The sequence below is a fragment of the Peromyscus leucopus genome, chromosome 1 (assembly GCF_004664715.2).
Source record: "Peromyscus leucopus breed LL Stock chromosome 1, UCI_PerLeu_2.1, whole genome shotgun sequence".
NCBI classification, from domain to species: domain Eukaryota; kingdom Metazoa; phylum Chordata; class Mammalia; order Rodentia; family Cricetidae; genus Peromyscus; species Peromyscus leucopus.
The window spans coordinates 190099849-190171937 of NC_051063.1; the positions used below are offsets into that span (position 1 = coordinate 190099849).

The 72089-nt window shown below is 38.1% G+C and overlaps 1 pseudogene; it reads right to left on the bottom strand.

Annotated features, from left to right (window-relative positions):
• Positions 1-29858: 29858 nt before the first annotated feature.
• LOC114688779 lies at positions 29859-57061 on the bottom strand (annotated as a pseudogene).
• Between the last annotated feature and the right edge of the window lie 15028 nt (positions 57062-72089).

The following is a 72089-nucleotide window of genomic DNA, read 5'->3' on the forward strand; positions in this document are numbered from 1 at the left end:
TTAACCTGGCTCTGAAGCAGTTCCTTACTATGAGCTTGGAAACATCCACAGATATCTTCATAACTGCCCACACCTCCCAGTTAAGAGGTAGAGAATAATAAAGATGGAATATTCTTATTAGAATGTGTCTAGGTGATCACAGCAGTCTTAGCTTTAGTCTAGGATCACACCAAGCCCTTTTTCTGGATCAAAACTCTCTCCTAACAGATGTTCTGTAAAATTCTCAAGAGATTATTTTGATTCCCAAGGAAAAAAAAGTCATTTGAAAACACTTCAAAGTATTCACTCAAGTAAACAGAAACCCGTGTTAATTATTTAAAAAAAAAAAAAACTTTTACAAACTAACTTGATTGTGGGAGGCTTCTCCCTTTATGGGAGGCCTACACTTTCTGAACAAAAACAAAAAGAGTGGAAACTTCTAGGAAGAAGACATAAAAGTTCCCCTAATGATGACACCTTCACCTAAGTTTTCTAGGGGACATTGAGATCATAAAATTATATTTTAAGCTATCATAAAAAATATTCAAATATATCTGAAAGTAAAAGAGTAATAAAAACTTCAAGATGCTTCTAATGGGATTGATTTGGTTTATCCTTTAAAAATTAATGTTAAAAAATATATGTTCATAGATGTGCGGATTAATGTCAGGGTCTACAAATCAATTCCATTGGTCCACATATCGGTTTTTATAACAGTACCAAGCTGTTTTTATTACTGTAGCTCTATAGTAGAACTTGAAGTCAGGGATGGTGATGTCTCCAGAGGTTTTTTTATTGTGCAGGATTCTTTTGGCTATCCTGGGTTTTTGTTTTTCCATATGAAGTTGAGTATTATTCTTTCCAGGTCTGTGAAGAATAGTGTTGGTATTTTGATGCATTGAATTGGATTGCATTGAATCTGTAGATTGCTTTTGGTAAAATTGCCATTTTTACTATGTTAGCTCTGCCTATCCATGAGCATGGGAGATCTTTCCATTTTCTGACATCTTCTTCAATTTCTTTTTTCAGGGACTTAAAGTTCTTGTTATATAGGTCCTTCACTTGCTTGGTTAGTGTTACCCCAAGGTATTTTATGTCATTTGTGGCTACTCTGGTGATAAGATGGCCAAACACCCTAATTGTCATGCTAGAAACCCCATCTAAGGCCCCGGTGGAGCTCCGGGAGGCCAATTAGCAAGAAAGAGGAGGGAGGGTTTATATGAGCAGAATTGTTGAGACCAAGGTTGGATAAAGCACAGGGACAAATAGCCAAATGAATGGAAACACATGAACTATGAACAATGGCTGAGGGGCCCCCAACTGGATCAGGCCCTTTGAATAGGTGAGACAGTTGATTGGCTTGATCTGTTTGGGAGTCATCCAGGCAGTGGGACTGGGTCCTGAGCTCAGTGCATGAGTTGGCTGTTTGAAACCTGTGGCTTATGCAGGGATACTTGGCTCAGTCTGGGAGGAGAGGACTGGACCTGCCTGGACTGAGTCTACCAGATTGATTTCAATCCTCGGGGAGGGCTTTGCCCTGGAGGAGGTGGGAATAAGGGGTGGACTGGGGGGAAAGAGGGGGCAGGAGCGGGGAGAACAAGGGAATCCGTGGCTGATATATAGAACTGAGTCATATTGTAAAATAAAATAAAATTTAAAAAATTAATGTTACCAAATTTGTTCAGACTAAACAGATACTGATAGAGTAGTAAAAACGATTCTAGTGTGAACTTCTCTATACACTTTTTACAAACTTACTTACATTCAACATTTACACTTTTTACATTCAATATTTACAGTTCCTACATGCTTAGTTCAAAGGAAACTCTATTGAACTTTTTAGTACATATCTAGAAGTGATCTCTTAACAAAACTAACTGACATTGAAAAGCAAACTCTATAGCAAACATCTAAAAAGAATCTCTTAATACAACTAACTTATTTTCTTTCAACAAGATAGTTTGCAAATCATAAATTACCATAGTAAAAATTATAAGTGAACTCAACACTGTTTTATTTCTGAAAGTTCAGAGTTCATGGTCAGCTTTAATATCATTCTGAACGTTTTCCTGACAGTTTGAAGTCAGAGCCTAATTTATCAGTAGCTCCAGCTTCTTTAGACCCTAGAATTCAGTGAATGCCATTGCTACAGGGCTGTAACACTTGCTGCTAGTGGCTGTAACATTCAGGACAATGCTATTCCCCCAAAGTCACCTTTCCCACCAGGCTCTCTCAGCTGTTCCAGAACCAGCAGGAATGCACTCAGCAGCAGACAGTGTTTAGCTAGGGGCTGTCTCTTTACCCAGACTCACAACAGCTCCCCCTGCATGCCCTGATTCAAAGAAGCTTTGCTGAAACTTTATTCAGCACTACAGTGGCACTTTCAGTTATCATTCCTAAGAGGTCTGGCCTCAGGGCAAGAATGGAATTAGCATATTGGGCTGTTGTAAAGCTCTTAGAAATAACTTTCTGCACAGCTATTCTTAAAGAAGCCTGAATTGAAACAGAGGTGGTGTGGCTGCAGGTTCCATTTCATCCCAGCCTTTCTGGAAAAATGTCAGTAGCAACGGAATGATTAGAGCTGACATTTCTTTGTTACACACACCTCACCAAACTTATACAGCTAGCAAGCTTTACTCACTTTATGAGTACATTTCTCATGCTGCCTTTCTGTGTAACTACATTTCACAGGTTGTCTTTCTGGGCTTCCATTTACATGGTTTGTTTTCATACTGAAAATCAACATCAAGCAACCATTTTTGCCATGGGATGTTTCTCTTCTCCCTGAGCAGGCATTTGGATGCCCGGGCTACCACTTGACAGGTGTACCTCTCTCATTAGATTTTTCACCTAACACTGTCCCCAGAGTGGATCCTGCCTATCCACATGTACTCAGACAGTTGCTTATTGCCAGAAGTGAAAACCCCTCAGGTCTTTGTCCCCTGCTTACTGGATCAGTGAACAAAGATAAAAGTTGTTGAAATAAAAACTTTTTCATTAAGAATTTTTCCCTGAATAGATCCTCTGATTGTCCTCACTTGTCTCCTCCCCCAAGATGTAGAGTCCCTAATGCCTTACTTAGCAAAGGCTCATTTTTACTGCTTTTCCCATGCTAGCAGCTACCCCAGGTCCCACACCACCTCTGCTTATGTTCTGCATGGCCTGCAGTTGGTTGTAGGCTCTGAATACAGGGGATTCTACCTGCTGTTTTTACTGGCTTGAAGGAGAGATAAGACTAGCAAAAAGGATTTGCCATATTCCAAGAGGGTTTTTTGTTGTTGTTGTTGTTTTGTTTTTCTTAGAGCAATTACAGGCAATTTTCCCATATTAATAGAAGTTGTTTTCATTGTGAGTTAAACTTTTGCCTTGCAGAAAGAGAAAAAAAAAATCTGCAAAGGAAAGTTCTGAAAAGCATTCCAATTTTTTTTTTTTTTTTTTTTTTTTTTTTTTTTTTTTTACAGAGAGAGATTGCTAACTTTCCCCCAAGACTTTTGTTCTCTAATCTTTGACTTCATGGTCAAATGGAAAGTAATTTTGATGGTTCAGTGTTGTAATGGTGTCTGCTGATAGAACTGAAAGTTTTCTTTTTTCTGCATCCACCTCAAGGAAAATTCTTTCCTCTGCCACTCAGAACTTAGAATTACACTGTCTACAGACCAAAAGCTTCCACAGGAAACTTTTTTCTGACCATTTTTCTTAACTTTGATTGATTTTTCTGATTCACCTCCAAGAGTTTGTGTGCATAAACCCATAGTTGGAAATCAAGGACTTAGCTTCTCTGTTTTGTTGCTTATCTTATCCTAGATTTTTTAAACTATATTCCTAACCCTGTGTTTCTATATTCTCCCTTATATTTTCTTTAATTTTTACAGATAGAAATTAAAAGAGAGAGAGAGAGAGAAAGAGAGAGAGAAACCAAGATAGAAAGAAATGTACACTGCAGCCTCACTTTTCAAATTCGGCATTCTACCACCTGACTTTCATTCTGGAGAATAAAATACAGTCACATTTTTCAATTACTTATCAGCATGCCCTACATCTGTGATGACCCATGACACCTCTTTGGCCAAGTCCCTTGGTCCCTGTTTGGGCACCATCTGGGGGAGGCCAGCTGGGAGACTGGCTCCCACATTTTACCACAAGGTACTGTTGAGGAGTGAGGGATAAGAGATTTAGATAAAAATATAGAAGGAAGAGATATAGAAGCACAAGATAGACTTAGGGGGGCCTGGATCCTTATCCAACAGCCCCTGCTGTCTCTTATACAGGGCTATTTATAGGAATGCCAAGTGGTGGAGCAAAATACATCCCCCCCAGCACAGCCAAGTACAGACTCTTTCCAATCACCTTGTAACCACACATGTGCTCAAATAATCTTCTAATGCAGCACTGCTGGGTAAAGGAAGCTCAGATTGCACTAGGACACCCTTGTGGGCCTCCACACCTGCCTTAAAATTTAGGTGTGTTTTAGGAAGCAGCAGAATGACAGGTGTTATTTTGACATTTATTCTGTTCATCTGAATTTATTTAATTGGGAAATTGAGCACACAGCTATTGAGAGATGTCAATGATGAATGAATGTTGATTTCTGTCATTTAGGTGGTGTTGGTTCTCTCTCTCTCTCTCTCTCTCTCTCTCTCTCTCTGTTTGTGTATGAGTGTCTGTGTGTGTGTGTGTGTGTGTGTGTGTGTGTGTGTGTGTGTGTATGTATGTGTGCTTTCCATATTTCATTTGGTATTCTGAGACCATTTAATCGCCTCTGTTTTCATGGATGTAATGCACCTCCTTTGATTGGCATTTTCCTTCTATCACCTTCTATATGTACTAACTAAAACATGAATATTATCTCAAAAGTAATGGATAACCTTCCTATAATCAACAGACCAGGAGATGCTAGCTAACAAGGAGGGCTCAAGGGAGGTATATGATTTGTCTTAGAAAGGGCAGATAAAAGAGGTTTTGTGGATGGTCTAGGTGTGGGTATGGGTTGGATTACGAGGGACAGATGTAACTTCACATACTTATAGACACCTGATTTTGATAAATAAGACTGAAATTTCTTTATCAAATTAAAAAAATTAGGGCATCTTCAACAAATGATGCTGGCTTACCTGGGTGTTAGCACATAGAAGAAACCAAGTAGATCCATACTGATCACTGTGCACAAAACTTAAGTTCAAATATATTAAACACTTCAAAATAAAACCAGATATACTGGTAGAAGAGAAAGTGGAAAATAACCTTGAACTCATTTCTAAAAAGTATACCATTAATGCACACACTAAGACTAACAGTTAATAAATGTGGCCTCATGATACTGAAAAACTCCTCTAAGGCAAAGGACACTGTCATTATGACAAAGGAACAGCCTATGGAAGAGGAAAAGGTTTTTACCAACTCCATACCTAATAGAAGACTAATATCTAAAATGTAAAAAGAACTCAAGGAGCTAGGCATCAAAAAACAAATAATGCAATTTAAAGATGGAATGCAGATCTAAACAAAGAATTATCCAAAAAGGAAAGTCAAATTGCTGAGAAATACTTGAAGAAGTGTTCTTTTGCCTTGTATTACTGCATATTGTTCTGTCTTCTTTGTTTGGTGTCTCTTGAAGGGAAATGAAGGCAAAATAGATCTGGGAGAGAGGGTAGGTAAGGGGTGTGTGTGTGAAAACACTTTACTGTATTAAGTCTCAACACTCAACTGCTGTCAAAAATCACACATTAACTCAGACAAAAATGGAAGGAATCTGAGTTTATTTCACATCTTATTATACATTGCAAATAGAAGAGATCTTCCACTCTAGAAAATGTCTAATAGATAGGTCTTTTAAAATAAGTGGCTGAGTAGAAGATTTTAGGAGAAAATGTACAGAAAAGAAGTATATATGACATAATTTGATATAATTATTAGAAAAAAACATTAGAGTCACTAGCTAATGCATCCATCTTGCATTGCATCTTAATAGGTGGATCTTTACCAGCATTAGAGTTTTTAGTTACAATTTATGAAATGTTAGTCCAGGAAGACATTTTTTCCTTTAACATTTGAAAAGAATTTCTCTCTGGTCTTAACAAAATTATGTAGCACTTGGGGAACAAAAGATGTATCCCAGCAAACCTGCACTGGCCAAGACCTCCACAGACACCATGACCTTGCCCTGGTACTATGGTAGACGGGAGAAAGGTAACCCAGACACTGCAGAGCAACAGCATGCTGAAGGTCAGCAACTTGGCTTCATTGAATTTGTCAGGGAGATTCCTGGACATGAAATCCTCAATGAAGTTCCTTAAGGCAAAGGAGCCATGGTATCCCAAGACAGAGTAGAATGCAGTAACTAAGCCCTTTATGAAAAAAATCATGATATGACTATGCTCATCATATGTGTCAATGTCAATAGATGGAGGAGAAACTTCTAGTTAGATTGTACATACAATAATTTGTATGAGAATACATATGATAATGATGTAGTTGATTGCCCCTGAAACCAAAAAGTACTTTACCCTTCTTTCAGGGGCTGTGATTGTGAAAGCCAGAAGCACAATAATTGTTTTGGCAAGTGCAGTAGAAACAGCCACAGTGAATACAACTCCAATTGTGATTTGCTGCAGGATGCAGGTAGCTGAGTAAGGGACTAAGGAAACAAAAGACAAATGAGATAATCAAGACTGAATTGAGATTCTGCTTGTTGACCTTTACAATTACAGTGTCATAATGCTTCACAAAGATCCCTAGAACCACAACTATGAATGCAGAAAACCACAAGGCCATTAAGGCAAGAGCCATCCCCAAGGGGCCTTCATAGTTTAGAAAAATCACAGCTTTATGAGTGCACTGGCTCTGCTCTCTTTTGGCATACTGGTCTTCTGGACACCTCACATATTTATCCACATCTGATAGAGAAAGTAAAGTATGATTAGTGTAGCTTTAGCATTTTTACTGGTAGGATGTGTCAATTACCAATGTTGAAGAAACATTGCAACATTTGCATTTGTTGCTGAGGATGTAATTGAAGGATATTTATGCATAGCAATATTTCCATTTCAAAATACTCCTTTATTATGTTTATGTGGAATGAAAACAAACAGTCATTACATTGTCTGTGTGTGTTAAGGATGCCATTTGCCACATTATCAGCAAGCACAGATATTTTCAGTACATTCTGGATGCTATGAAGAAATGATTTGAACTGGTTAAATGATTGAAGCTGTGATCATTAACTTTTTTTTTGTACAAAGGGTACGTTAAAGTCTCAACCCCCATGGATGAAATGCCTCCTGTCATATTTCTGACTGTTTTATGAATGCTGCTCATAAGATATATGGAGACTGTGTCTTCAACTTGGACAAGAACCATGATACATCATCTAGTTTGAATTTTTAGCCCCAAAGCATTGACATAGAAGCAACACTAAACAGAATCATTATGGAACCTCTGAGTCAGCAAAACGAATCCCAGGATGAAGTTCTCAACACAGATGAGATTTATTTGCTCCAGAGGACAGTGGATAGAGAATAAGAGACAAGGTTAGAAGATGGGGGATGAGGAGAAGGTGAAAGGAACAAGCAAAGGGGAAAGGGCTATTTGGCCCAGAAGGTCAAAGAACTTTTCTCTGGATAGAGAAGAGACAGATATGGCCTATAGGAAAAAGGCAGTTTATAAAAGTAAAAGGGGAATGTCATGTTAGGAGAGTGTTTAATTTTCATTTGAGAGGATAATTAGACAGCAACAAGGGTGTTATTTTTTTAATTGGACTTCAATACTTTGACACTCAGGCCTTGATAGTTAGCCTCAGGAGGATAAATTGGACAAAGAAGGAAAGAGACTTTGGTGGCTGTCTATAAGAATGAAGTTGTCTTATCATTTACATCACTGTGAAGATAAAGCATGACCATGGCAACTCTTATAAAAGAAATATTTAATTGGATGTCTTATATTTCAGAGACTCAATCCATTATCATCATGGTGGGGCATGGTGGTATACAAGCAGACCCAGATCCAGGAAAAGGAGCTTAAATTATACATCATTAATCCATAGGCAAGAGGAAGTAAACTGACTCACTGGGTGTAGCTTGAGTATATATGATACCTCAAACTCTGCCTCTATGGTGACACAGAGCTACTGGTGTTATATTTAGGAAGTGATCTCCAATGCCAATGCATTCAAGACTACTTCCTACTTTCTCTTCTAGAAGTTTCAGAGTAGCTGGATTTATGTTGAGGTCTTTGATCTACTTGGACTTAAGTTTTGTGCACAGTGATAGATATGGATCTATTTGCAGTGTTCTACAAGTTGATATCCAGTTATGCCAGCACCATATGTTGAAGATGCTTTCTTTTTTCCATTATACACTTTTGGCTTCTTTGTCAAAAATTATATGTTCATAGTTGTGCTGATTACTGTCAGGGTCTTCAATTTGATTCCATTGGTCCACATGTCAGTATTTATGCTAGTACCAAGCTGTTTTTATTACTGTAGCTCTATAATGGAGCTGAAGTCAGGGATAGTGATGCCTCCAGAGGTTGTTTTATTGTATAGGTTTCTTTTGGCTATCCTGGGATTTTGTTTTTCCATATGAAGTTGAGTAATATTCTTTCCAGATTTGAAAAAAATGTGTTGGTATTTTGATGGGGATTGCATTGAATCTGTAGATTGCTTTTGGTAAAATTCCCATTTTTACTATGTTAGCTCTGCCTATCCTTGAGCATGGGAGATCTTTCCATTTTCTGACATCTTCTTCAATTTCTTTTTCCAGGGGCATAAAGTTCTTGTTATATAGGTCCTTCACTTGCTTGGTTAGTGTTACCCCAAGGTATTTTATGTCATTTGTGGGTATTGTAAAGGGTGATATATCTCTGATTTCCTTCTCAGCCTGTATGTCAATTGTATATAGGAGGGCTACTGATTTTTTTGAGTTGATCTTCTATCCTGCTATGTTGCTGAAGGTGTTTATAAGCTGTATCAGTTCCTTAGTTGAATCTTTGGGGCCACTCAAGTATACTAACATGTCATCTGCAAATAGGGAAAGCTTGACTTCTTGATTTCCAATTTGTATCCACTTAATCTCCTTATGTTGTCTTATTGCTCTGGCTAGAACTTCAAGTACTATATTGAATAAGTATGGGAGAGCACACAGCCTTGCCTCGTTCCTGATTGTAGTGGAATTGCTTTGAGTTTCTCTCCATTTAATTTGATGTTGGCTGTTGACTTGTAAATTGCCATTTTTATGTTTAGGTATGTTCCCTGTATTCCTGATCACTCCAAGACCTTTATCATGAAAGGGTGTTGGATTTTGTCAAATGCCTTTTCTGCATCTAGTGAAATGATCATGTGGTTTTTTTCTTTGAGTTTGTTTATATGGTGTATTACATTGACGGACTTTCATATGTTGAAACACCCTTGCATCCCTGGGATGAAGCCTACTTGATCATGATGTATAATTGTTTTGATGTGTACTTGGAGTCTATTTGCCAGTGTTTTATTGAGTATTTTTGCATCAATATTCATGAGGGAGATTGAGCTGTAGTTCTCTTTCTTTGTTGTATCCTTGTTTGGTTTAGGAATCAGGGTAATTGAAGCCTCATAGAAGGAGTTTGGTAATGTTCCTTCTTTTTGTATTGTGTGGAACAATTTATCAAGTATTGGTATCAACTTCCCAGCTATACCACTCTTGGCCATATACCCAAGGAATATTCAATCATACCACAAGGACACATGTCCCACTATGTTCATAGCAGCATTATTTGTAATAACCAGAACCTGGAAACAACCTAGATGCCCATCAACTGAAGAGTGGGTATATAAATATGGTACAGATGCACAATGGAGTACTACTCAGCAGAGAAAAACAATGGCATCATGAGGTTTGCAGGCAAATGGATGGATCTAGAAAAAAATCATCCTAAGTGAGGTAACCCAGACTCAGAAAGACAAACATGGTATGTACTCACTTATAGGAGAATACTAGATGTGAAACAAGGATGACTGGACTGCTACTCACATCACCAGGGAGGCTACCTGGAAAACATGACCTCAAGAAAGACATAGGGATTGCCCAATGCCAGATAAATGGATGAGACCTACATGAACATCCTGGACATGAGTGGGGATAATGAAGGGCGAGGATCGAGGGAAAGAGAGCTTGGGGGTGCAGAGCAGGAGATCCCAGCTAGATCAAGAACAAAGAGGGAGAACAAGGAATAGGAGACCATGGTAAATGAAGACCACATGAGACTAGAAGAAGCAAAGTGCTAGAGAGGCCCACAGAAATTCACAAAGATACCCCCACAATAGAATGCTGGCAATGGTCAAGAGACAGCTGGAACTGACCTAGTCTGGTGATAGGATGGCCAAACACACTAATTGTCATGCTGGAAACCCCATCCAATGACTGAGGGAACTGGAATCAGAGATCCACAGCTAGGCCCCAGGTACAGCTCCGGGAGGCCAATTAGCAAGAAAGAGAAGGGTTTATATGAGCAAGAATTGTTGAGACCAAGGTTGGATAAAGCACAGGGACAAATAGCCAAAAGAATGGAAACACACAAACTATAAGCCAATGGCTGAGGGCCACCCAACTGGATCAGGCCCTCTGAATAGGTGAGACAGCTGATTGGCTTGATCTGTTTGGGAGGCATCCAGGCAGTGGGACTGGGTCCTGTGCTCATTGCATGATTTGGCTGTTTGAAACCCGGGGCTTATGCAGGGACGCTTGGCTCAGTCTGAGAGGAGGGTACTGGACCTGCCTGGACTGAGTCTACCAGGTTGATCTCAATCCTCGGGGGAGGATGTGGTAATGAAGGGTGGGCTGGGGGGAAGGGGAGGGGGACGGCAGAGGGAAGAATCCATGGCTGATATGTAGAATTAAATTATATTGTAAAATAAAATTAGATTAAATTAAAAAAAGAAAATATTTAATTGAATGTCTTATATTTCATAGGTTCAATCCATTATCATCATGGTGGGGCATGGTGGTATACAAGCAGACCCAGATCCAGGAAAAGGAGCTTAAATTGTACATCTTTAATCCATAGGCAAAAGGAAGTAAACTGACTCACTGGGTGTGGCTAAAGCAGATATGAGACCTCAAACTCTGCCTCTACAGTGACACACTTCCTTCAAAAGGACCACACATCTTAAGCCACATGAACTTAGGTGGGCAAATTATATGCAAAGATCCACAGTAATCTAATGACTTTTACAAGGCAAAGGGAATGAGGGAGAGGAGCTGGGCTCCTTGCTAGAGAGACATGTTTGCCATGCTTAGGCTGGATAGAGTCCATTGAGAGGATTTAAACGGTGTGTGTGTGTGTGTGTGTGTGTGTGTGTGTGTGTGTGTTTGTGTGTGTAAATATGTAAAATAACAAAAGAGCTCATGAATATGAGAGTGATTAGATTTATATGAGGGAAGTAAGAGGGCAAAATGATAGAAAAAGTCATATAAATGTATTTATAATGTTTGACTATGCAATAATTAAATAACCATTCCCTTAGTTGTGTCATCATCTGGTAGTAGAGATGCCATACTCCTGAGACTTATTCATAAGAACCAGTAACCCTAACACTCAAGGTAGAAACATCTGTATATATTTAGAATTAACAAACCCTATATCTTTATTCCATCACCTTTGGAAAGAGACAAACACCTTCCTCCTTCCCTAATTTACATCTATGTGAGACAAATACTCTGTGAGTGTACTCAATGTGAAGTAGATAATGATATAACATCATGAGCACAATTACACAAGAACACCCTCCACCGAGAGTTATATCACAGAAGGTTTGTTTTGAGAAATAGAACCCTATTCAGAAGTTGTAATCTCAACCATGGCTAATTTAGGAAATCAGATTGCAATTGCTCTGAAACAATGAATAATTGCAGATAGCCCTGATGTGTTTCTAGGTTTTTTAAGTCTTTTTTTATGTAGAACAATGCATTTATGGACACATATAATTAGCTAATTTGTTAACCAATGTGTTAATTTGTAAACTAATTAGTTAATTTGTTAAGTGACTGGAAATGTGGCTCAGCTATGAAGAAATGTACTGCCCTCGCAGGAGACCTGAGTTCAATCCCTGGGGCCCAGGTCAGGTGTCTCACAGATGTAACTGTAACTATATAGATAGATGTGCATTCCTCTCACATGCACCTGCAGCTGTGTACACATTAGCACCCATCTGACATATTTATACATAATTAAAGTAGTAATAAAATATTATTGTTTCATTTTTGTTGTCTTTATCATTATGAATACCCTTTACCCTTTTCCATCATTCATTGGGAAAAACTTCCCCTTTACTAATGGAATATTTAGATAACCTATAGTTGAAAGTTTTCCTGTGTCCTGGCAGTCAGCACACACCTCTAACTACTCACCTCCTCCAAATAAACACATAGAGGCATCCATCTTCAGCCCATAGGTCTAGAGTCTCTCAATCACTTCTCTCTGTGTCTTATAGAATGTTTGACTGTTGCTGTGTGAAGCAGGATCCTGAAGGACCATTTTGACTTGCAAAGTTCAGTGGTCACATTTCTATAGGTCCTGCATGTCCAGTGGATACAACATTTTGTCAAGTAGCCCAGACAAGAACAGTTTCTTGTCCAAATGGTTATTTTTGCCAAGAAGAAGATAAACTCCATAAGGAGTGTCTTTGACGCCCATCATTTTCTCTGAAGTAGATCGCTACTGCCAGGAGCAAACATGTCCCATTGTCAGGAAAGTCTAAGTTTTTAAAACACATTAAATGCCATATTCTGTAGATCTTTGAAGTGTTTGAAGATAACGTACCTAATTGAATTATATCTATGTGTACCTAGAAAACTTAACATGACTATAAGTTTGACTATCATAGAAGACTAATTATTAATCTGTACTCCTTAGTTATTCATTACAATTTAAATGAGTTACATGAACATAATACCTTAAATGAGAGTATATATAATATATATATATATATTATATGCATAATATATATAGTATAACAAAATTAACTAAATTTGTAATAAACTAAAATCTATAGCAATGTAAAACATTTTACAAAAGTTGTTGCTCTTTAAATGTAAATTCAATACTTTCATCATATCAAATCTATACGATATCCTCTTTTTTCTTTAGAAAGAGGTTGCATTTATAATCAACCTCCTTTAAATAAAAATAAGCATTTATAAACAATATTTTAAAAATTTGGGTGAAGTTTCTCATACTACTTCCTGCTGAATGAGGGCACTGGCAATCTTATGAGGTTGCTGAGAAAATTAGAATTATGGTCAAGTCTTTACTGGAGTAGTCTGTGAGGCTAGATTGTTTAAGCAATTTGCCTTGAAGCTAATCTGGATGTTGGGACATTGGGAGACCTCTCAGGTGGCCTTCTTTGATCAAACCATATAAGCCTGCAAGAAATCCACAGGTTCTAATTTTCTGTGGAAACAAAAGCAGAAAGTCTTTTCCAAAGCAACCTATTCTTAGACACAAATTTTGAAGTCAAGATACCTTAATATATATATATATATATATATATATATATATATATATATATATATAATTTTAACTCAGCAGCTTTATAATCAAAAATCTTTCTGCAGTTAAAAATCCCAAAGGCAACACAATCCAGATTCTCTGTATAATTTTCATCTTTTCATGGCTTATTTTTTATATTACCTTTACTGTCTCTTTAAAGACTTTATTTTTAAAAAAATATTTTTTATATAACTGTCTATATTCCTTTTCCTCTCTCTTCCAAGCCTACATACATTTTATACACACCATAAACCATTTAGAGATTTTGTTTTTAATCTGAATCTGAGTTATTATGAATTTATTGCTTTGAACTACAGCAGCTAGTACTGAAATGACAGCTTTGGCTTCTGACTCTGCCCACCTCAGCTTTCCAACATGGCAGTGGTACATTTACCATTTGCCAACAGATCTTATAGCCACCTATACAACCAACATTTGGAAGCAGTGGGTTGATTCTATACCTCCATTAAAGAAGCATATAGCCTAGAAACCTCTTTTAATTTGTTTGTACTAGCAAAAGCTAAATCCACCACACAACATGTGTGGCTTGGAGATGCCTGTGTGTACTGCCAACCCCACCATAGAATAGCTCAAGGCTGCACACTGCAGCTGGCCTGAGAGAGACAACTAGAAAGCTGTTTTTACCTCCATTTTAGAATCCTTTTTTTAAAGCTTTCTCAGGTTTTAGGTGGAAACTCTTGCCCAAAGTTTTGGCACCATTTGTAGCTGAAAATTTTCCTGTGTCCCACCTGGTCAGCGACCCAAGTAAATACACAGAGGCTTATATTTATTAAAAGTGCTCATCCACTAGCTAAGGCTAACTGCTGACTAGCTCTTACACTTAAACTCAGCCCATTCTGTTAATCTATGTGTTTCCATGTGTTCTGTGGCTTTACCTGTGTGTCTTTACATGCTGTGACCTAGACAGCAGACCAGCATCTCTCAACTCAGCCTTCCTCTTCCCAGAATTCTCCTTGTCTGCTTATCCCACCTATACCTCCTACCAGGCTACTGGCCAATCAGCATTTTATTAAACCACTGTACAATATCATTATCCCACAACAATAACCTTCTGTACAGTAACACAACCAGGATCCCTAATTTCAGTCCTTTCTGTAATTATCATTAGCAACATCCAGCCAGGTTCATCTCTGGATGGACAAAAGTATCTTATCTGAGATACTTCAAAGATTCTCTAAGAATAGACTTAAGCATCCAGACTATCTGTTTGAAAAGGTGGATGTGCTTATTAATCTTAACTTTCTCATTTCCAAAGTCTTATTATTAGGTTAAGTCCTCCATTAACAATTAACTCAGAACTGAAGCCTTCCTACTTACAGGTACATCTAGCTATGGTGGAAGTTGCCTAGCCAAGTTGTCTAGTGACCAAGCAAACTTCCCTGCCCTGCCAGAAATGGCAGGAGCTGAGATAGCTTGGAGAGATAAGGGCCAAAGGGATAAAAGGAAGTTTTATTTTCAGAGCAAATATAAAGAAAAAAATAGAGAATGGAGAACTAGATAGGTAAGAACTGGCAGGGAACAAACTGAGATGGGAAAGAACTAGATTAAAAGAGAACTAAATTGGAGAAGAACTAGATTGGAGGACTAGAAGAGAGAACAAGAAGGACAAGATAGAAGATGAGGAAGTCAGTTGCGGAAGAACTAGATGGAGGAAGAACAAGATAAGAAAGACCAAGATGGGACAGAACTAATAGTCTTAGAGGGAACAGCAGAAAGGTAGAGAGTATTAGGCAAGAAAGGAGATAAGTAACAGAGCAATGTAGAGAGAGAGCTGACTCAGAAGAATAAAGTGTATTGACTAAAGAACTCTGTGTACATAGATTTATTAGAGAAGGCATATATATAGAGAGCTGACTCAGAAGAATAAAGTGTATTGACTAAAGAACTCTGTGTACATAGATTTATTAGAGAAGCCCTCAGATTAATCTACCACTAGTAGCAGCTCTTCTGAAACTCTGTGTGAATGAAATTCAGGGGCTGGACCCCAATAGCTTTCATTACCTGCTGCTTTGCGTGATAACCATACTAGTCAGAAGAGTAATTTCCCAAGTACATCCAGGGAGAGAGGAGTCACATAGAGGAGGCTATCCAGAGTAGAGTCAGTTTCCCGGGGATTCATAAAGATGACCTCCGAAGTCTTTAGCTACTAAGTGGACCTAACCAAAGGGGGCTGCAGACCCCAAGGACATGGTACCTCCTGGAGTGTTGAGTAGTTTGAATAAGACCTTGCCCCAGTCCCCTAAGAATATTTTTCAAACCATGGGTCAGAACAAATCTAAAGAGAAGGAGCTTCTGATAGAACTTACAGGACACAGTATTGAGATAAGAGGCTTTTCAGCCAGCTCCAGTCAGTTTACAAGCTTAGATAAAAAAGCAACAGACTATCTTAATCCCAAAAGGCTCTCTGGAAAATGTAAAGAAAGATTTAAAGGACCCCTAAGGCCCTCAGACCTGGTGGGATGGTTTCACTGGCAGACTATGATAAGTGGCAAAGATTCTAACATTTCCCTTCTAGGGAGAACCCTGCTGTTATTTCATCAGGGCCTTCCAAAGAAATAACACAATATTATCACAATACATGACCTCCTGAGAGCGTAAAATACAACTAATGAAGTCTACTAAGTCCTCTGAAGTGGCAGCCTCCTGCTACAAACAGCCTTTTTTTTCCCTCTGAGTCACTGGAATCTAAGGATAACTTGAGCTGTAAAATTTCTAACCTGCTCTGCAGTTAGCTAGAAGCTCCATCCAGCAGCCTTCATTTAAATAACAGTACAAGCCTCAAAGCCCTGCTTGAGCCAGTTTTAAAACTATGGCAATTTCCCAGCATTCATAAACTAATTCTCCAGCTCTCCTATCACTGTATTACAAAAGTGTCTTTTTTCTTTTTCTCTTTCTGGGTTGAATGTTGCTATGAGGTACTTGGTTATTTACAAAAATCTTGGCCAAATCTAAGAACTTCCAGTTAAATCATTCAAACCAGACTTGCAGAAAAGGGACACTCTTCCAGGATCTGGAAATCCTATGGGTTTTCTGGACCCCAGAGACTTCTGGAGACTGAGAAGTCCTACCTAAATAAATGCTTTCTGAACATCTGCCTTCATTTGTCTCTGAACCTAACTGCCTGCCTGTTATTAATCACCTTGCATTACTGCTAACTGTGTCTCAGGTCACTTCAGCCTGCATCACAAGCCCTCCCCTCACCTTGCCCTGCCCAGCAGTTACCTGGCTTGATTACAAACTGGACAAATTGGCTGTTACAGATAAAAAGACAAAACAAAACACAAAACACTTCTCCCTTTTAATTTTGATTTTTTTTACTATGCTTATCATATTTTATGATACACCATAAAGGATTTATCCAATTGTCACTCTCCTTACATACTATAATTCTGAATAAGAGCTCTTGTCCCTATATTAAAATAACTTCAGTACAGACTTATTGTTTTTAAGCCTAAATGTAACATGGATAAAACTGAAACTTCTAAGTTTATAAGTACAACTTACATATAAATTATTAAGAATAAGTTTACTTAAATTATAAACAGTTAAAGATAATTAAGATATACAACTTATCAATTGCTTGGCCAACTTAAGCTGTAAACTGTTTAAGGATAAGTTGTACTTAAATTATAAGCTATTAAAGACAATTTTAGGGATACAAGTTACAGCTTGATCATCTTAATAAAAGTCATATTCTCTAATGTATATAAAATCATATTTATATACATGCTAAGTATGCCGAATATAATCAATTCATTAGTTAGCCCCTGGCATTTAAAATGTTTAAGATTCCCACTTGAGACAAAACTGTCATGCCCTTTACTGTCAGGGTTTAGTCCAAATTAGACTTTGGGATCATTTGGACTGTATTTCCATTTACCAGGTCTAAAGGTAATTTGCCTTGCTACTCAATTTCAAGTAAAGAAAGCTCACCAAACAGATTTCAAAATAATCTTTGACTGTTACTTTGTTTGAAGAAATTCATTCACTCTACATTGGCTGCTCTCAGTATTTAATCATTCATGTCTCCTGAAGAAATAAATACAAATATGCTTTTAGATGTAAAGTTCTTACAAGGATATGAAGGCTTAGATATAAAGAATGTTTAGGGGAGTTCAGAAATAACTCACTGCTGACCTCCATTACATGGAAGTCTGATGCTCCTATAAGGGTTAAACAATGGCCCTTAGATGCTGAGAAATATGAAGCTGCTACCTGTCTGGTGGAAGATAGAGCCCCCCACCAGCTCTTGGAACACACCAATATTTGTTATTAAGGACAAAAATCAGGCTAATGAAGGCTGTTACAAGAACATAGAAAATTAAATGGAATTCATTGGAGCCTATGGACACTTTACAGCCTGGCTTGCCATCTCCTATGGCCATCCCTAGAAATCAAAACATAATTGTCATAGATTCGCAAGATTGCTTCTTTACCATATATCTACACCCTAAAGAATGTCAGTGTTTCACCTTTTAGCTTAACTTCTCCAAATTTTCATAGACTCTATCAGAGGTATGAGGGAAATACATTACCTCAAGGAGACAAAACTAGCCCAACCTTATGTCAAAATATGTTTTTGCAAGTTTGTAAAATGTATTCTGATGTTTATCTTGTTCATTATATGAATGATATATTGATTTCTCAAGCTGACAAAGACTATTTACAAGAAGCATTACATTTTCTGGTCCAACAATTGACTTTATATTGGGCCTCAAATGGCCCCAGAAAAAGTCCAAATTAACCCTCATTTCTTAATTTTGGACATGTGATTCACACAGATTTTTTTTTTTATTTTACAATACCATTCAGTTCTACATAACAGCCACAGATTCCCTTGTTCTCCCCCTTTTTGCCCCCCTCCACTTCCCCCAAGTACACTCCCCATTCCCACCTCCTCCAGTGCAAAGCCTCCCCCGAGGACTGAGATCAACCTGGTAGACTCAGTACAGGCAGGTCAGTACCCTCCTACCAGATTGAGCCAAGCATCCCTGCACAAGTTGCAGGTGTCAAACACCTAACTCATGCAATGAGCCCAGGACCTGGTACCACTGCCTAGATGCCTCCCAAACAGATCAAGCCAATCAACTGTCTCACCTCTTCAGAGGGCCTGATCCAGTTGGGGGCACCTCAGCCTTTGGTTCATTGTTCATGTGTTTCCATTCGTTTGGCTATTTGTCACTGTGCTTTATCCAACCTTGGTTTCAACAATTCTCACTCATATAAACCCTCCTCTTTCTCGCTAATTAGACTCCCGGCGCTCTACATGGGGCGTAGCCGTGGATGTCTGCATCCAGATTCCTCAGTCCTTGGATGGGGTTCTTGGAACAACTATTAGGGTGTTTGGCCATCACATCACCAGAGTAGGTCAGTCCCAGCTGTCTCTCGACCATTGCCAGCAGTCTTTTGTGGGGGTATCTTTGTGGATTTCTGTGGGCCTCTTTAGTACTTTGTTTCTTCCTTTTCTCATGTGGTCTTCTTTTAACATGGTCTCCTATTCCTTGTTCTCCCTCTCTGTTCTTGATCCAGATGGGATCTCCCGCTCTCTTTCCCTCGATCCTCGCTGGTCATTGCTCCCAATCATGTCAAGGTTATTCATGTAGATCTCAGCCATTTCTCTGTCATTGGGCGATCCCTATGACTTTTTGGGGGTCTTATTTTCTAGGTACCCTCCCTGGTGATGTGAGTAGCAGTCCAGTCATCCTTGTTCCACATCTAGTATCCTTCTATGAGTGAGTACAAACCATATTTGTCTTTCTGAATCTGGGTTACCTCACTCGAGATAATTTTTTCTAGATCCATTCATTTGCCTACAAACCTCATTGTTTTTCTCTGCTGAGTAGTATTTCATTGTATATATGTGCCACAATTTATTTATTCATTCTTCAGTTCAAGGGCATCTAGGTTGTTTCCAGGTTTTAGCTATTATGAACAATGCTGATATGAACATAGCTGAGTAAGTGCTCTTGTGGTATGATTGAGCATTTCTTGGGTATATGCCCAAGAGTAGTATAGCTGGATCTTGGGGGAGATTGATTCCCAATTTTCTAAGGAAGCACCATATTGATTTCCAAAGTGGTTGTACAAGCTTGCATTCCCACCAGCAGTGGAGGAGAGTTCCCCTAGTTTCACATCCTCTCCAGCATAAAGTGTCTTCAGTGTTTTTGATCTTAGCCACTCTAACAGGAGTAAGGTGGTATCTCAGAGTTGTTTTGATTTGCATTTCCCTGATGATTAGGGTTGTTGAGCAATTCCTTTAATGTCTTTCAGCCATTTGAGTTTCCTCTGTTGAGAATTCTCTGTTTAGTTCTAAAGCCCATTTCTTAATTGGACTATTGGTCATTTTGATGTCTAATTTCTTGAGTTCCTTATATATTCTGGATATAAGTCCTCTGTCAGATGTGGGGTTGGTGAAGATCTTTTCACATTCTGTCGGCTGTCGCTTTGCCTTGTTGACCTTATCCTTTGCTCTACAAAAGCTTCTCAGTTTCAAGAGGTCCCATTAATTGATTGTTTCTCTCAGTGTCTGTGCTACTGGTGTTATATTTAGGAAGTGATCTCCTATGCCAATGCATTCAAGACTACTTCCTACTTTCTCTTCTAGCAGGTTCAGAGTAGCTGGATTTATGTTGAGGTCCTTGATCCACTTGGATTAAGTTTTATGCATGGTGACAGATATGGATCTACTTGTAGCCTTCTACAAGTTAATATCCAGTCATGACAGCACCATTTGTTGAAGATGCTTACTTTTTTCCATTGTATACTTTTGGCTTCTTTGTCAAAAATTATGTTTATAGGTGTGCAGGTTAATATCAGGGTCTTCAATTCAATTTCATTGGTCCACATATTGGATTTTATGCCAATACCAAGCTGTTTTTATTAGTGTAGCTCTATAGTAGAGCTGAAGTCACAGATCATGATGCCTCCAGAGGTTGTTTTATTGTACAGGATTCTTTTGGCTATCCTGGGTTTTTTGTTTTTCCTTATTAAGTTGAGTATTATTCTTTCCAGGTCTGTGAAGAATTGTGTTGGTATTTTGATAGGGATTGTATTGAATGTGTAGATTGTTTTTGGTAAAATTGCCATTTTTACTATGTTGGTCCTGCCTATCCATGAGCATGGGAGATCTTTCCATTTTCTGACATCTTCTTCAATTTCTTTTTCCAGGGACTTAAAGTTATTATCATATATATCCTTCACTTGCTTGGTTAGTGTTACCCCAAGGTATTTTATGTCATTTGTGGCTATTGTAAAGGGTGGTGTATCTCTGAATTCCTTCTCAGCTTCTTTGTCCATTGTATATAGGAGGGCTACTGGTTTTTTTTTTTCTTTTGAGTTGATCTTGTATCCTGCTATGTTGCCGAGGTTGTTTATAAGCTTTATCAGTTCCTGGGTGGAATCTTTGGGGTCACTCAAGTATACTATCATGTCATCTGCAAATAGGGAAAGCTTGACTTCTTCCTTTCCAATTTGTATCCCCTTAATCTCCTTATGTTGTCTTATTGCTCTGGCTAGAACTACAAGTACTATATTGAATAAGTATGGGGAGAGTGGACAGCCTTGCCTCATTCCTGATTTTAGTGGAATTGCTCTGAGTTTCTCTCCATTTAATTTGATGCTGGCTGTTGGCTTGTTGTAAATTGCCTTTATTATGTTTAGGTATGTTCCCTGTATTCCTGATCGCTCCAAGACTTTTATCATGAAGGGGTGTTGGATTTTGTCAAAAGCCTTTTCTGCATCTAGTGAGATGATCATGTGTTTTTTTTCTTTGAGTTTGTTTATATGGTGTATTACATTGACGGACTTTCATATGTTGAACCACCCTTGCATCCCTGGGATGAAGCCTACTTGATCATGGTGGATAATTGTTCTGATGTGTTCTTGGAGTCTCTTTGCCAGTATTTTATTAAGTATTTTTGCATCAATATTCATGAGGGAGATCGGTCTGTAGTTTTCTTTCTTTGTTGTATCCTTGTTTGTTTTAGGAATCAGGGTAATTGTAGCCTCATAGAAGGAGTTTGGTAATGTTCCTTCTGTTTCTATTATGTGGAACAATTTAGAAAGTATTGGTATGAACTCTTCTCTGAAGATCTGGTAGAATACTTTGCTGAAACCATCTGGTACTGGGCTTTTTTTGGTTGGGAGACTTTTAATGACTGTTTCTATTTCCTTAGGAGTTATTGGACTATGTAAATAGTTTATTTGGTCTTGATTTAACTTAGGTATGTGGTACCTATTCAGAAAAATGTCCATTTCTTTTAAGTTTTCCAGTTTTGTGGAGCAGAGGTTTTTGAAATATAACCTGATATTTCTCTGGATTTCCTCAATGTCTGTTGTTATGTCCCCCTTTTCATTTCTGATTTTGTTGATTTAGATTCTCTCTCTCTGTCTTTTGGTTAGTTTGGATAAGGGCTTGTCTATCTTGTTGATTTTCTCAAAGAACCAACTCTTTGTTTCATTAATTTTTTGTATTGTTCTCTTAGTTTCTATTTTATTAATTTCACCTCTCCCTTTGATAATTTCCTGGTGTCTATTCTTCCTGGGAGACTTTGCTTCTTCTTGTTCTAGAGCTTTCAGGTGTGCTGTTAAGTCACTAGTGTGAGATTTCTCCAACTTCTTTATGTGGGCATTTATTGCTATGAATTTCCCTCTTAGCACTGCTTTCATAGTGTCCCATAAGTTTGGGTACGTGGTGTCTTCATTTTCATTGATCTCCAGGAAGTCTTTAATTTCTTTCTTGATTTCTTTCTTAACCCATTGGTGATTCAGTTGAGCATTATTCAGTTTCCATGAGACTGTAGGTTTTCTGTAGTTTTTGAAATCGAACTTTAAACCATGGTGGTCTGATAGAACACAGGAGGTTATTCCAATTCTTTTGTATCTGTTCAGATTTGCTTTGTGGCCAAGTATGTGGTTGATTTTAGAGAAAGTTCCATGGGGTGCTGAGAAAAAGGTATATTCTTTTTTGTTAGGATGGAATGTTCTGTAGATAGCTATTAGGTCCAATTGGGCCATGACATCAGTTAGGTCCTTTATTTCTCTGTTAAGTTTCGATTTGGGAGATCTGTCTATTGGTGAAAATGGCCTGTTGAGATCTCCCACTATTAATGTGTGGGGTTTTACATGTGGTTTAAGATTTAGTAATGTTTTATTACATATGTGGGTGCCCTTGTATTTGGAACATAAATGTTCAGAATTGAAACTTCATCTTGGTGGATCTTTCCTGTGATGAGTATGTAATGCCCTTCTTGATCTCTTTTGATTGATTTTAGTTTGAAGTCTATTTTGTTGGTATCAGGATGGCTACACCTGCTTGTTTCTTAAGACCACTTGATTGAAAAATCTTTTCCCAGCCTTTTATTCTTAAGTATTGTCAGTATTTGAGTTTGAGATGTGTTTCTTTTATGCAGCAAAAAGATGGGTCCTGCTTTCATATCCATTCTGTAAGCCTATGTCTTTCTATAGGTGAATTAATTCCATTAATATTAAGGGATATTAATGCCCAGTGATTGTTCATCTCTGTTATTTTTGGTGGTAGTGTGTGTGTGTACTTCTCTTCTTTGGGGTTTACTGCTGTGGCTTTATTTATTGTCTGTGTTTTTGAGGGTGTATCTGACTTCCTTGGTTTGGAATTTTCCTTCTAGTGCTTTCTGTATGGCTGGGTTTGTAGATAAGTATTGTTTACATCTGGCTTTGTCTTGGACTGTCTTGTTGATTCTGTCTATGATGATTGAAAGTTTTTCTGGGTATATTAGTCTGGGCTGACATCCATGGTCTCTTAGTTTCTGCATTACATCTGCATTACACCAGGTCTTTCTGGCTTTCAAAGTCTCCATTGAGAAATCAGGTGTTATTCTGATGGGTTTGCCTTTATAGGTCACTTGGTCTTTTTCCTTGGCTTCTCTTAATATCCTTTCTTTATTCTGTATGTTTAGTTGTTTAATTATTATGTAATGAGGGGACTTTTTTGGGGGGTCTAGTCGGTTTGGTGTTCTATAGGCTTCTTGTATCTTCATAGGCATTTCCTTCTTTAAGTTGGGAAAGTTTTCTTCTATGATTTTGTTAAATATATTTTCTCTGCCTTTGAGTTGGTATTCTTCACCTTCTTCTATCCCTATTATTCATAGGTTTGGTCTTTTCATGGTGTGCCAAATTTCTTGGACATTTTGGTTCATGATTTTGTTGGCTTTAGTGTTTTCTTTGACTGATGAAACTATTTCTTCTACTGTATCTTCAAAGCCAGAGATCCTCTCTTCCATCTCATGCATTTGTTGTTTATTCTTGCATCTGAAATTCCCGATCTTTTACTCAGATTTTCTATTTCCAGCATTCCCTCTGTTTGTGTCTTCTTCATTTTTTTCTATTTCCCTTTTCAGGTCTTGGACTGTTTCCTTTATTTGTTTCATTGCTTTTTCATGATTTTCATTTAGTACTTTATTGTTTTCGTCCAGGACTTTATTATTTTCTTCTAATTTGTTTGCCCTTTCCTCTAGTTGTTTATAGCATTCTTCCCATTTTTTTTTTTTGTATTTTCCTCTACAAAAGCTTTTACCTTCTTCATGATATTATTCATAAGGCTGTTTTCTTCTACTTCTTCCAATTTTGGAGCGGGCTAGGTTCTGGTGATGCTGTATTGCTCTTCATTTCGTTGTATGTACTTCTGCCTTGACATCTGCCCATCTCCTTGTGGTTCGTTCTTGGTCATATCAGTGCACTTGGTTCAGACAGAGCTGACAGATTCAAGAAGTCTCTCTCTCTTGTTCAGATGGGAGCTCTCTTGTCCAAATGGGAACTCTGGGGCAGGATGGAAGCTCTTATCTAGATGGGAAGTCTGGGGCAGGATGGGACCTTTTGTCCAGACAGGAAGTCCGAGGTAGCATGGGTGCTCTTGTCCAGAAGGGAAGTCCAGGTCAGGATGGGAGCTCTTGTCCAGAAGGGAAGTCCAGGGCAGGATGGGAGCCCTGTCTGGTCCAAAAGGGACGTCTGGGGCAGGATGAGCCCTGCGGGCCTATCTCTAACTCTCAGGAAGTGGCTGGGGTCTTGGGCAGATGGGCGTGGGGGCAGGGCATGGAGATTGCAGGGGCTGCCAGGGAAGCTTGGAGAAGGGGATCTTTCCCGGTGGGGCTAGAAGGGGACCAGCCAGGTGGCCAGAACCTGGGACCAAGTTGGGCAGGTCTTCCCCAGAGTGGCTGGTGCCCAGGGATAGATTCACACAGATTTTGTCTCTCCTCAACCTTTTCATTTGAGATTGCACTGTTTAAAAACTTTACATGATTTTCAAAAACTGCTTGATTATATCTCCTGAGTACATACTTATTTGGATAAACCCATGGTTGTACCCAAACCTTTATTTGACATTCCTCTTTGGTGACACTAATCTAAGATGATCGTGAAAATTATACATCTGAGGCTAAAGCTTCCTTGGCTCTGTTTGTGGGAGGGTCTTAATTCTAAAAGACTGGGACTAGGAAGGAAATTAAATCAAAAATAGTAGAATTATTTGGTCAAGATATTCATGTGACAATCCTCCCTTATTGGCTGAACAGCATAATATCTTGTATTATGAGCCTGAAGATTTGCAAGTAACTCAGACAGGATAAATTGGCATCTTTTCATGTGAACTACATGACCATTATCTGTTCATTATTGATGGTTTTTAAGAGTACTAAACATGATTTCATAATTTCAGGTGTTAATTCAATCTACAGCATTTGGGTCATTGATTTTCCATATCAGGAATGCCTAGAGCTCAAGAAAATGGACAATGGCCTTCTTACACTTCAAGAAGTGTTAAGAACTGGTGCTTTTCCTTTCCTATCTCCCACTACAGGTATTCCTTATAACCCCCCAAGGTCAAGCTATGGTAGAAAGAACTCATTATACTTTAAATTCCCAATTATGCAAATTGCAAAGTGAAGATTTTAATATTCATCTGCCCATCATAACTTAAATCAAGTTCCATTTCAATCATATGAATATATATCTGAGGACAATATGAGTTCTTTCCTCAGACACTTCACAAAGTTACACTTGAGCCTCTTGGACCTCCTCACTGGTAATTGGAAGGTCCTGATGTTTTAATAATGACAGGAAGAGAATATGCTTGCATATTTTAACAGGACACTGACTCACCTTTATGGATCCTGGATCAGTTTATCACACTACATGGCCAGGCCACTGCAGGACAAAGGCACTCCTAGCTGCCATTCTGGTTATAAGCTGTAATTTATCTCTAGATTCTTAATATTTACACCTTGGCTTTAGGAATAAATTGATAGAAAATAAAGGTTCCTCCTTTAAAACTAGATGACTGCATGTTCTACCACTAATATATATTTGTTTCCAGCAGGAATTCTAATCACTTAAAGAGTTAAAGGTTGTCAACTTCTTGCCAACTGGTGTGCTGTCTAGCTGCAGCCTGGTACCCCAACACTCTAGTCCACATACCAAGGAGTCCTTCTGCACTCATGTTTGTCTCTCAGCATAGACTGATTCAAATTGCTGCCTGCATGGATAACATGTGAAAAAGCGAACTCTTCCCTGAGCTTCCACTGTGTTCCAGCCTTCTGAACTCCAAACTTTGCCCTATATCAGCATGAAGCAGCTTTAAGCAAATTCCATGCCCCAAAATGTCACTCCCCTTCATTTATTTCCTTTTTGCTTACATAACCATCCTACACAGAGACTAGATTGCCTTTAAATGGTTTTATTATTAATTTTATGAACTCTTCCCATGATCCTGAATTGTCTGTCCTATCAGACACACTCTTCATGTACTTGCAACAATTGTTCTGTATGTAAGTCTTTCTGTATATACCCTTACACAGGTTATTACAGCCCTCTCAAAGTTAAATGGGTTACCATTGCCTTGATTATAAATTTGAACTATTAGGTCAGCTTCACCTGCAGCCCCATAGTTGCTTATGACTAACTCAGGTAACTATTAATCTAACAATACTTCATTAAAATACATATTAGTCAAATTAATACCACTAATCAGAAACTAACAAATATACTTTATATTCCAAATTAACCATTTCTTTTTGATAACTCAGAATCATATTATTTAGACACACTGTTCCATATTATATCACACCGACTAATGATAGATTTTTATGTTACTTCTCTGCTCCCTGCTTGGGACAGAGATATTCTAATTACATACAACTATACCTATTTGCTGTGGAATGTAGTTCTGTATGATGTGGATGTGTGTTGCTCTGATTGGTTGATAAATAAAATGCTGATTGCTCAGTATCCAGGGAGGAAATATAGGTGGGATGAGCAAACAAGGAGAATTCAGGGAAAAAGAAGGCTGAGTGAGGACTCACCAGTCAGACACAGCGAAAGCAAGATGACAAGGCAGAACTGAGAAAAGGTACCAAGCCATATGGCTAAACATAGATAAGAATTATGGGTTAAATTAACTGTAAGAGCTAAGTCAGTAATAAGCCTGAGCTAATGGCCAAGCAGTTATAATTAATATAAGCTTCTGTGTGCTTACTTGTGGGATGCAAGTGGGAGTGACTTGTCCCAACCCCTGGTCATCTGGGACACAGGAAAATTTCTGACTACACCTATTAGATGGTTAAACTAATCCACAACTTTTCATCTATGTAGATTATTGATTATAAATATATTTAATTAATTATAATTATATATTATTGATACAAATATTGATTAAATATCAATATTAATTAACCATTACCATTTTTTCCAGTCATCTCCATATTTAAATTTATCCACAATTTTTGCTTTCCTACAGAGAATTAAACATTCTACTTTTCTTTGCTAAATGAAAAAAAAAAAACAGAACTATTGCAAGCTGCAATAATACAAAATGAGATTTCAGCTGATTATGACAAGCTACTACCTGCAAGAAGCCAAGTTCAAGCCAGGTTTCAAGGAGCTTTGGTGATATCGCCCTTTGATTATTAGCCATTTCCTGCTATGAATTTCTCATGTGTTGTTGTTGCATTTCCGTCATTTTTTAGGCACAATTTCCCTTCTACTAATGGAATATTTAGATAAACTTCTGGGCAGTAACACAGCAAGGATCCATAATTTAAGGCATTTCTGTAATTATCATCATTAGCAGCATTCATCCAGGACCATCTCTGGATGGAGAAAGTATCTTAGCTGAGATACTTCACAGATTCTCTAAAAACAGACTTAAGTATCCAGATTACCTGTTTGAGAAGGCCTGGTGGATGTGTTAATTAAGCTTAACTTTCTCCTTTCTAGGTTTAGATCCACCCTTACCTACAGTAAAACCAAATGTTAGTGTTCTTAAAAAGGCAATGTCTTGTAATTGCATTGTGTTATAGTCATGGATCAACATCTTGCTCAGTCATCTTCAGAATATCTTCATTCTGCAGCAGACAGGAACAAATAGCAAACAGAAATCAACAGCCAGACATTTATGATAAGAGGAAGAAAACTAAGTTTAAAAGGATTGCCTCCTTCACATATCTCCCTACAAGCCACAGAAAATAGCATGGAACCATATGTAGAAAGAGGATAAGAGGCGGACAGAATGGAGAACTATTAAGGTCAAAGCATGTGAATCTATTTAATGGGTAATATGGATTTATTAAGATTTAAATTTAGAAATACACTCCCTAATTCAGACACAAATAAACTTCTGAAGACATCTTCTCTAAGTGAGCAAATGCATGTGGCCAACAGAATAAAGCCAGTGAGAATAAGAATGTGACCCCTCTCCCTTTCCTTTTAAGAGGTCACATATGATGGCAAGAAGCACAGTCTCCTTTGGCATGTATAGGTCAAGTTCATGGGTGGAGCAGATACCATGACAAAGGACACAAAAGAAAAAATGCCTTATAAATGAACAGGATTGATAAATAAAAGAAATCATAGAACCTAGGAAGCGGGAACAGGCAAACATGGGTTTTCCCAGTTGGGGTCCCTGATCTGAGAGCTGAAGTGATCACAAGCCTCATCTCTAAACCAGAAGCAATCTCCAATTGATAACCACCAGCTAATGAGAATTTACTTTCCATCAAAGGAGTCTCAATAAGGAATCAAACTACTTTTATGGGCAGAATGCATGCCCAGAACTAGATGGGAACAGAAAATTGAGTCAACCTCATTTTTGGAAGCCCTTGTCTCATAGTATTGTATCAGAGTTCTCACTTTGTCCCACTTTTGTAGGTTTTTCATGCTATATGTGTATATTTGTGTGCATGTGTGTGTGTGTGTATAAATTCTACTCACTTTAAATTACACACTGCTTGCATATATGTTATGTTTCAAGGAAAGTTTTTTTAGGGATTCCTGAGTGTACAAACACATGTGTTTAATTCTCATGCCTTCTCTTGGTCTCTTTTCCTTATGTTTGCTGATTTTGACCAATTCCAATGTGTTAGATTTTCTTTATCATAGTATTTTTTTATTATTATCCCCTAGAAACCTTACTGTTTTCCAGTGAGAGATAGAAGTGGGGTGGATTCAGATAGGAAGTGATGTGCAGAGGATCTTGGAGGAGCTTTAAGGAGCTAGGAAGGGAAACCATAATCAGGGGATATTATGTGAAAGAAAATCTGTTTTCAATGAATGGAAAAGAAAGGAAACCAGTGTTCCATTGTAGTGCTTTGTAAAATTCAATTTAAATTTTTCATTTAATTTCCATAATGTGTATGTGTGCTTTTTGAGTGTGCTATTATGTGCACACCTGTGTGTAGGTGTTCTTGAGAGACAGAAAAGGCATCTGATCCATTGGCTCTATTGGTAGAGGTGCCTATGAATGGTAAGATGCATGAATTTGATAGTGAACTCGTCTCCTTTGAAAAAGTTGTACATGACTTTAAATGCTGATACATCTTCCCATCTTTCACAATATTATTTCTATCTATTTAACAAAACATCATTCTTTCTCCTAAGTTTTACTCCTCTAACTCCTAGGATGCAACAGCATTCTCTTATCTCCTCCAGAAGGGATAATTAATTTCATCATCTGCAAATATTCATTCCCTCTACTACAAACTTTCTCAGTTTTTCTCTTAATTTAAAAGTCACACATTAATTCAGATAACAAAACAATTACTTGTAGTTTATTTCAAATATTGCTTTGTATTAGAGAAATAAAAGAACACATCCCTTATGCACTAATCTCCAGGAACCCGGTATTGTAAAATAAGTGTTGGAGTAGAAGATGATAGGATGCAATGTACAGAAAATTAGTACAGATGACATTCCTGGACATTATCATAGAAGAAACAATGAGAATTGATAGCTGATGCTTACATCTTGCATTGTATTACAACAGTTGACTCTGGGTCATCACTATATTTTTCAGTAACAATTTATGAAATGAGTGTTTAGGAAGATGTTTTCTCCCTTAACATTTAAAGAGAAATTCTCTCTGGTCGGAACAAAATTATGTAGCACTTGGGGATAAAGATGCATCCCAGCAGACCTGCACTTGAGTACAAAATGGAGAAGACCTCCACTACCACCATGACCTTGCCCTTGGTGCTGTGGAAGACAGGGAGAAAGGTGATCCACACACTGCAGAACAACAGCATGCTGAAGGTCAGCAATTTGGCTTCATTAAATTTGTCAGGGAGATTCCTGGCCAAGAAAGCCACAATGAAGCTTGTTAAGGCAAGGGAGCCATGGTATCCCAAGACACAGTAGAATGCAGTAACTGAGCCCTTGTTACACACAATGATGATTTGTCCATACTCAGAGTGTGCATCAATGTCAATAGAGGGAGGATAAACTAGCAGCCATATTGTACAGAGAATAATTTGGATAAGGGTACATATGACAATGATGTAGTTGGGTGCCCTTGAAATTATGAAGAACCTCATCCTTCTTCCAGGGGCTATGACTATGAAAGCCAAAAGCACAGTCACTGTTTTGGCCAGCACCGTGGAAATAGCCACAGTGAATACAACTCCAAATGTGATTTGCTGTAGAATACAGGTAGCTGAGCTGGGATGGCCAATAAAGAGCAAGGGGCACAAGAAACAAAACATGAGTGAGATGAGCAAGATGTAACTAAGGTTCTGGTTGTTTGCTTTCACAAGGGGAGTGTCATGGTGCTTGACAAAGACCACAAGAACAAGCACTGTGAATGCAGAGAAGCACAAGGCTATTGAGGCAAGAGTCTTTCCCAAGCGGTCTTCATAGGTCAGAAAGACCACAGATTTGGGAATGCACTGGTTCTGCTCTCTGTTGGCATACTGGTCCTCTGGACACCTCACACATTGTTCCACATCTGATGGAGAAAGGAAAGTATGATTAATGCAGCTTTAGCCATTTATTGACTGGATATTTCAATTGAATGTGCTGAAGAAGCATTGCACTATCTGCATTTGTTTCTGAGGATGGAGTCAAAGGACATTGCTGAATCACAATGCTTCCATTTCATAATACTCATTCATTCTCTTCACGGGGAATGAAACCAAACACACCGTATATTGTCTAATTTACGGTGTGTTGATGATGTCATTTGTTATGTTACAGAAATCACAGATATCTTCAGTACATGAATTAAACTGGTGAATTGCCAGATGGTAAAATCATTAACCATTATTTTGCACAGAGTGTATTTTAAAGTCTCAGATCCCATGTCTGCAGTGCCTCCTGACGTATTTCTGTCTGTTTTTATTTATGTTCTTCCTGTAATAGATGGGGACTGTGTCTTCTATTGGGACACTTCCTATGATATGTTTTCTAGTTTGAATTTATTAGCCCAAACACATTGACATAGAAGAAATACTAAACATAATCTGTAGGGACACTTAGAATTCACACATGGCATGCCAACACAAAGTAGATTTATTTGACCCAAAAAACAATGAGCAGGAAATAGGAGACAGAAACAGGAGATAGAGAATGAAGGAGAAGAGGAAAACAATAAGAAAGAGAGAGAAGATGTTTTGGGCCATGGAGGACAAAGAACTGTTCTGAATAGAGAAGACACAGACATGGCCTCTTGGAACATGGCAGCTTATAATGATGAAAGGGAAACTGCTGGTTAGGCTCAACTTTTAATTTTGGTTGGACAGTTTAATTAGGACAGACACAACAGAGATTTTGGAAGCTGGATTTCAATACTTTGAATCCTGGACCTTGTTAGTCAACCTCAGGAGGAGGAAGTGACCAAATAAGGGAATAGACATTGGTGACTAGCTTTAGGAATATAATAGCCTTAGTTAGCATTTCAATTGCTGTGAAGAGAACCATGACACCAGTATGTATCTCTTACAAAGGAAAACATTTGATTGAATGGCTTATAGTTCAAAAGCTCAGTCCACTATCATCATGGGGGGACATGGTGCTATGCATGCAGACATAGTTCTGGAGAAGAAGCCGAATATTTTATATCTTTGATCCATAGGCAACAGGAAGAAAATTGTCTCACTTGGTAGACTTAAGCATATAAGAGGCCTCAAAGTCTTCATCCACAGTGGCACAAATCCTCCAATAAGAGCATACCTTCTCCAACAAGACCACACACTCTAATAGGGCCAATTTCATTCAAACTATCACTGTAATCTCATGATTTTAGGCAAGGCAAGGGAATGGGGAAGAAAGGCAGGGCTTGCTAGAGTCATATTTCCATGCTTATTGTAACTAAAGTTCCCTCATAATTAGTAAGTTGTGTGTATGTATATATGTATATGTGTGTACATGCAAAAGTAACAGCTCTAATATGAGAGTGATTGGGTTTATATGGGGGAAGCAGGAGGAGGAGAGTGAAAGAAGAGTGCTATATAAATATAATTTTTATGTTTATAAATGCAAAAATAATTAATCAAATAAATCTGTCCCCAATTTTGTTCTTATCTGGAAGTAGGGATGGTTTGTCCCTGAGTCTTATTCATAAGAAGCAGTAACGCCCTCCTGAAGGCAGAAACCTCTTTATATACTTATCATTAACAAGCCTTTCTTCCTGATTCTATAACCTTTGGGAATAGACCACCACCTTTCTTCCTCTTCCACTAATTTCCATCTATGAGAGTCTCAGATTTTGTGAGTGTACTCAAGTGCAAAGTAGATACTGATATAACACCATGATCACAATAAAAGAAGAACACTCAAGCAAGAGTGATAGCACAGAAGGTTTGTTTGGAGGAATAATATCCTGTCCATAAGTTGTAGTCTCCACCAATGAAAGTTGAAGAAACTTGAGTACAGTTGCTCTGAATAATTGGACACAGAGTCATGATGTGCTTCTAGATTTCAAGTCTTTTTATCTAGAACAATGCATTTATGGACACATGTAACTAGTTATTTTTTAAAGGAATAGAAATTTTTCTCAGTAGTGAAGAAAATATACTGCTCTTGCAGAAAAACTGAATTCAGTTCTATAGACCCATATCACGTGTCTCAAAACTGACTGTAACTCTAACTATAGGGACCTTGAATGCCTGTTACATGCACATGCAATTGTTTACACATAACCACCCATTTCACATATATATGCATAATTAAAGAAATAATAATTTTTTGTTTAATTTTTTATGTATTTATTGTTGTAAATACCATTTATTCTTATATGTTTCATATGTAAAACAATTTCTTTAGAGTTGATTTAAGTAAATTGCAGTAAGTTGTATGTGCAAGTACATAGACATCAGAACACAACCTCTAAGACTTGGCACCATCTTTCTATTACATGGGCCCAAGGGATGAACTCATCATCAGCTTTAGTAGAAAGGGATTTAACTTCTGAACTATTTTACTGGCTATAAATGTTCTTTAAGAACTTTCATTATATAGGATGATAGGCAATAAAAAAGAAAATGTAAGTATCTGCTATTTTTATATAACCAACTCTAAATAATCATTTGCCTAACATGGGCTGTGTAGGTGGCACCACCATTTCGATAACTGTAGGTAGTTGTTATCATACAAAACCATTGTACCTTCTACTTTTTACTTTATTAACTATGCTATATTTAAAAATACTGATTATAGTACTCCATATTTTCTACTTTATGTGGGAACAATTCTCCACACTCCTCTAGATTTCAAATCACAATGATACTTTGAAAGGGGGATCTCTGGATATAACTTGAAATCCTTTGTATCATACTGAACAGTTTCTTATGATTTACCAAGAATTTGTTTCCACTCTTCATTAATCTTACAGAGACAGAGGGTTTATATTTGGTTTCTAGAACCCACATAGCAGAGTTCAAGGTATCAGAAGCCCTAGTCTGTTCTCCATTGATTCCCTGCATATACATGGTGCCAATGATCTTATAAACGTATGTAGTGACACAAACAAACACGTAAATATAAAAATAAATATTAGTAAAGTTTTAGGATTGGAATCTAATCTACTTGTATTAGTCACAAGTAAAGACCTTCTATGGAATTCCCTCACATTGTGGTTTGATTATCAAAATTTCTATGAGAAAGGCCACCTACCATCGATTTCCAAAGAGTCAAAGATGTATGTCATGGCATAACAAGCTACTTAAAGTGATATTTTTAATGATAATAGCCCTATCAAAACTAACTTGGGAAAGTGATATTATTTATTTGTGCAGTGGACATTTAGAACCTTTGATCATCCCAGTGTGTTTGGGAGAAGATGATCTATGTGAAGGATTTATCTCAGCAGCAAACACTCACTTGTCTCATTAGAAACTTCATTTTCTGGGCAGAGGATGCAATCAAAACAGCAGGCTGCAATTCCTTCCTGCAAGAATTTTCTGAATCCAGAACCACAATCAATACTGCACACAGAGGGTGTCATCTAAGGAAAATTAGACACATGCTGATATCAGGAGTTTTACCTACTCTTTCCATAACAAAATTATATTAGCATGTTGAAATATCAATAAGCTTATTTTATATATACCAAATGAGTGACTACATTAAACTTAGTATATTTTATAATGCCAAACAAGCAAATGTGGTGGTATTGTGCTCCTCGAAATATTGTGCACCCTAATAAGCTTATCTGGTGTCAGAGACAGAACAGCCACAATATTAAACATAGAGGATAGGCAGTGGTAGCACATGCCTTTAATTCCAGCACTTTGGAGGCAGAGCTAGGAAGAAATCCCTGTGTTCAAGATTAGAGCCAAGCATGTTAACTCAAGCCTTTAATCCTCGAAAGCGAGCCTTTAATCTCAGGGAATGGTGGTAGAAGGCAGAAAGATATATAAGGCATGAGGACCAGGAACAAGAAGCATTTGTGTGGTTACGCATTTGGCTGGTTAAGCTTTTAGGTTTTGAGCAGCATGGTTCAGCTGAGATCCATTTGGATATGAGGATACAGATTCTTCCAGTCTGAGAAAATAAGATCAGCTGAGAAGTTGGCCAGGTGAGGTTAGCTGTGGCTTGTTCTGTCTCTCTGATCTTTCAGTGTTCACCCCAATAACTGGCCTTAAGTTTGATTTTATTAATAAAAACTTTTAAGATTCATGCTACCAGCAAATGTATGTAAACAATCTGATGTAAGTTGAGTAGCTTCCCAATCTTAGAAATTTAGGAATAAGAATGGGTTGTTTGCTGTGGACAAATACCATAGAGCTTGCAAACTGATTTTTCTAGTTAATTTTATCACCTTGACAGAAAGTACATTAAAAAGTTAGAGGGAAGCATAGCTAAAATATTTCTCTCCATTGAACTAGGTGGCTGTCATATTATTTATGCATTTTATTACTGCATAATTGATGTATGAATCCCCAGTCCACTGTGGCATTGCTGTCCCTAGGCAGGGCTGTAGGAGAAATCAACCAGAGCAAAGCAATAGACAATGTTCCTTCAGGGTCTATACTTTAGTTGAAGGATCCAGATCCTTGCTTTGTCTTCCTTGTATTGTAACCCATGAGCCTAATCAACCCTTCCTCCTCAGTTTGCTGATGGTCAGTGTTGAATCACAGCAACAGTGCAACAAAGTAGGATAAGTGGATATCAGAAACATGGGCAATATCTCTTCAAACCTCTGACAGCAAACATGAACTCCAAAAAATAGCACTGCAAAGCATGACAAACAGATTATCAAGAGAATAATAGCTAAGTAGGCAGAGCCTGGTGTATTTCTGGTGACAAAGTGTTGAACTAATATGCATTGAACTGAAAGGTGGAATGTTTCCTGAGGTGAAAGGGCCTTATAATGCCTGCAAACATTTGGGGAACTGGAATAATGTGAGATTGTTTAAAGTTAATTATAGGATTTCTTAAAGTTTAAAATATAAAAACTTTATATAATCAAAAACCTGGTGATAGAGATCTATGTACTCTTTAACACAGCTGCTGATGGTCAGGTGCTCACATGCCATCCCTTTTTGAGTATTGAGTTCTGTGTCAGAACCACAGTATCTCCTATGCGTGGGCTCTTTCATGTTCTCCACAATGTATTTAACTACAAATATTTCTTTTTTTGTGGTTTTCTTTAAACAGGGTTTCACAATGTATTGTTGGTATATCTCAACTAACTATATATAATACGTTAACTAAGATCACATAGAGATCTGCCTTTCCTGCCTCCCGAATGCTGGAATTAAAGGTGTTAGCTACAAGTGGGCACATTCCTTGCCTTATTTCTGTATTTCATGTTCACAATTTCTTTTTGTATTTGCTATGATATTAAGGACTATTTTGAAAATGAGTGGAGAAAATGTATCTGCTCATCCAATTTCTTTTATATTCTTCATTAAATTATTTATTTTATTTGCCAACCACAGTTTCCCCTCCCTCCTCTTACCCAGTTATTTTTCCACCTTTCCTTTCTACTACAACACCCATTTCTCACAAAGGGTAAGGCCTTCCATGGGAGTCAAAATAGCATGGCATTCCAAGTTGAGGAAGGTCTAAGCTCCACCCTCTGCATCAAGCTGGGTGATTAATCACACCATAAGGAATAGGTTCTAAAAAGACAGCTTATGTACCAATGACAGATCTTGGTCCCACTGCAAGGGAATACAAACAGACCAAGCTATACATTTATTACTCACATTTCAGGGATTAGGTAAATCCCATGAAGTCTCCCTAGCTGTTTGTCTAGATTCCCTCAGCTTCTACTACTCTGGTCAGCTGTCTCTGTGGGTTGACCTGTCACGATTTTGACCCCACTTGCTCATATAATCCCTCCTCCATTCAACTGGACTCCCAGAGCTTGGCTCAGTGCTTGGCTGTGCATCTAATCATCTGCTTCCATAGTTACTAGATGAAGACTCCATGATACAATTAGGGAACTCACCATTATGATTATAGGAGAAGACCAGTTCAGGTACCCTCTCTCTCTGAATCTTAGCTGGGCCATTCTTGTAGAATCCTAGGGATTTCTCTGGTAACAGGTTTCTCCCTATCCCCATAATACCATAATGATCCCTTCTCTCAATATATTAACCTTCATTGCTTTCCGTCTCCATCCCTCCCTCAACTGGGCCACACCAAAACCTCATGTCCCTATAGCTCTGTCTATCCAGGAGATTCCAGTAATTTCCCCTCCTAGGGTGATCCATGTGTCCTTTTTAACTGGCTTCTCTCTGGCTGAGGAGTGTTATCATTTGCTTTCCATCTTATGTTCAGTTTATGAGTGAGCACATACCATGTTTCCATATCTGGGTCTTTATTAACTCATTCAGGATGATGGCCCTCATCCAAAGAATGGATAAAGGAAATGTGGATACAGGCCTGGTGGCAGAGACAAACAGACGCAGGTGGGCCTGTGGTGGAGGGCCGCAGGGGTGGACAGGCCCGGGGACGGAGACGGGTGGACGCAGCTTGGAACGGGGATGCCCCTAGCCCCAACACCTGGGGAAGAGGCTATCTCCATGGGTCGGAACCAGGGCGGGTCTGGGCACTCCGTCTGGGGACAACCCAGGGCCCAACTGCTGATCCTGTGAAACCCAACAACTTGGAGGTGTTGGTGAGACTACCCTGCTCAGCTGAAACCCATCTGGGAGAGGATTCAGATGCCTACAGTTTGAAGTCTGAAGAAACAAGATCAGCTGAGGAGTTGACAAATGAACAAAACGTGACCTGGGAACACAGAAGAAGGCGCTACCCAGCCTCTAAACCAGATCACCAGAATCATAAGTATATAATTCACCGACTGAAATCAGCTGTCCCTGAAGAAACAGCCCAATAGCACCAATTTAACCAAGAACCCCTACTAAACCAAGACTAAAAATTAGAACAAGAGAGGCACTCTCAGACACAGACACCACCTGCACCGCACAGAGGAAAAGATGAGTAGACGCCAGTGCAAAAATACATGCAACAACATAAAGACCTATATGGCAACATCAGAACCTAGTGATTCTACACCTGCAAGACCTAATCATACCATGACAGAAGAAACAGAAGAAATCAACCCTAAAAATGACTTTAAGAAGATGATAGAGTCCCTTAAAGAAGAAATAAAGCATTCCCTCAAAGAGGAAATAAAAACTTTCCTTAAAGAGGAAATGAAAAACTACCTTAAAGAGGAAATAAAATCTTTCCTTAAAGAGGAAATGAAAAACTCTCTTAAAGAGGAAATAAGAACTTCCCTTAAAGAGGAAATGAAAAACTCCATTAAAGAGGAAATAAAAAACTCCCTTAAAGAAATGGAAGAAAAAACAAACAAAAAATGGGAAGAAATCAAATCAAGCCAAGAAAAAGCAATTAAACAGATGAAAGAAACATTCCAAGATCTGAAAAATGAATTTGAGACAATAAAGAAAACACATGCTGAGGGAATGCTGGAAATAGAAATCCTGACTAAATGAACAGGAACTACAGAAACAAGCATAACCAACTGATTGCAAGAGATGGATCAGAGAATCTCTGACACTGAAGACACGATAGAGAAAATAGATTCATCAGTCAAAGAAAACACTAAAGACAAAAAAGTCGTAACACAGAACATCCAGGAAATTTGGGACACCATGAAAAGACCAAACCTAAGAATAATAGGGATAGAAGAAGGAGAAGAATACCAACTCAAAGGCACAGAAATTATATTCAACAAAATCACAGAAGAAAACTTTCCTAACCTAAAGAAAGAAATACCTATAAAGATACAGGAAGCTTACAGAACACAGAATAGGCTGGATCTAAAAAAAAAAGTCCCCTCGCCACATAATAATCAAAACACTAGACACACAGAACAAAGAAAAAATATTAAGAGCCGCAAAGGAAAAAGACCAAGTAACATATAAAGGCAAACCCATCAGAATAACACCAGACTACTCAATAGAGACTATGAAAGCTAGAAGATCATGGACAAATCTCATGCAGACACTAAGAGACCACGGATGCCAACCCAGACTATTATACCCAGCAAAACTCTCAATCACCATAGGCGGAGTAAACAAAATATTCCAGGATAAAACCAGATTTAATCAATACCTGTCCACAAACCCAGCCCTACAGAAAGCACTAGAAGGGAAATTCAACCCAAAGAAGCTAAACACATCCATGAAAAATCAAGCAATAGATAATCCCACACCAACATACATCACAGAAGGACAACACAACACAACCACAAAAAATAACAGGAATTAACAATCACTGGTCATTAATATCCATCAATATCAATAGTCTCAACTCACCTATAAAAAGACATAGGCTAACAGAATGGATAAGAAAACAGAACCCATCCATCTGCTGCATACAAGAAACATACCTTAACTTCAAAGACAGACACTACCTCTGAGTAAAGGGCTGGGAAAAGGCTTTCCAAGCAAATGGACCTAAGAAACAAGTTGGTGTAGCTATCCTAATATCTAGAGAAAAAGGATGTTTCAAAAGAGAAGAAGTCTTGTGGCAATGCCTCAGTGGTCCAGATAACTACCAGAACTCGGAAATCCGCGACGGAGACTAAGGCAGCAGAGACGAAACACATAGATGTACATACAGGAAATAATAAAGAAAAAGTCAGTAAAGCCAAGAAGAACAAAAGAAAGGTGGATGCTGAAGCCCATCTGTCAGATGAGCCTGTGAATGAGGAACCAGTGACAAAAAAGAAAAAAAAAAGATGGAAAGCAAATCCAAAAATAGTACCGAGGTGCCAAAGGATGACAGCAAGACAGAGGAGACTAAGGAGGACAATAAAAAGCAAAATACTTCCATTAAAAAAGGTGCAAAGAAGAAACCTCAAAAAGGTAAGTCAAGTGGGAAGGGCAGCAGACCTGCTCAGGAGATGCAGAAGGAGATGGCTCCGGGAGAGCCTCCTTCCATGGAGCTGGCTCAGGAGGAGGTCTCTTCCAGTCCTGCGCTCACTCAGGTAGTGGTCACCCCTATAGGCTCTGCTCAGCCCGGCCTTCCTTCTCCCATGGATATTGCTCAGACTGGGCCTGCTTAGATGGAGCTGCCTTCTCCCCTGGAGCCTCCTCAGAGGGAGCCGCCTCCTCCCCTGGAGCCTGCTCAGAGGGAGCTCCCTTCTCCCCTGGAGCTTCCTCAGAGGGAGCTGCCTCCTCCCACGGAGGCTCCAGGGATGGAGCAGCCTCTTCCCATGGAGCTTACACAGATGGAACAGCCTCCTCCCATGGAGCCTGATCAGATGGAGCCTCCTCCTCCCATGGAGCCTGATCAGATGGAGCCGCCTCCTCCCATGGAGTCTCAGCGGGGACATTGTCAGAAGAGGCTTCTTTGTCCTTTGGACCATGCCTAGGTGGAAGTTGCTCAGACAGGGCCTCCTCACATGGGATCTGTTCAGGGAGAGCCTCCTGCTGTCATGGAGCCACCTCTTCAAGTGAAACCAGTCACCAAAAGGTCTTCTCCCCGAAATGAGAGTACCAAGGAGAGGTCGGGCATGCGGAGTGAGGTGGTGTGGTGGGAGCAAGTCCTTGTTGAAGTTGACTTAGTGCCTGTTAGAGATGGCTAGCTTCTGAGGGGAGGCAGGCGCGCTCAGGATCTTCCAAGGGGAGGCTTGGGAGGAGACGAGACACCTAAAGACCAAGAAATTGGCTCTGATGGGGAAGGAAACAAAATGGCCCCTCTCAAGAAAGTGGGAACAGAGGAAGCTGGCAAGAGTCTAGCTGCGCTTGCTGCTCCCAGGGAATCTACCAGTGTCTTATCCTTGGAACAAAACTCAAGTGGGTCAGGTGGTGAAACGTTGCATGCTGAGTGTCAGACTGGTTCAGCTGGGCTTTGTGAAATGGAAGTGGACACTGAGCAGAACCCAGACAGTGTCCCTGTCAAAGCCTCAGCACCCAAACCAGCGTCACCATTGCCTCCTGTCCCATCGCCAACCGTGGCGGCCTCGTCTCCTATCACTTTGGCTGAGAACGAGTCATTGATGAAGATGGGGGCGTCCACAGCCATGATGGAAGTGACTTGAGTGATGGTATGTCCTAGGGAAGTGATGATTCTGGGCTGCGTGGAGCTCGGCCAGTGCCACAGGAAGCAGGTTCGGAAGGTGGGAAGGAGGGGTTGGCAGTTGGAATGACCGAGGGAGAGTTTGTTTGTTTTTTCTGTGATTGGTCTTTCAGAAGGAAAGAGAATTGCAGCAGGCACCTCAATCGCCATCTGGTTAATGTATACTTCCTTGGAAAAGCAGCCAAGGGGCAGGAGTGGTGAGCCGGCCGGTGGAGGGCGGCTCGTCACAGTTTGTAAGCAATGCCTCACTTTTAGTTTAAGGCAGTGGACACACACAAGCTCGTAGTGTCCAGTGCTGATTTTTAAGTGACATTATTTCTTTAGGACTGTATGTGTTACCTAGTGACTTGCAAAAACCTTAGCAAATCCTAGGGAGTTAATGTAAGAAAACAGATACTTAATCTGTTAGCTTGTGCAGTGCAGTGAAGAAAGGTGGGATGGATGTTGAGAAAGATGCATCACAAGCACAGGCAGGAGGCTGGGGGCTAGATGGTTTTGAGGAAGAGATCTTGGTGGACTCTTTCATAGAGCAAAGGGAAGCAATGCCTTCTGGGAAATGAGCTAAGTTTTAATCTAGCCTTTAAGATTAGAAGTCAAAAACAAAAATATTAAGGAAATGAAAACCTAATTGATCTTTGAAGTATTGTTATGTGGAATTGAGTGGGACTTTTGAGGCCTTTCTTCCAGAAAACAAGGACTTGGTTGTCAGGCCTATATTAGGCCTAAACCTTGGTGCCATGTAGTTGTACTTAAATCATTTCAATGGAAAGTGTCTTAGTGATTGGAACTTCTAGTGCAGTTTGGAGTTCTTCCATTTGAAAAATTTGATATTTGCATGGGATTGTTTGAATCTTGTTTTCTAGTCCCTCCCCATCACCACCCTCATAGTCTGAAGGTAGATTTTTCTCTTGATAAAGGAACAAAAAAAGTGAACATCTTGTTTGTAAATAGGTATCTAGTAACTAGTGGTAAACTTGAAATGGTAGAATTGTTTAAAGCCTAATTCTAGGTAGCCTTAGGAAAATGTATCTTAATTATTTTTGAACCTGTATTTACCTTGTTTTTTTTTTCAAATATCTTAAGTTATATTTTCTTTTTCAGAGCTGCTTCTTATTTGGGGCTACTTTTTTTTTCTTTTTTTTTTAAAAATTGAGGCGTAATTCATGAAAGGGTATATTGTTTTGATGAGACTTTTTACAACTGTGGCTGGATGTCTTTCTTTAGTCTTCCAAGAAGGGCCATTTTACTTTTTTAGAGTTACTTTTTAAAGTCATGAGGTCAACAACTTGGACTACTATGCATGTAAGTGCTAATGCAAATTAAAGCCCAAGTTGACCTCCAGCAGCAGTTCATTCTATGTTGACAGTGAGAGAACACTTTGCCTGTTAGGATACTGTTACTTGTGGACTGAAATGCTGAAGAAACCCCTCCCCCTATTTTGTTTTTTGCAAAAATCAAGGTATATTCTAGGGTTTCCTGGTTAACCTCAACAGATAAACTGAGATGACAGTCTTAGTTCAGAAATGATCTGAATGTAGATTTACAGTCTACGTGTACAGCTGGCTAAGTGAGATCGCTTTCACAGTTCTGCATGTATTCCATCGGCTCCCCATTAGTCACTGAACTCTTAAAACTGGTATTGTAACATTATCACAACGTTTTGCGCCAATTTTATAAACTTTACAGTGCAATATGTGTTCCTTTTCTGAGGCAAACCAAAGGCATATTTCTCAAGGTTCTGCTGCTATCAGCAGCGTTGATGGAGGATTTTTTATACATTTGTAATAGATAGAAATAAACCAGAAAAAAAAAGAAGAAAAAAAAGTGGTGGAGGAAAAGGTGAACACTGCAAGAATACTCAAAAGGGCTGAGAGTTGCAAACGCCAAGATTGGCTTTGCATAGTAAATGGAATAGAACAGCTCTGAGCTATAGCTTACTTTTCCTGGTTTGGTCTGACAGAATGATTGAATGCTTTTGTACAAAAATCAGAGCCTTAAAAACAAGGATTTGGTGAGACTGTAAAATGGTGTGCCACTTTGGCAAAACAGTTTGGTGGTTGGTCAAAATGCAAAACATTGTTACTCTGTTACTCAACAATTCTACCCTTAGGAATATATCCTCAAACTACTGAAAATGTGCACCTATGAATCATGTACATGAAGGTTTACAGCAGTGTGTTGCTAATAGTAAAAAAGTTAAAACAACTCAAATAGCTATTAAATACTGGAGAGAAATAAAATGTGGCTCATTCATACAATAGAATATTATTAAGACATAAAAATGAATGAGAAACTTACAGATTAAATGACTTTGGTGAACCTTCATAATTTCATTTGTAGATCTTTCCATTTCTAATTTATAAATACATTTGGGGTTATAAATTAAAAATGTACTGTCTCCTGTCAACATTGTATACTTCTATTTGATGATTTCTGTGTCAAACATTATATGGAAATGTTTCCAAGTATTTTCTGTATTAACTGTGAATGAATAGAACAAAATAAATTGCCTGTGATGGGAAAAAAAAGGAAATGTGATACACTTACATAATTACTCAGCAGCAAAAAAACAATGACATGTGAAGTTTTAAAGCAAGTGGATGTAACTAGAAAAAAATCATCACTGTCCAATTTTTGCTCATTTCTTCTTTTGAGGTAGGGTCTGTATATGCAACCCTAGCTCACTTGGACTCACTATGTACACCACACTGGCCATAAACTGAGAAGGTTTGCCTGCCTCTCCATCCAAGAGTGTGATTCTAGACATGCACCAACACATACACCTGGCCTCACTAGGACTTTTATTGAAAATCTTTGAGTTTCTCTTCCTGTAGTATAATGTTGTCAATAAGATTGCCATAGAAAAAACTTCTTATGTGATTGGGCTGGGAAAAAAATATTTAATAAAAAAGAAAACTTCAATAAGTCAAGATGTGTTCCTTCTGTTGTGTTTGGTTTTTGTTTTTTTAACTTTTAAATCTGAATGGATGCTGGACTTTATTACGAGCACATTCTGCTCATATTTGGATAATCATGTAGCCCTTTGCTTGAATCTATTTATGTGCCCTATTTGCTTAGCTGACCTGCATATGCTGAACCATCCCTGTATCCCTGGAATGAAGCTATGTTTGTCACAGGGACAAAACTTTCTGTTGTGTTGCTGACTTATATTAGTCAGTGTTTATTTGAGATTGTTTCTACCATGTCTATCAAAGATTTTAGTCTCTCATTTACTTTATTATGTTCCACTTCCTCAAAATTCTTTCCCTCCATATTTACAGAAGGAATCTCTCTACGTTTCTAAATAAGGTTTGTTTTTAGAAGAAAAAAATGAATGTTGGTTTGACAAAACAATCTCTTTGTTCATATATTATGATTAGAGAATATGAAGATTGACGTTGATTTTATATTGATAATTACTTGCTAATTATTGTCCATTTTTGTTATTGCAATATTTGATAAAGTTTGATAACGTGTTTTTCGATCTGGTGTTGTAATGCTTATTTTCTTTCTCTTCCTTCACCAATCTTATTTATCTTACTTTTCAGTGTGTAGTAGTTCTTCAAGTGTCTTCCATAGAAATGTTAGAGGGGTAATGAATTCCTAAAACTCATATATATCATGGAACATTGGTCTGTCTTAATATTTGATAGGGTTCTTAAAGAACTTACAGAATGAATCTTTCTGTCTCTCTGTCTCCCTCACTCTGTTTCTCTGACTTTCTCACATATACGTATACATGGATTCACACAATTTATTAGAATGTCTTCTAGGAAGCAGTCTAGCTAATCTAGCTATCACTACATATAAATGACAATCCAAAAATGTACAAATTTCTCATTCTATGATGTGGAATGTGTCAGCTGATCTTCAGAAAACACTTAAATACCATAGATGGTTCTAATGCCAGTAAAGAAATGGACTTACTAGCAAGGTGAGAGAAAGCAAAGAGCACAAGTTTCCGTTTTAAATGTCCTTATATAGGCTTCCAGCACAGAGTGGGATTTTCAAAATCAAATAATGTAATTCAAAGTTGTGTCTTTCCAACTTAAGATCCAGATAAATGATATGTCTTTTCCCAGGTTAAAAGATGTCAACTACAGGCAAGACTTCCTTTTTCTTCTTTTTTTTTTTGGTTTTCTTTTAGAGACATGGTTTCTCATTGTAGCCCTGGCTGTCCTGGAGCTCCCTCTTTAAAAGAGGCTGGCCTAGAACACAAAGATCCCTCTACCTCTGCGTTTGCCTCTGCCTTTCCAGTGCTCAGAATAAAGGCATGTACCACCGTCACCTAATATAAGGCCTATCTCCCTATCTCAAAGATCTGGGTAACAAATTGATCTTGCTACTTCCAGTTAAGTGAAAATATCTCTCAAGTGTGCTCTCCATTTTTGGTTTTGATAAACTCCAGATTCACTCAAGTTTATACCCATGAAAATCCTCACAGCCTCCTTTGACTATAAATAACTTTGTTGGATACAGTAACATCTTTAGCTTCTTGGATTGCATCACTGTTACTCTCCCCTTTTAAGAAAGTTCATGAAGGAATCTGCTGTTAACTAGAAGGGGCCTTTCTATGAAATGGGTTTCCCTTTCTGAAACTGTTAATTTCTTTCCTTTATATGCATAAATCAATTTTTAAGTAATATATGTGACAGGAAGGTTCTTTTCCGATATTAAATGCCCTGCCTCAAGATGGCCACCTGTCTCACTATATTTTGGAAAATTCCCATTGTATTTTATTGGATATACTGTTGATGTCATTGTGAGTCCTTCTTCATCTCTTCTGCCCATTGTTTGTAAATTTGATTGTTTAATGGTAACCCCCTCCTTGGTCCTATACATATTTCATTTGCCTTGATTTTTATCTTTTCACAATTTCAGTTTTTTAATACTTCTGCGTGGTCTTCAAGGCTACCAACTTGTCTTCAACTTTAAATATTCCTCTGGAGAAAAGTTTTACTGAGATATTTTGGATTTATTTTATTTCCTTTGCATATTTCAGTTTGACTTTTTCATAATTTTGTACATTTAGGAATGCATCTGTCATATGTTCTCTCTGTTCCTTATTGCATGTACTTTTTTTTTTTTTTATCTCATTGCCTTGTCCTGAAGGTAATTTGTGTCCTGTTTGGCATCTGGAACACTGTTATTATCATTGTTTGAATTCTTTTTCAGTATGTCATTGAACATACTTATATTTAAGGCTATGACTGCAACTGTGCCCTGTCCCCTGTCTACCACCCCCCAGCTCCACTGCTCACCTTGTGTATTTGGTTTTCTGGAAATGCAGCAGCCTGGACAGAGTGAAAATCACATGGTTCCATCAGTGCCTGTCTGGGACACTGGAAATGCAGGGAGTCAGTGCAGGAGGCACAACAGGTTGGAAGGGCATTAGATGCTACCACAGCTCCAGGGCCCTAAACAGACTAGATGGGTTGCCCCTGGAGCACTAAGGCCCCAAGCCTAGAGGCTCAAGATAGCAAATTCCTATTATATGGAGGTTTTTATTTATTTTATTTTATTTTATTTTATTTTTTATTTTGGTTTTTCAAGGTAGGGTTTCTTTGTGTAGCTTGTGCCTTCTTTGGAATTCAATCTGTAGCCCAGGTTGGCTTCAAACTCACAGAGATCCGCCTGGCTTTGCCTCCCAAGTGCTGGGATTGTTTTTTGTAAATATTTTTATTTTATAATTAGTTAAATTTTACCTATCAGCCAGGGATTCCCCTGTCTTCCCTTCTCCCATCCACCAACCTTCCTCCCCAATGCACCCCCCATTCCCACCTCCTCCAAGGCAAGGTCTGCCCTGGGGATTCCACCCAGCCTGGTAGATTCAGTTGAGGCAGGTCCAGTCGCCTCCTCCCTACACCAAGGCTGAGCAAAGTGTCTCAAAATAGGCCCTAGGTTCCAAAAGCCAGCTCATATATCAAGGACAGGTCCCAGTCCCACTGCGGGGCAGGGGAGGGGTCCTAAACAGTTCAAGTTCATCAACTGTCTCACTTATTCAGAGAGCCTGGACCTGTCCCATGGGGGCTCCTCAGCTATTGGTTCACAGTTCATGTGTTTCCACTAGTTTGGCTATTTGTCCCTGTGCTTTTTCCAATCATGGTCTCAATATCTCTTGCTCATATCATTCCGACTCTCTCTCACAGGTTAGACTTCTGGAGCTCCACCTGGGAATTAGCTGTGGATCTCTACATCTGCTTCCACCAGTCACTGGATGAGAGTTTTATCATGACAGTAAGGGTGTTCAGTCATCCCATCATCAGAATAGGTCATCTCAGGTACTCTCTTGACCATTGCCAGTAGTCTATAGTGGAGGTATCTTTGTGGATTTCTGGGGACCTCTCTAGCACTCTACTTCTTCCTATTCCCATGGGGTCTTCATTTATCATCATATCTCTTTCCTTGTTCTCCCACTCTGTTCCTGATCCAGCTGGGACCTCCCATTCCCCTAAGCTCAATTTCCCCCTCCCTTCCCCTCCATTATTTCCCTCAATGTCCAGTTTGCTATTGTAGATCTCTTCCATTTCTCTGTCGCTGGGTGATCCCTGTGTCTTTCTTAGGGTCCTCTTTACTAGGCAGCCTCCCTGGAGTTGTGAGTTGCAGTCTGGTTATCCTTTTTTTTACATCTAGTATCCACTTATGAGTGAGTACATACCATGTTTGTCTTTCTGAGTCTGGGTTACCTCACTCAGGATGATATTTTCTAGTTTCATCCATTTGCCTGCAAACCTCATGATGTCATTGCTTTTCTCTGCTGAGTAGTACTCCATTGTGTATCTGTACCACATTTTATTTATCCAATCTTCAGTTGATGGGCATCTAGATTGTTTCCAGGTTCTGGCTATTACAAATAATGCTGCTATGAACATAGTTGAGCATGTGTCCTGGTGGTATGATTGAATATTCCTTGGGTATATGGCCAAGAGTGGTATAGCTGGGAGGTTGATACTGTGGAAGGTTGATTCCCAGTTTTCTAAGAGAGCGCCATATTGATTTCCAAAGTGGCTTTACAAGCTTGCATTCCCACCAACAGTGTAGGAGTATTCAACTTGCTCCACATTCTCTCCAACATAAGCTGTCTTCAATATTTCTGATCATAGTCATTCTGACATGTGTAAGATGGTATCTCAGAGTCATTTTGACTCACATTTCCCTGATGATTAAAGATGTGCAATTCCTTAAATGTCTTTCAGCCATTTGAGATTCTTCTGTTGAGAATTCTCTCTTTAGCTCTATAGCCTATTTTTTAATTGTACTCTTGGGTATTTTGATTTCTGATTTTTGAGTTTTTTATATATTCTGGATATCAACTCTCTGTCAGATATGGGGTTGGTGAAGATCTTTTCCCATTCTGTAGGCTGTCATTTTTTCTAATTGACTGTGTCCCTTGCCCTACAAAAGCTTCTCAGTTTCTTTGAGGAGGTCCCATTTATTAATTGTTGCTCTCAGTGTCTGTGCTACTGGTGTTATATTTAGGAAGTGACCTCTGAAGCCAATGAGTTCAAGATTAATTCCTACTTTCTCTTCTACCAGGCTTAGAGTAGCTGGATTAATGTTGAGGTTTTTGATCCACTTAGACTTAAATTTTGTGCAGGGTGAAAGATATGGATCTACCTGCTGTCATGTTGACATCCAGTTATGCCAGCACCATTTGCTTATGATCCTATCTTTTTTCTGTTGTACAGTTTTGGCTCCATGTCAAAAATCATATGTTCATAGGTGTGTGGGTTAATGTCAGGGTCTTCACTTTGGTTCCATTTGTCCACATGTCGGTTTTTATGCCATTATCAAGCTGTTTTTATAACGGTAGCTCTATAGTAGAGCTTGAAGTCAGGGATCATGATTACTCCAGAGGTTGTTTTACTGTATAGGAATCTTTCAGCTATTCTGGGTTTTTTGTTTTTCCATATAATGTTAAGTATTGTTCTTTCCAAGTCTGTGAAGAATTGTGTTGGGATTTTGATGGGGATTGCATTGAATCTGTAGATTGCTTTTGGTAAGATTGCCATTTTTACTATGTTAATGCTACCTATCAATGAGCAAGGGAGAGCTTTCCATTTTCTGACACCTCTTCAATTTCTTTCTTCAGGTACTTAAAGTTCTTTTCATACAGGTCCTACCTTTGCTTATTTAGAGTTACACCAAGATATTTTATATCTTTTGTGAAAATTGTAAAGGGAGATGTTTCTCTGATTTCTTTCTCAGTCCATTTGTCATTTGTATGTAGGAGGACTACTGTCTTTTTTGTTTGTTTGTTTTTAGTTAATCTTGTATCATTCTACATTACTGAAGGTGTTTATAAGCTATATGAATTCCTTGCTCAAATTTTTGGGGTCACTTATGTATGCTATAACGTCATCTGCAAATAGTGAAAGCTTGACTTCTTACTTTCCAATTTGTATCCCATTGATATCCTTATATTGTATTATTGCTCTGACTAGAACTTCAAGTACTATATTGAATAAGTATGGGGAGAGTGGACAGCCTTGTCTTGTTCCATTTTAGTGGAATCATTTTGAGTTCTCTCCATTTACTTTGATGTTGGCTGTTGGCTTGATGTAAATTGCCTTTATTATGTTTAAGTATGTTTCCTGCATTCCTGATTGTTCCAAGACCTTTATCATGAAGGGGTGTTGGATTTTGTCAAAGGCCTTTTCTGCATCTAGTGAGATGATCATGTGGTTTTTCTCTTTCAGTTTTTTATATGGTGTATAACATTGACAGGTTTCATATGTTGAACCACCCTTGAATCTCTGGGAATGAAACCTACTTAATCACGGTGGATAATTGCTTTGATGTATTCTTGGAGTATGTTTTCCAATATGTTTCTTTTATTGATTATTGAGTACTTTGGCATCAATATTCATTAGGGAGTTTGATCTGTAGTTCTCTTTCTCTTGCACCTTTGTTTTGCATGGGAATCACAGTAATTGTAGCCTCATAGAAGGATATTGGCAATGTTCCTTCTTGTGTGGAACAATTTAAAGAGTATTGGTACTATCTCTTTTTTGAAGATCTACTCGAATGCTGTACTGGAACCATCTGGTCCTGGGATTTTTTTGGTTGAAATACTTAATGACTGTTTCTATTTCCTTAGGGGTTATTGGTCTATTTAAATAGTTTAGCTGGTGTTGATTTAATTTAGGCATGTAGTACTGATACAGAAAAATTGTCCATTTCTTTTAGATTATCCAGTTTCATGGAGTGTAGGTTGATTCTCTGGGTTTCCTCATTGTTTGTTGTTATTTCTCATTTTTCATTTCTGACTTTCCTAATTTCGATGCTCTCTCTCTGCCTTTTGGTTATATTTGATATGGGCTTGTATATCTAGTTCATTTTCTCAAAGAACCAACTCTTTCTTTAATTGATTATTCTCTTTATTTCTATTTTATTGATTTCAGCTCTCAATTTGATTATTTCCTGGCATCTATTCCTCCTGGGTGACTTTGGTTCTTCTTGTCCTAGAGCTTTCAGGTGTGCTATTAAGTTACTAGTGTGAGATTTCTCCAACTTCTTTATGTCGGCATTTACTGCTATGAAGTCTTTATTTTCTTTCTTTGTCTCTTCCTTGACCCATTGGTGATTCAGTTGAGCATTATTCAGTTTCCATGAGATTGGAGACTTTCTGTAAATTCTTTGTTGAAATCTAACTTTAAACCATGGTGATGTGATAGAACACATGAGGGTATTCTAATTGTTTTTTATCAGTTGAGATTTGCTCTGTGGCCGAGTATGTGGTTGATTTTAGGGAAGGTTCCACTGGGTACTGAGAAGAAGGTATATTCTTTTTTGTTAGGATGGATTTGGATTGTCCAGTAGATATTAATTAAGTCCATTTGAGTCATAACAACAGCTAAGTCCTTTATTTCTCTGTTAAGTTTTGATTTGGCACATCTGTTCAGTAGTCAGGTGTTGAAGTCTCCCACTGTTAATGCGTGGGGTTTTATGTGTGATTTAAGCTTTAGTAATGTTGCTTTTACATATGTGGATGCCCTTGTGTTTGGGGCATAAATGTTCAGAATTGAAATTTCACCTTGGTGGATCTTTCTTGTGATGAGGATGTAATTCCTTTCTTGATCTATTTTGATTGATTTTAGTTTGAAGACTATTTTGCTGGATATTACGATGGCTACACAGCTTGCTTCTTAAGAACATTTGATTGGAAAGACTTTTCCCAGCCTTTTATTCTGAGGTAGTGTCAATCTTGAATTTGAGGTGTGTTTCCTGTATGCAGCAGAAAAATGGGTCCTGCTTTCCTATCCATTCTCTTACCCTGTGTCTTTTTATAGGTGAGTTAAGTCCATTGATACTAAGGGATATTAATGACCAGTGATTGTTCATTCCTGTTAATGTTTTTTGGTGGTAGTGTGTGTGTGCTTCTCTTCTTGGAGGTAACTGTTGTGAGGTTATCTATTGCTTGTGTTTTTGTGCTGGATTTGTGGATAGGTATTATTTAAATCTGGTTTTCTCTTGGAATGTCTTGTTCACTCTGTATGATGATTGAAAGTTTTGCTGGATATTTTAGGCTAGGCTGGCATCCATGATCTCTTAGTGTCTACATTAGATCTGTCCAGGTCCTTCTGACTTTCAAAGTCTCCATTGAGAAATCAGGTGTTATTCTGATGGGTTTGTCTTTATAAGTCACGTGGCCTTATTCCTTTGCTGATCTTAATATTCTTTCTTTATTCTGTACATTTAGTTTTTCATTATTATGTGGCAAAGAGACTTTTTAGGGAGTCTAGTCTGTTTGGTGTTCTATAGGCTTCTTGTGTCTTCATAAGAATTTCCTTCTTTAAGTTGGGAAAGTTTTCTCTATGATCTTTTTGAACGTATTTTCTGTGCCTTCGAGTTGGTATTCTTTTCCTTCTTCTATCACTATTATTTGACGGTTTGGTCTTTTCATGGTGTCCCAGATTTCTTGGACATTTTGTGTTATGACTTTTTTGGCTTCAGTATTTTCTTTGACTGATGAATCTATTTCCTCTATTGTATCCTCTAAACCAGAGATTCTCTCTTCTATCTCTTGTATTCTCTTGGTTATGCTTGCATCTGTTTTTCCTGTTCATTTACTCAGATTTTCTATTTCCAACATTCCTTCTATTTGGGTCTTCTTCATTGTTTTTATTCCCCTTTCAGGTCTTGAACTGTTTCCCTTACCTGTTTAATTGCTTTTCCATGATTTTCTTTAAGGGATTTATTGTTTTTTTCCAATTTTTTATTTGTCTTTTCCTCTTTTTCTTAATAGACTTCTTCTAATTTTTTATTTCTTTTTCTCAATTTCTTTATTGATTTCTTCCACATTTTTGTTAGGGTCTTCCTCAATTTCATTTTTCATTTTTTACTTGAAAAGCCTCTAGCATCTCCATGATGTTATACTTAATGTTGCTTTCTCCTGCTTCTTCTACCTTGTGATGTTCAGGTTGGAGGAGGGCTATGTTCTGGTGATGCTGTATTGCTCTTTATGTTGTTGTTTTTACCTCTGCCTTGATGTCTGCCCATCTCTTCCTCTAGTTGCTATAAGTGGTGTCTGTGTCTTAGCAAGTTGCTGTTGGTCCACTCTGTGCTTGTTGTGTCTGTGGCTCAGGGAGACATCTTGGCCCTATCTTAGCTCCTGGTCTAATTGGAACAGGCAGATTCTGTGTCTCAGGGAACTTGTCTTGGGTCAACCCAAGCTAGTTGATTCTTTGGCTCTCTGATCCACTCTTGGTCTTATCAGGGCTCTTGGTCCAGTCAGAGGTGACAGATTCTGTGTTCCAGGAAGTCTGTCTTGGTCCACTGAGAGGTGGCAGATTCTACTCCCCCGAAAGGTACTCTTGTTCTAATGAGAGCTGCCAGATTCCCTGTCTCCTGAGATTACTCTTGGTTCAATGACAGCTCTTTGTCCAAAGAGAGCTCTCTCCAAGCCCAATGATAGCTGGGTGTTGGTTTGGTAGCCTCAGGAAGTTGCTGGGGTCTCCAGAGGATGGGAATGGGGGCAGGAAGGGAAGATTGCAGGGTGCAGTGGGAGGCCTTGCTGAGGGAAGGGCCTTCCCATAGGAGCCCTGCCTACTAGCCAGCAACTGGTGCTGAGTTGGGCTGGTGTTCCCAGAGGGAATGGTTGCGGCCCAGGAATGGGTCCTAGGGGCAGGGCTCACTGGGTATGAACAGAGTAACTGACCTCTAGGACCAAAGAGAGCTGTCAGAAAGTTTGAATTGAATACCTTAAATCCACCCACATCAGAATTCATTCCTATAATATACATTAGGTTCATAGAAGTATACATCATTTATAAATTTCCAAAGCCATTTCTTTTACTACCAATAATACTTCCTCCCCACTCAGATGAGGAAAATAGGCACACCCTTGTTTGTTTGAGAGATCTAAAAAGAATTATTGGGACCAAGAAATGTTCCCTTCTTCTTCTTCTTATTATTATTATTATTATTATTATTATTATTATTATTATTTACAGAACGTGCTTCAAGGCTGGAGAAATGGCTCAACTGTCTATAACAATTAATGCTCATATACAGGGTTCAAATTTGACTTTCGCACCCACTGGGTGGCCGTGCACTCTCTCTACAACCCAGAGATTCAAGTTATTGTTTTCGTATCCATATGCACCAGGCATATCAGTGTTGCCGAGACATATATGCAGACAAGACATCCATACACATTTAACAGAAAAAAAGAAGAAAAAGAGAGACAGAGAGAAAGAAGGAAAGAAAAAGAAAGAAAGAAAGAAAGAAAGAAAGAAAGAAAGAAAGAAAGAAAGAGAAGAAAGAAGGGAAGAGAGAAAAAACAAAGTTGTAATTCATAGGGTATCTAAATGGGCCATGAAAACATTATCTTAATATTTGGTTAGCAATGGTGGCAATTTAGGACCTGTTGGTACAAAGGCTTAAAAGAAATTATTTAAAAATAATTAATGGTTTGCATGTGTTTACTTTTCTCCTCCTTACATTTACCTTCAGTCGTTCAGCATCTATGTCTAAGTTTCAGCAGGAAAAAGGATAAGCACTGTGTAGTAATCAGAATGGTATGAAGAGGATATTGCACATTTTACTGGAAATAATATAGTACAGTGGTAACTATTAATTTTCTTTTTGTAATAAAAACAAGAAACATGTTCTAGAATGATTGAAAAATCACTGTAGGCATGTCTGAGAACCTCAAAGAATTAACACAATGTCACATCAAGAACTGAAAAGAAGAAACATGAAGAGAGATGCTGGAAAATGCTTCTTAATGTGACAGTCTTTTTCAGTGCATCAGTTACAAGGCAGCACAAATGGACCCACTTGACAGTGTTACTGCTGTATGACAGAAATAATTACAGTTAGGTCAGACCCACCTGTCTACATCCTGTGGCCCACTCTATCATGTCTTCATATAAATGGAGCTCTTGACCATGTGGAAAATATGGGCTATAATCTCCTATCTTCACCTTGACTTCAAATCCATTTGGGAAATTCCAAATCTGGAAAATGTCATACTCTGCCTGTAGGTTTTCTCTCTGGATCATATTTACTTTTTCTCCAACAGGATTAGTGAAATGAGTCTTCCTCAGAAAAGAGTGCAGCTGAAAGAGAGGCAGCATTCTATAATGTATGTGTCCTTTCTTGATGTCAGAAAACATATAAATATTTCTTCTTAAAGGCAACATTATTGAAGATGTCCATGACAGAAATATAGTAAGAGAAATAAAAGAAAGTGGATAAATAAAATTTCATAACATTCTTAGAATTTAAGTTCTTTCAGAGGAAACTACAAAGAGTAAGCCAGACATACATGCACACACAAAATTTGGTAAGAAAAAAGCAGAGAGAGAGAGAGAGAAAGAGAGAGAGACTCAAATCCATACAGACATACATACATAATACAGATACATACAATATACACACATGTATATATGTCAGACACACACATCAAAATACAGTCAGAAACAGAGAGTCATACTAACCCAAACAGACACACAGAAACAGAAACCTGAAAAACACAGAGGCTCACACACAAATGCACACATTTTTAGACAAATACACACGGGGAGACATACACATAGTGAAACACCCACACAGAGAAACATTGACATATACAAATTTATGCTCACAAAAGATTGACAGACAGACAGACACACACACACACACACAGAGAGAGAGAGAGAGAGAAACAGATATTCATATGTGAAAGCAGATACACAAAACATGAAGTAGTGACATGCAGCTGAACTGAAAAACACAGAAAAATATACATAAAACAAACACACATACGCAAAGACATTGACAAAAGATAAATCTATTCTCACTTCCACAGATAAATATGCAGATAGACAGATATGCACAATATATGCAGCAATGCAAATATACACAGAGATACACAGAAAAAAAGAATCATTCTCCCATACACTGTGAGAACCATTAATTCACACACATGGACACATATGTCCAGAAATATATAAGAGCACCACTGTTACACAGTAATTCCTGTGTAATTACTCACAGTGTGCTAAATGGGTCCCTAGAGCCTACACTAGGGCATAATCAGTTGAGAACACTTGTGAAAACCATCTCATACACTGATTACCACGTTTGAAAATCAATGAACAAGGGCTCATCTTCTTATCATGGAGAGGGTTAATGAGGAAGGACTGTTACATTTCTAGTAATAGAAGAAGTGAAATGATATTCGGGTGTTCTCTAATTATGTTACTGATATTCCTTGATAAATTGTGTCCTCAATTCCATTGCTTTGACATTAATATTGATATCAGAATCTAGGTTTAATTCCTTACCAGCAAATAATTTCAAAATATTCCCATTTGATTAAATATTTGCTCATCCAGTAAATTGTGGCATCTGACAGACTCTTAAAGGCTGTATTGATAACACATAATTTCATCCAATAGAAAAAAATAAAACTACCTTCAAGCAGTTACCATAGTGTTCATTCCCATTATACACTTGTTGAAGAAGCATCTCATGGATAGCATGGACTACAGTATACACAGCATTATACATGTCATAACTGTCATCACTAAAGGCCATGTCAATAGTCTGTCCCATTAGAAATTGTAATGAGGCATTGGATGAACAATGCTTCAGTGTCTTACACTTGGAAGCTGGGACCTCACAGTTAAAATTCATCCATCCCAGCCTTGCAAGGTATTCATCTGTGTATTTCAGAGGGTTCAGTGTCTGGACAAATGTTTTAAAACCAGAATTCTCAGAATGGTGGTGTGTAAAAGCTAGTATCCCATGGGATGAGCCAATTGTGGAGTCTCTCTTACTTGTAGTGACATCCCACTGTGATGTGGTCAAAAATATTCTGCGTATACCTAGAGATTCCCACATTTTAAAGCTCACAGCTAGAGTACTGTCACTGTCACCATAAATGATGACTACATTTGCAGATGATGTTATGATTTGGTTATAATACACTTCAGCTCTTGACATGTATATAAGGAATTTGGTTGGGATCATGCATACAAAGGAAAAGCAGACTTTATTTTTCTGCATCTCAGTTCTCAAATGTGAGAGAAATTGGGTACCCTGGTCATTGTCAGAGATGGCCACTCCTATCCAGTTCCAGTTGAAGTGAATAATCAAAGAGACCATTGCCAGTGGTAGAGCTGTGTCCTTGGGGGCCATCTGATATAGATAGGAAAATTTTTCATGATCACTCAGGATAGGATGGAAAGGTCCATAGGTAAGCTGAAGGACCTAGGACACAGGGAGCAGCATGAGGTAGCATGCACTTCTAAGAACTTGGAAACACACTTTCAACAAAGAGTTCTATAAAAACTTCTCACCTATAATTTTTCCCTCATCTCAACTTCAAAAAAGGAAATGAAGCCACATCAAGTCTCTGAATAGTACTCTTGAAGCACACTGTTTCACATAATTCAACATACTCTTGTTAGCATCTTGGTATTGTTCCAACAGAGTCACAATTTCTTGAAAACCCACACCACAAAAATCTCACCTGTTGAGATAGCCCGGGGTCCAGATATGTCCCAAATATCGCAGATGTTTCATAATCTGGTCCTGTCAGCAACACTATACAACCAGGCTCTCCTTTACACTCATAATTAGGGTAATAATCATGAATTTCTTCACCGAAATGTGTTATTCTGTTTAATTCTGACATATTCATGGATCCACCCTCCAGCAATTCAAATACTAATGACATATTTGGCAAAAGATCAGGGTTCCTATTGACTTCATCCATGGAAAAAGTTAAGGCCAATTGAAACTGGAAGTTTTCGGGTGATGTTCTGTAAGAGGATATGGTGGTTAATATGGACAGAGACCTGAAAATAATTCTTTGTATTCAACAGAAGGACTATCCAAAACTGGATGGTATTTTCAACCAGACCCAAATACTGAATCAAATGTCCTGTGCTGTGAAGTTGAAATGACATAATAAGCTGGATGTGACATTTTATTGTGTTGAAATGTAGTAATACTTTATTTGTATGTTAATAAATAAAGTTTGGCTGCAGATCAGAGGAAATAGCAAGCCATTTTAAATAAACACAAAAGTAAGGCAGTGGTAGCACATGCCTTGATCTGATCATGTGGCAGGCAGGGTCTCTCTGTGTTCAAGGCCATGCTAGGGAATAGAATACATGCCTTTAGTATGACTAACAGCCATACAGACCTGGAGGTCTGAACAGACAGGCAGTGACAAGGAAGTGAGGCAGCTAAGCTAAGAGCCAATGAGGGGAGAGAACAGCAAGGTAATAAATGTGCAGGAAAACAGGAAGTACCACACACTTTGGAAGCTGTTGCATGATGAGGTAAGGTTAGCTGGACACAGCCATAGCAGCAAGGGGACAGAGCTGCAAGTGGCCGGACTGCTTTTGGGGTTACTGACTCTGAGACTCAGGCCAGGTGTGGCTCAGGCCAGAGCAGAAGACTAGAATTTGTTATTTTTTTCTCCTGGTGTGTAATAGCTCACCCCCTCTCTCTTGTAATTCCAATTTTGGACTACCAGCAGACTAGATAGCAGCTTTTAAATTCCCTTGGACATCTACTGTGCTAAGCAGACTTGGTAAGTCATAAAGATACCTTAAAGGGAGAAACTAGTTGAAAGACAACTTTTTCCCATATTAAAAATTGGGAAACATATTTACAATGGAACAAAATTGGTATTTTTGATAACACATTAGACAGTGTGAAAATGGAACAATAAAAGAGAGGGTGAATATTGTTGATGGGATGTATATAACATCAATTATGAATATTATTTGTTTAATCAACCTTATTATAGTATTCAAACTGTTGTTATTTAAGTGCCAAGTTAAAAACTTTAGTAAAATCTGTTAAAATGATTTATATAGAAATTCAGACGCAAAGAAAAGAATTTAAAGGTGAAATAATTTCAGGATTGACTTATATGGTTACAGAAAGATAGCCTCTTTCCAAACAATCAAACTTAATCGATCTGGTAACTTTACAGGAATTACCTGCTTAAGGGTATGTACAAGCTAACTGGAATCCAGTGGAAATGGGAGATTTAAGGAGATTTAAGGAAGCTATTATATCATATGGCATGCATTTTCCACTTGTAAAGGAAAAGTTATACTCAAGGCAAACTTGGAATAGTATACCTCCTCAGAACTGGAAAGAACTGGTAACAGCTGTCCTAGAGTCTGGAACACAATTACAATGGAGAACATGGTTAAAGGAGGAGGCTAAGACAATAAAAAGCCGATGTAGAACAAGAGGTATGGAAATGTACCAGGATCAACTGCTTGGATAAGGCAAATATGATGATATACAAAGATACTGTTTATATGATAACCAATCCTTAATTCTATGTCACATGGCAGCAGTGAATGCATGGAACAGAATTGAGAAAGCAGGAAAAATTTTGAATCATTCACAAAAGGTGTACATGGTCCCAGAGAATCCTTCACAGATTTCTTACAAAGGCTGGCCTCAGCAGTATATAGAATAATACCAAATTCAGAAGCTGGACAGAAAATAATTGATGTTTGGCTTTTGAGAATGCAAATGAAGAATGCAAAAGAATAATCAGGCCATTAAAAGCAAGATCAACACCTTTGGAGGATTGGATCAGGGACAAAATTAATATTGAATCTCATGACCATGATGAGATGTGGATAGAAGTGATTTCAAAACCTTTGAGGAAAAAAGGTCAGAAAATTTGGTTGTGGTAAACAAAATTATTAGAAAAGTGAGTATAAACAAGGTGTTCCTTAAAAGAATGTTTATTCAAAGAACAATGGCAAAAGCATGTCCCTCCATTCTGAACTATGCAGAAGGTGTGGTAAGCGTAAACGTTAGACCAACAAATGTAGATCAATAAGAGACAGACAATGTAATCCTTTGCCTTTGCCTTCAGGAAACTCCCAGAAGGCCTTCATATAGGCCCCAACACCAAATTCAGTTCAGACCTTTATGCCATCATAAAAGAAACCCCTACTCAGAGCAATTAAATAACCAAATGACTATTGAAATAAACCAGACTGCTCGGGAGGATAGAACAACTACAGCAGAAAAATAGAAAATTCAGGAGGAACCATAAAGCAGATTTTTGACAAACTTCTCTAAATGAACAAAGACCAAAATTAAAAATACAAATAAATTGTGATTTCTTGGAAGAATTAGTAGACATGGGTATGGATGTGAAAATAATTGCACCAGAATTTTGGCATCAAAATTGGCCTCTGCAAGAGGTAAATGTTCAGCTGTTAGGGAATAGAACATTATCTCAAGTGAAACAGAGGGCAAGATGGCTCAAATGTGTAGGACCAGCAGGACAGAGAGGAAAATGAAAGCCATATGTAGCTAATATAACTATGAACTTATGGAGCTCTGATCTATTACAACAATGGAATACACAGATTACAATTCCTACAACCTCAGAAACAAATCATAAACTAACACATGTTTCTGAGAGAGATAATAGAAGGTATTATTCTAAAGAGCTGTCAATAGCCATCCAGATTGTACAAGAACAGGGCACAACAACTGATGATCCTCCAAAGACACCAACAGCTCTACCTTTAAAATGGTTAAAAGACAAGCCTATAGAGGTTCAGCAATGACCTTTAACAACAGAGAAACTGCAGGCTTTAGAAGAGCTGATATAAGAGCAGTTAAATGTCCAGTATATTGAAGAATCAACCAGCTCTTGGAATTCTCCTGTATTTGCTGTTAAAAAGAAATCTGGTAAATGGAGAATGGTAACAGACATAAGAGCAATTAACAAAGTAATTCAACCAATTGGCTATCTACAATCTGGAATTCTCTTGCCTACTCTGTTACCTGAAGGATGGCCACTTATAGTTATCAATTTAAAAACTGTTGCTTTTCACTAGTTTGGCTATTTGTCCCTGTGCTGTTTCCAATCATGGTCTCAAAAATTCTTTCTCATACAACCCATCTTCTTTCTCGCTGACTGGACTCCTGGGGCTCCACCTGGGGCATGGCTGTGGATCTCTGCATCTGCTTGCATCAGTCATTGGATGAGAGTTCTAGCATGACACATAAACTATGAAACAATAACTAAGGAGCCCCCAACTGGATCAGGCCCTCTGGATAATTTAGACAGTTGATTAACTTGAACGGTTTGTGAGGCCCCTAGGCAATGGGACCGGGACCTCTCCTTATTGCATGAGCTGGCTGTTTGGAACCTGGAGCCTATGCAGGGACACTGTGCTCAGCCTTGGCGAAGGGAGGAGTGGACTGGACCTGCCTTGATTGAATCTATCATGTTAAGCTGAATCCCCAGGGGAGTCCTTCTCCTGGAGGAGATGGGAATGGAGGGTGGGCAGGGGGAAGGGGGAGGGGAGCTGGAGAAGGAGGACAGTGGAATCCGTGGCTGATATGTAAAATTAAATTAAATTATAAAATAAATTTTTTAAAAAAGACTGTTCCTTTTTAATACTCTTACAAGAAAAAGACAGAGAAAGATTCACCTTTGCAGTCTCTACATATAATAATTCTCAAAAAACAAAGAGATATCAATAGAGGGTTCTCCCAAAGGGAATGTGAAATAGCCCAACTCTGTGACAATATTGTGTGCCACAGCCATGGGAATTAATACATAAACAGTTTCCTAAGTCTATAATTTATCATTGAATGGACAATATTTTACTGGATGATTCAATGCCGATAATTTAGAATGTTTGAAGAAATAAAGAAAACATTGACATTTTGGGGATTGCAAATTGCTCCTGAAAAGATACAAAGAGGATATTCTTTTAATTATTTGGGATGCAGAATAGGTCTACAAAAATTAGACCCCAAAAGTACAAATTAGAAGAGGTCCATTGTGGAGTCCTAATGACTTTCAAAGATTATTTGAAAATATTTCCTAGCTGTGAACCATTGTTGGGGCAAAAAATGATGAACTGAGTGATTTTTTCAAAACCTTAGACAGTGACAAGGACTTAAATAGTCCAAGAGATTTATCAGCTGAAGCTGAGATTTTGCCTTGGTGGAAAAGGAAGTACAGGAAGTACATGTGGATTTGTGCATCCAAGCTTGATTACATTTTGGTTATTTTACCCTCTAAGCATCCTGTTACAGGAATTTTAATGCAGAGTGAAGATATATTGGAATGATAATTCTACCAAGTAAATAGAGAAAAATTTAAAACTTATGTGGAAAAGATCTCTGACTTGATTTTAAAAGGAAAACTGAGACTTAATCAATTAGCAGTTATAGTCCCAGCAAAAACAGTCATACCTTTAACTAAGGAGGACATTGACAAATTATGGGCAGACAATGAAACTTGATAAAGAGGTTGAAATAATTTTTTGGGAAAGATTAATAGCAAATATCCCAACAGTGATAGAATTCAACTTATAAAGAGAGCTGATTGGGTTTTGCCTCACATTGTACAGGAAACACCCATATATAAAATTCATAAATTTTATACAGACACAAAGAAGCAAGGAAAGGTAAGTTATAAATCAGAAAATTTAACTAAAGTGGTTCAAAGTGCTTAAAATTGTGTACTAAAATCAAAATTGTGCACTATTCTGTTGATTTTTATGGATTTTTCAGAACCTCTCAACAGTTACTGACTCTCAATATGCTGAAAATGTGGTATTACATATTGAGAATACAGAATTTATGTCTGATGAGTCAGAATAAACTTCACTATTTATTCAGTTATAAGATGTAATGAGGAATAGGAGTCATCCTTTATATATATAGCTAACATCTGATCCCATATGGGTCTGCCAGGCCTTTAGCACAAGGTAAACATGAGATTGAAAAATTATTGATAGGAACTGTGATGGAGGCCTCAGAATTTCATAAAAAGTGTCATGTCAATAGGAAAGGTTTTAAAAGGTATTTTTCCATAATATTGCAACAAGCCAAGGAAATTCTAAGGAAATGTCCGACTTGTTTGCCCCACCTGCAGGGCTTCAATGGGTTCTCGACCACCCTAAGGAGGGAATGTAGGGACAGGAGATACAAAGGAAAAGACACCAAGTCTGGAATCTGATCAAGGTGCCACTTTATTTCTCTTCCAGAAAGGTTTATATAGTTCCACAGGGTGGGTGGAGCAAGAAGCTGTCATCAGCATAAGGTGGGGCAAGCTAACAGGATGTTTGTATAGGATGTTTACAGGGTGAGAGGGTCAAGGGCTCTGACTCAATGTCCTGTTGCTAGGCAACCTGACTGTAAGATGATCTAGTTCTGTGTCTTATTGGGGGTCTGTATTTTTCCACTAATTAGAGATTCTGTCCTTGTCCCTGACACTTGTTCTTTTGGAAATCAGACTCTGCTACCATCAGGATGTAACCCAAAGTGTACTCAGAGGAATGAAATCTGGCAGATGGATGTGTTTCACTTTGCAGAATTTGAAAAACTGAAAAAAGTACAACACACTATTGATACTTATTCAGGATTTCAAAGGGCCAGTGCTCTGAGTTCAGAAAAGGACGATTTCGTTAATCAAGAATTGCTAGTAGTTATGGCCATCATGGGTATGATTTCACAAATTAAAACTGACAATGCACCATCTTATGTGTCAGCTAAAATGAAACAGTCTTTTGCTTACTACAATATAAAGCATATTACAGGTATACCACATAAGCCTACAGGCTAAGCAGTCATAGAAATATCAAATCAAATTCTAAAGGACATGCTAAATAAACAGAGAGGGTAACAAAAAAATTTCCATTCATTTTACACACCAATCAAAGATCGCCTTCTAAACTCCTCCAGCTCCCTCCACCTCCCCCACCCAACCTACCCTCCACTCTTCCCCACAATAAGACAAGGTCTCCCATGGGGTGACATATGCAGTAGATGCAAGTCCAAGCCCTTCCCCCTGGCCAAGGCTGTGCAAGGTGTCCCATTATAAGTATTTGGTTCCTAAAAGCCTGCTGATGCACCAGGGATGGTTTTATTCTGTTATTTTAATTTTGTCATTGTAGATTTTGGTGGCTGTATGTTGCCTGGTATAAACATTTCTGCTATCCTAAGAGGCCTAGTCACTGAGGTTCCCATGAAAAATAAATTTTTAGTTACTAGGAGCTGAGAAATATTAAGGAGGAATGGCCAGGTAGAAAGATGGAAAGGGTTGTTTCCTTTGAAGCAAGAAACCTAGGTTTTTCCACCACTATGTATTAGTCCCCTAGGAATGTGCTAGAGAGTCAGGAAAGGCCAGAGCAGAAACTGTTATAAAACTGAGAATGGTAATGTGTGATTTGACGGGTGAAGAATAGAAGCAGAGGTGAATATCTGTGGATAGCCAATCTGCTTCTCTGGCCATAGTTTCTCGAGTGTTCCCTAGGTGTAGTTTCTCAGGTTGCATGACTAGGAAAAAAAGCATCAAGTATGGACAAGGAAGTTTGTTGAGGAAGATCTGTATGATTCACTGGAGAAGTTGATGTGCTGGCTGAAGCAGGTGATCGGGTACAGAACTGGGTATATAACATGGCATTGTTTTTTTTTTTTTTTTTTTTTTTTTTTTTTTTTTTTTTTTGAGGAACTGAAGGGGAGGTGAACATTTGCAGTTAAGTTTTAGGCTTCCCTGCCTGGAGTGGAATATGAGTATCCAGGGAATGTCTCCTTGAATTTGGGGCTCTGTTAAAGCAATGAGTGAGAGGAGGAAAGTTAGGAAAGGGAGATACCTGGGTTCCATTGCCAACAGGGTCAGAGGTAGAGAATTGATTGACCAACATGTAGTCTGCTGCTGATCTAGGGAGTGGAATGTGGGAATGGGTTTGTTGGAATGGAGGGGAAAGTAATTACCTGCAATTAGTCTAATAATGTGCATGATATAATGGAACACATGGTGCAAAACATACTTGTGTGTTTAAAACAGAGGCTGTAACACATTCCTATGATGCAACCTGTGTAGCACTGTGAGAATCATCTGATTACTTTTATTTTAATATTTACTTACTTTTTGCTAATTGACTATTCAGAAAAGTTTTACTGTTTTCACATGTGCTTTGAACATTGTGGTTTCCTGGGCAGATGAACAATGACTGTTAACAACAGATAAAGCACCAGTGACAGAGCAAGTCAATGATTCAACCCAACCATACACTTGTCAATCAAGGCTCTACCCTTTCACATGCCTGCCAACAAAACTCTTTATAGGCCACTTGCATGTTGAACTCCCCAGGTCTCTCACTCTCTTAGTATCAGCCTAGTCTATCCTGTTTTCATAACTGTTTCTACATTATCCCAGACCCAAATGGGTCAGAGTTTCCCATCTCTATCAGAGATAAAAATGGCCACCAGAATTCAATGTAAGCCACCCATCCTTGAACATCTCCTACTGTCTTTGTCCCCCCAAAGCTATCACCCATCCATAACCCTCCACACCACAAGGCAGCAGACCCGAAATACTAAGTGATCTCTGATCAACTGGAGAACACGCGGGACTATAAGATGTCCACATTGGAAGCCCACCTCTATACTATCTCACATTATGGTGTTCCACTCTATCTATAATCACAAATCCCTATGCATCAGAGTTCCCCAGCACCAACCTGGAAAGATTCCCCCGAATGACCAGAGGCCAATTCAGACACCAGAACTTTTTCCTCCAACTCAAGTGGAGATCTTGAAGAATCCCAGGCTGACTGGAGGAAAAAAAGAGAAAACCGAAACAAAGGAACAAAACATCCAAATAAGATGAACATAAAAATGAGCACCTAGGCTTATATTCACCACACACTTAGAATCCTAGACACAAGTGTAAGTATACAATCAACAACAACTGAGGCAATATGACACTAGCAATGCTAGCTATCTTACTACAGCAAGCCCTGACTATTCCAACACAGCTGAAGTAGAATAAAAAAGACCTTAAGACCAACTTCTTGGAGATGAATGAGGACCTTAAGGGAGAAATGAAAAAAATCCCTGAAAGAAATAGAGGAAAAGACAAAAAAAACAGTGTAGGAAATGAGTAAGTCCTTTAAAGAAGGGGGAAAATCAGTTGAAAGAAATGAATATAACTTTAAGACCTGAAGGGATGGAACTTAATAATGTCATCCTGAGTGAGGTAACCCAGACTCAGAAGAATAAACATGACATGTTCTCACTCATACGTGGATACTAGATATAAAGCAAAAAATAGCCAGACTACAACCCACAGCTCCAGAGAAGTTAGCTAACAACGACAACCCTAAGAGATGCATGAATTACCCTGGGATTTGGGAAATAGATGAGATCTCCATGAATAAACTGAGAGGGGGGAAAGCAGGCATGGGATCAGGGATGAGAACATGAGGGAATGGAAGGGTTGAGCTAGAGCATGAACAGAGTAGGAGAGCAATGAAAGAGATACCATGTTAGAGGGAGACATCATGGAGACAGATAGAAAATGGATGCTAGGGAAGTTCCCAGGATTTCACAAGGAGGATCCCAGCTTAGACTACTAGCAATAATGGAAATGGTACCTGAACTGACCTACCCTAATAATCAGGTTGGTGAATACCCTAACTGTCATCATAGAGTCTTCATCAGTAACTAATGGAAGCAGATGCAGAGAACCACAGCCAAGCACCAGGCCAAGCTTCAGGAGTGCAATCAAAGAAAGGGAACAGGGATTCTATGAACAAGGAGCATCATGATCATGATGGGGAAATCTACAGAGACAACCATACCAAAATAAACTTTAGACCAACACCTGTAGATCTTCCATGGGAATCAACTAAGCCCTCTGCATAACTGAGGCAGTTGTATGAACTTGCCAAAACTGAATGTACCAAGCTCTGCTGACTTCCTATAGGTGGTCTTACCTTGTTAGAGGAGGCAATGCAGAATGGGTTAGGAGGGAATGCTGAGGAGTGGTAGGAGGGAAAAGAGGAAGTCTGTGGTTGGTATGTAAAATGAATAACTTTTATAATAAAAAGACCTGAAAATGAATTAGAAAAAATAAAGAAAACATAAACTGAGGGAATTCTGGAAAAGGAATATCTAGGTAAACAAACAGGAACAACACACATCAGCATCACCAACAAAATACAAGAGATGGAAGAGAGAATCTGAGGCATTCAGATATGAGGAAACAATAGATACAATTATCAAATGTTAGATCCTAAAAATCCTTGACACAAAACATCCAGGAATAGGTCAACACTATGAAAATGTCAATCATAAGAATAATAGGACTAGAAGAATGAGAAGAATCATATCTGAAATTCCCAGAATGTATTTTTTTTAAATTGTAGAAGAAAATATTCCTAACCTAGAAAAGGAGACAACCTATCAAGGTACAAAAAATTTTTAAAAACACCAAATAGATTGGAACAGAAAAAGGATGCCCTTGCAAATTAATCTAAAGATTAAATATACCTAACAAAGAAAGAATATTAAATACTGCAATGAAAAAGCTGTATTGACATATAAAGGCAGACCTATCTGAATTTCATCTGACTATTCAATGAATACTATAAAAGTCAGAATGATGTGGTCAGGTGTACTGCAAATGCTAGGAGATCACAGATGACAACCCACAGTACTATACCCAGCAAAACATTCAATCAATCCTCATGAAAGGAGAAAATAAGATACTCCATATTAAATCCAATTGAAACAATATCTACCCACATATACTGTACTACAGGAGGTAATACTAGAAAAACTGAAACTAGGAAAGTTGATTTCATCCATGAAAACACACAGGATATAAATAATTTCTTACCAGCAAAGCAAAGAAGCAAAACACACACAAGTGCCACCATCAACAACAACAATAAAAAAAAGAAATTAACAATCATTGGTCATTGATATATCAGTGGTATCAGCTCCAAAATAGAAAGAGACAAACAAGAGTATGGATGTGTAAAAAGTATTCATCATTCTTCTGGAATTCATAAGTGTACCTCAAAATCAAAATAGTCATACTTCAAAGTTAATGGCAAGAAAAATATTTTAAGCCAAATGAACTAGAAAACAAGATAGTGAAGCCATTCTAACATCTAACAAAATGCACTCGAAACCAAAATTAACAAAAGGGAATGAGAAAGGGTACCACATATGTATCATATGAGAAATCCACATAGATAACTTTTCGCTTCTCAACATCTATGCTCTAAATGCAAGGGCATTCACATTTATAAAAGAAATAAATTGAAGCTTAAATCACACATTGGTTATCAGACATTGATAGTTGGCAATTTCAATATCCCACTCTGTCAAAAGGACAGGTCATCTAAGCAGATAAATGCTCAAGCTATTAGATGTTATAAATCAAAGGTACTAATAGATATCTACAGAACATTGCACTCAAACACAAAAAGTATTTCTTCTTTTTAGGACCTCATGGAACTTTCTCCAAAACTGACCACATGGTAGGTCACAAAACAAGTTTCAATTGATGCACGAAAATAGAAATAACCCACTGCCTCCTATCAGACCACTACAAATTAAAACCAAACATCGAAAATATGAGAAAAAAAACAGAAGCTTTCAAACTCATGGTAACTGAACCCTTTAATGAATGACTAAGGGATCCAGGGCAAGAACAAAGAAATTAATGACTTCTGAGAAACAAATGAATATGAATATAGCATACACCCAAATTTATGGGACAAAGTGGCAGTGTTGGTAAAAGAAAAGTTTGTTTATTTAGCTTTTTACCAAAAAAATGGAGAGAACCAATACTAGCAATTTACAATACACTTCAATGCTCTAGAACAAAAAGTAGTAAGCCCCATCCAAGAGGAATAGACACTATTATAAACAAACTCGGGTGTAAAATCAATTAGATAGAAAAAAAGAGAACAACAAAAAAAGATTCAATCTAGCAAGAATTGGTTCTTTGAGAACAGGAACAAACTCTTATCCACCCTAATGTAAAGATAGACAGAATATCCAAATAACAAAGTCAGAAATTAAAAGGGAGATATAATAATAGATAAAAAAGAAATCTGAATAATCATTAGGTCACATTTGAAAACTTGTAATTAAAAATTTGAAAAAGCTAAAAGAATTGCATAATTTTCTCAATAGATACATCTTACCAGTTAAAATTAAGATCAAACAATTGAAATGAACCCGCAACCCCTAAGGAAATAGAATTAGTCTTTCACAGTCTCCAAAACAAATCAATCCCAGTGACAGATGGCTTTAGGATAGACTTCTACCAGATATTCCAGTGAGACCCAATATCAATTTTCTTCAAATTATTCCGCAAAATATAAACAGAAGAATGATTGCCTCTTCAATTTATGAAGCCACAGTCATCTGATACACAAACCACAAATAACTCCACAATAAAAGAAAAATACAAATTCCCCTTATGAACATGTATGTAAAATACTCAATCATATAATTGCAAATTGAATCCAAAAACACATCAATAAGATCATCCATCATGACCAAATAGACTCTATCCCAGATTTTGAGGGATGGTTCAACATATGAAAATCAGTCAGTGTAATCCACTGTATAAACAAACTAAGAGAAAAACACCACATGATAATCTCATTAGATGCTGAAATAACGTTTGACAAAATACAACAACTTTGATGATAAAAGTCTTGGGGAAAGAAGGAACACAGGGAACAAATCTCAAAATAATACAGGCAATGTACAACCACCGTATAGGCAAAATCCAAGTCAGCAGAAAAAAACTCAAAGCAACACCACTAAAATCAGGAAGAAGACAAGGTTGTCTGTTTTCTCTATATCTACTCAATATAATATTTGAGATTAAGTAAGAGCACTAACACTGTTGAATTAGATCATGAGGTCACAACTAGACACATACACACCCACACACACACATTGCTACACAGAGAGATACTCACTTCCACACAAAGATACAAACATAATACAACAGCATACTTATTTACACACATTCCCATACATGCTAAGACACACAGAGAAACATGCTGTCACATATAGACACAGAGATGTATACACCCATATAGACACACAAAAAGAGAAACAATCACAATTTACTCAGGCCCCTCACAAACATATATTTTGCCAGAAAAATACACATGGGAAGAGATACACAGATACAAACAACCACACTGAGAGACATTGACAAACACAACTTTATGCCCACATCCAAAGACATACCAACAGACACACCCATATACACCAACACAGACATATGGATGTCAAACACCACACAGAAACATGCAAAATACCCACCTAGGCACATGCAGACACATACACTGACAAATACACACAGACAGATACACAGGTAGACACAACCCCACATATATGTAAAGCCACACAGATACATACACAGACACACAGAAACACAGAAACATACCTCCATATAGAGTGAGATGCATGCATTCACATACATGAATATGCATGCATGCACTGTACGGAATCACAGCACAATTTCATGCATAATTACTCCCCAGAGCCTAGAGTGGGGGCAGAATTACCTAAGGACACTTGTGAAAACCATCTCCTACATGGATTACAACATAATTGATAATTAATAAATGAGGGCTCATCTTCTAAACATGGAGAGCATTAATGACTAAGGGTTGATATGTTTTCAGTATTAGGATGAACTGCTGATATTTGGGTGCTTTGTAATATAATCACTGATTTTCATTGATAAATTGTCTCTTCCACTTAATTGGCTTTGCATTAGAGACTAAAAACAACACCTACATGTACTTCCTCAGAAAGAAAAAAATGTTCACAAATCTTCCCTTTTGGTGATTATTTCTTAATACACCAGATTTGCACATCTGAGGGACTTTTAAGCACTATGACTTTGATGACACCAAATGTCATCCAATAGAAGAAACACTACCTTCATAAAGCTAATATCAGGTTTTTTCCTATTGTGCATTGGCTGATTATCTTCTTGTTGACAAAGCATCTCATGCAGGGCAAGGGACAAAGCATACACAGAATTGTATACATCATAACTTCCATCACTAATAGCCATTTCAATAGTCTGGAACATTATCCATTCCAACAAGGCATTGGATAAGCAGTTTTTCAGTGTCTTACACTTAGAAGCCAACAGTTCACAGTTAAACTTTTTCACCCAGCCTTGCCAGGTATTCATCTGAGTATTTGAGATGGGTCAATGTCCAAACATAAAATTGAAACCAGAAATCAATGGATGGTTTTTTGGAAAAGCTAGAGTCCCAAGGGTTGAGTCAAGTGTGAATCTTCTCTTACTTGCAGTGACATCCCACTGTGAGGTGGTGACTCATATTCTCTGTATACCTAGAGAGTCCCACATCCAAAAGCCCAAAGCTAGAATCTGTTTGTATCACCATAAATAATTACTAAATTCATGGATGGTGTCCTGATTTTGTTATAATACACTTCAGCTTTTGATATGCTGCCTGGGATCATGCTCACAAAGGTGAAGCAGACTGTATTTTTTTCATGCCTCTTCTCACATGTGAAAGAAATTGTATAGCCCGATCATTGTCTAAGATAGATAGCCCAATCCTGTTCAGGTTGAAGTGAAGCATCAAATAGATTATGGCCAGGGGTAGAGATGTGTCTTTGGTGGCCATCGGATACAGAAGTGGAAATCGATCATGATCACACAGGATGGTATGGAAGAGTCCATAAGTAAGCTAAAGGAACTAGGACACAGGCAGTATCATGAGGTATCATGCACTCCTAATAACTTATAAACACGGTTCTGCTAAGTATTCTAGAAAATCTCCTTACTAGTTACTTCTTCTCTAATCTTGTTTCACACAAGGAAATGTGGAAGTCCCATCAAGTCTCTGAATAGTACCCATGAACTACACAGATTGACATAAGTGTGAGGCCAGTCTCCTCCTCACACTCTTCATAGAATCTGGGAGTGGTATCAGTCGATACAGGATTTCCTGCAAAATCACTCTCAAAAAACTCATCTGCTATGATTGGTAGATGTCCAAGAATGTCCCAATGATGAGAGATGCTGCCAATAAGTTCATAAAGTTCATGAGAGTGCATGTCCCATAAAAAAAATGGGACATTGCATTTTCCAAAGAGAGGGCTGTGTCCTCTGTTTTTTGTTAGTTTGCTCAGAAGGTAAATAGAAGGGCACACTCCTTGACCAAACAGTAAACCTAATCTTGAATTCCTTATGAAATTATAGCATATGGCATGTGATGCATGAGCCAAGTTTCTGGTAATTTTTATGAAATAAACTGAATTGGATAAGGTATTCAAAGAATGACTGGTGTGTGCACAGTAATCTTTCTGGTGCAACATTTGGCTCCTATACTTATAATTCATTATAATTAGTGGGCAATGTAGTTATCATATCCTTTCATATGCATCCTCATCTTGTTCATTTTTCTTTCTGATGTGTCTATTACAGGCACAATTTTTTAAAATATTTATTTTTAAATAAAATTAAATAACAGAGTATATTTGGTAAATATATGCATCTGTGTATGGATATGAGAACTACTCATTTATGCCATAAAAGGATAATGGATTCCCTGATTTTGAATGACACTTGCCTTTAGAATGGACTGGCATCAAATGCTCAGTAATACTCCTACTCCATTTCAGGAATGCAGAGATTAAGGGTATGTACCACAGTATTGGTAATCTATTTTATGTTTACAGAGGTGTGTTCAATGTACTCCTACTTGGTATATCTGACCAACATAAAATTTTCCTACACAAAGCACATTTTGTGTACATTTCCACATACATATGCACAACATTAGCATATTACTGAGAACTGGGAACATCTGGAAATTGCACTGAGATTTATTTGTGCCAATATTACATGTTTGTATAATAAAAGATTATAGAGTGTACAATGTATGGAAAATGTTTATGAATTTTGAAAAAAAATAGTCTAAAATTTAGTAGGAATAGAA